A 72,089-nucleotide genomic window follows, 5' to 3' on the forward strand; every position below is an offset into this window, starting at 1 on the left:
GTCTGGGCTACATGTGACTCCAGAGCCATAGCAATGTGGTTGATCCTCAACTGCCCTCGGGCAACTAGGGATGGGCAATAAATGCTGGCCAGCCAATGATGCCCATGTCCTATGAATGAATTTTTAAAAACACAGAGTATGATGGAAGCTTTCCCAAATGGAATCTTGTAGGAATAAAATGGATAGATTTTGTTGGGTAAAAGTATTTAGGGATAAAGAACAAAAGTTGAGTAAATAGAGTTGAAGTACATAGGGATAAGAGGAAATGTGAAGTAGAGGTAGCGGATCAGCCGTGACCAACTCCAGCTCCTGTCCTTAGATAAGCCATAATCCAATTGAATGGTGGAGGGGCCATTGAGAGGCTGAATGGCCTACCCCTGTTCTAATGGTGATAAATCATTTACATCAATTCAAATTGAAAGCATGGCTTTAGAAAATGAACTCCAATTATTCTTTCTCGAATATAGACTATAATAAATCTCTTAGGCATCCTTACTGTAGCAGGAGTCATTAGCTCAGTAAAGCAGAAAGTTGGAAGGAAAAACAAAAGCTAAAAAAAATCTGAATAATACCTTGTGGTCAAATTACATACACTGGATCCAAACATCTTGGAAGAATTTCCCCATGCCACAAAAGTTTGGCAAAAATAATGATCTCTATATTTTTAACATTTATTGAAATAGCATTAATTGTAACCTCCGATGTAGAGACTATGAACTCCAAATTTTCTACCTGTACATTTGATAGAAAAATCTTTATATTGTCTTGCATTAAGCCCTCGGAGGCAGAAGCCCCTTCACCAAAATTCCTTTATGTACAAGTCTGACAACAGCATACAGAGAGCTTTCAGTTGGCAGTCTACACTAGGAGTCCCAGAGGAACTGACACTCCTGGTTAAGTAAAAGGCTCCCTGATTGGCCCATCAATTTGGCCCTTAATCAGGGAATTCATATTCTAACAGGCCCACCCCAATTGCCTGACTAAAGTCGTTACATGTCTCATGGCTATCTTTATGGGTACACCGTTGTAACAGGGATGAAGTCAGCTCCACTCGCTGTTCTAAAACCCTTTAAGTGTCTATAGGAGACCAATGTCTATGCAAGAAAATTGACTCAATCAAAATAGGAATGTTTGAAGGGAAGCCATTTTGGTTCATTTTAAAGTATGTCTTATCTGTTTAGAAAACATTTGCCAACCACATTTAACTGAAACCACATCAATGACACCGCGTTTATATTGTTAAAATTAGAACCAAGTGCTCAGAATGAGAGACAGAAGGCCACACAAAAAATATATACTCTACACGTGGTTAGTTTAAGTTCACTAGTTAGTTCATTGGAAAAGATTCTGCGCAGAAGGAAGATCTTTGTTACACAGTATGTTTAAATAAATGTGCACACGTTCCATCAGAGGCAATTAAATAATTAGCATTGGAAACGGAACGTGAAACCAGTTCAAAGCATTTTCCAAACCATGATATTATAATTTGAAAGGTAACTTCTTCCCGACCATAAAATGTATGTAAATAGTAAAAGCACAAAGAAATAAAAGTAAGGACTTTGTTCGCCAATTGTACCTCTCTTGCTGAACATTTTAATACAAAAGAGTTGGCTTTTTCCTCAAAGTAAAAACACTTGGAAGAGGGTAATATTCTTGTCTCGGGAGATTGCCTCTGATTTATGAGTATATGAATCTCTTCAAACACCACTGCAAAAATAAAACAAGGATATCTTACTAAACTAACTTTGTAAACCAACAGCAATTTAGCTAAGTAATCTTTATTTCTGTGCACCCAGGAAATATACCACCATCCCAGCAGGTTACACTCTCTGAAGCAGAGTTTTTAATTTTAGAGGACAGATCATGCCATCATTATAAACCTGTGATCTTTACATTCACACATGGACCTGCGATGGGTTATGGTGTTCGTGTTCATTCCCCAGCTGGCTCAATGGAACAGCAGATCAATGTCAAGTGCTCCAGATGTTAGTGTATGTTCTCCTGGAAAAGCCTCGATTCTCACCATAATAAGGCATTTATGTGCCAATTTTTTTTCTGTTGGAAGCTCACTTAATGTAAATCACCATGTTGATCCCAAACCATCATTGGACTCTTCTGCAATATATAAAGGCCATAATCTGTTTAACAAGTAATGTCATGTCATGGAATTATACAATATGTCGGAACTGTTCTGTCGGTTATTCATTCATCTACTTCTGTTGCCAAGGATCTGCACAACAATGCAATCAAACAGAATTTGATACCAAGCCACGCAAAGAGATATGACAGGTGACCAAAAGCTTGGTCAAAGAGACCAAGAAACAACCTCATTGAAGCAAATTAAAGGAGGAAAGAAAGGTAAAAAGGTAAAGAGTTTTAGGGAGGGAGGTCCAGAGCTTAGGACTTAGGCAACTGAAGACATGGGCTCCAATGGTGGAGCAATGAAAATCAACGATGTGCAAGATGCCAGAAATAAATAAATGCAGAGAGCTTGAAGAGTTGAAGAAATCAGAGATAATGGGAGTGGTGAGATTATGGAGGGCTTTGAACACATGGATGGGAATTTTAAAACGGAAGCTTTGCCAGACCAAGAACCAGTGTAGGTCAAATGGCACCGGGATATTGCGTGAACAGGACTTGATGGAATTTAGGATACAGGCAACAGATTTTTGGATACATTTAAGTTTACAGAAGGCAGGCAAAAGGTGGGAAGTTGATCAGAAATACATTGGAATCTGCAAGCAGCAAAGGCATGGCTGAAGGTTCCATCAGCAGATGAGCTGAGGCAGGGGAAGACACTGGTGATATTGTAGAAGGGTAATCAGGAAGTTATGACTCTTGAATAAATTATTGCAGCTTTATTGTTTCAGAATTGTTTGCAGCAACTGATCCTTGAGAATCACCATTGTCTTCCTCATTTGGGCAACATATTCATATTTGACACAATCAATAGCTTGATACATTTTTCCTCTGATTTGAATGAATAATCTTAATAACCTACATTTATGGAACACTTAAATTGAAAGATGTCTCAAGCTTCTTCACAGAAGTGTAATCATAAATAAATGGATTGCGATAGCAAATGGCACCCACTGTGGCTATAATCGTGGTGAATTATCTCTACATGTCCTTTTAATCTTTCTGTAATATTTAATACAGTAGATCACACCATTTTTCTAAATCACTTCTCCTTCACTATCTAGTTGCAATGGACTGAACTTATACCATAGACTGTACATCTCGAAAAATGGCTTTCATTCCCACTCCCACGCCATTATCTCTCATGAGTGGTGCCCCAAGATTAAAACATGAGCTCTTATTCTTCACCTACATCCTGTTCACCTTAATGACATTGTCTACAGCCACTGGGTCTGTATGTCAACAACATCCAGTTAGTAAACTTCATTTTCAATACATCTAATCCTGACAGGTTCTCAATTCAAAAGGTAAACCAGTGTGCTGAATTATTTGACCAAAACTGCAAAGTAAAAGTTCACATTAGATCAAGAGAAACAAGTGCTGGTTCATGTTCCAACTGGGTAATACTGTGGTCAGATCATACCTTGAGTACTGCATCGGCCTCTGATCACTGAGAAACTAGGAGGACGCCAAGCTCTGGAGACGCTTCAGAGAAGAACAACAAGACTGATTCCAAACCTCAACATGCCAGAGCCCTGAGTGAGAAACTGCAAAGTCAGGATTTTTGCATTAATCTGCATATGCCCAATATCCTGAAGTTGTGGTCAGTTTCACAGTGGTAATGACAGCAAATGCAACTTAACACTAAGAAATATTTTGGTGGGAAGGATGAGGAGAGGCCATATGAACTAAATTGTACAATTTTAATGGCATGCAGTTACAGAGACCTTTAAAGACGGTAGGGTAAGTTGATAAGGCTTTTGAAAAGACATCCAGAACCCTCTATTTTATTAATAGAGACAGAGAGAGTTTAGGGGAAGGCGGTGACGTAGTGGTATCGTCCCTGGACTAGTAATCCAGAGAACCAGGGAAATGTTCTCGGAACCTGGTTTGAATCCCACCATGGCAATAAAACATCTGGAATTAAAAATCCAGTGATGACCATGAAACCATTGTCGATTGTTGTAAAAACCCATCTGGTTCACTAATATCATTTAGGGAAGGAAACCTGCCATTTGGCCTACATGTAATTTCAAAATGCCCTGTGAAATGGCCTGGCAAGTCACTCTCAAGGGCAACTAAGAATGGGCAATAAATGCTGGCCTAGCCAGTGATGCGCACATCCCTTAAATTCATTTTAAAATGGTACATTAGCAAGGCAGCTCTGCTAAACCATGAGAGTTAAACAGTTAGTGAGTTATTGTGTCCACTTCTGGGTATCAAACTTTAAAAAGGATGTCAAGGCCCAAGAGAAGGTGCAGAGATTCACCAGAATTGTACTAGGGATGCAAGGCTTTAGTTACATGAAAGGACTTGAGAAATTGGGACTATTCTCCTTAGATTAGGGAAGGGGAAAGGAGCTCAAAGTGAATGGTTTTGGTTGAGTGAACACAGAGTAAAACTGTTTCCTGTGACAAAAGGGTCGATAACCAAAGGTCACAAATTTAAAGTAATGGCAAAAGAACCAAAGGTGAGATGAGAAGAATTATTTTACACAGTGTGCTGTTATGATCTGGAATCCACTCTCTGAAGGGGCATTGGAAGCAAATTCAAAACTAACTTTCAAAAGGGAGATAGATAAATACTTGCAGAGAGAAAATTTCCAGAGCTACGGGGAAAGAGTAGGAGAATAGGATTAATCAGATACCTCGTCCAAAGGGCCAGAAAATACATGATGGGATGAATGGTCTCCTTTTTGTACTATTTCATTCCATGATTCTATAATAATTTCTGGTACTATTCTTAAAAAAAAGTGAGTATATCTATCAAGAATCTAACTCAAACTTCAGCCCTACAAGATTGAAAAGATTCATAGGGAGGTGAATGCTTATCTTTTGGACTGGAAGAAAATAGAAAGTGAGGTCGCTCAGGGATCGGTACTAAGACCAGTGCTTTTCGTGATCTGTATCAATGACCTAGACTTGAATTTGTAAGAAACGATTTAAAAACTTGCGGATGAAACTTGGAAGTATGGCGAACTATGAGGAGAATAATGATTGACTTCAGGGGGACATAAGTAGGCTGGTGGAATGGGAGGACATGCAGCAGATGAAATTTAATGCAGAGAGTGTGAAGTGATACATTTGGGGAGGAAGAAGAAGAGGAAATCTAAAATATAGGATACAATTCTAAAGGAGGTGCAGGAGCAGAGGGAGCTTGGGTTCCATGTGTACAAATCAATGAAGGTGGCAGGACAGGTTGAGTAAACAGTTAGAATACAATCATAGAATCCTACAGTGCAGAAGGAGGCCATTCAGCTCATCGAGTCTACACTGACCACAATCACACCCAGGCCCTATCCCCATAACCCCATGCATTTACCCAAGCTAGTCCCCCTGACACTAAGGAGAAATTTAGCACGGCCAATCCAGCTAACCTGCACATGTTTGGAGTTAATGTGGCCTTTGATATCCTGAGCTTTATAAATAGAACTATAGAGTACAAAATCAGAGAGGTTACATTGAATTAAAAACAGAAAATGTTGAAATACTCAGCAAGTCTGGCGACATCTATGGAGAGAGTAATAGATTTCAGATTGCGAACTTTCATCAGCAGAACTTCTTCAAGCTGGACATTCCTGGAAGAGAGGTACAATTGCAGTGAACAAAACATGAATGCAAATACAAAATACTCTTGAGTATTTCCAGCATTCTCTGTTTTTATTTCGGATTTCCATCATCTGCAGTATTTTGCTTATAATTATGGTGAACCTTTATCCAACGCTGGTTCAGCCTCAACTGAATTGTGTCTGATGCTGGGCACCACATTTTAGGTAGGATGTGAAGGCATTTGAGAGGGTACACGAGAATTTTAAGAGAATGGCTCCAAGAATGAGAGACTTCAGTTATAAGGATGGATTGGCGAAGCTGGGAGATTTGATAGAGATTTTCAAAATGATGAGGGGGATGTAGCAGATCAGGAAAAACAGGTGAAACTGAGAAATAGGGAAAAGGAATCAGGAACCAGAGGCCAACGATTTAAAGTGAATAGGAAAAGAATTAAAGGCGACATAAAGAAATATCTTTTTACGCAGTGAGTGGTTAGGATCCGGAATGTATCTCCTGAGAGTGTCATGGAAGCATATTCATAGAAGCATATAATGGAGACGAAGAAGAAAGGTTCGAGAGCTTCAAGTTTTAGGTGTCCAGATCACCAACAACCTGTCCTGGTCCCCCCATGCTGACGCTATAATTAAGAAAGCCCACCAATGCCTCTACTTCCTCAGAAGACTAAGGAGATTTGGCATATCAGCTACGACTCTCACCAACTTTTACAGATGCACCATAGAAAGCATTCTTTCTGGTTGTACCACAGCTTGGTATAGCTCCTGCTCTGCCCAAGACTACAAGGAACTACAAAAGGTCGTGAATGTAGACCAATCCATCACGCAAACTAGCCGCCCATCCATTGGCTCTGTCCACTCTTCCTGTTGCCTCGGCAAAGCAGCCAGCATAATTAAGGACCCCACGCACCCCGGACATTCTCTCTTCCACCTTCTTCCGGCGGGAAAAAGATATAAAAGTCTGAGGTCACGTACCAACCAATTCAAGAACAGCTTCTTCCCTGCTGTCATCAGACTTTTGATTGGACTTACCTTTCATTAAGTTGATCTTTCTCTACACCCTAGCTATGACTGTAACACTACATTACGCAGTCTCTCGTTTCCTTCTCTATGAATGTTATGCTTTGTCTGTATAGCGCGCAATAAACAATACTTTTCACTGTATGTTAATACATGTGACAATAATAAATCAAATCAAATCAATCATGGCTTTCAAAAGTGTATTTTGTAATTATCTAAAGAGGAAAGATTTGCAGGGTTTCAGGGAAAAGGCATGGTTGTTGGACTTGCTGAGTCGTTCTTGCAGAAAGCCAGCATGTATATGACAGGCCAAATGGCCTTTGGCTGCACTGCAACCATTCTATGATTCTAGGTTTCCTATTTTTCTGCTTTAAAATGTAATTAAAACAGTATCCTAAAAGTATTATTGGACAAGAAAATATGACCATTAAGTGCCTTTCTGTTCAGACTTGGTGGAAAAAATCGTAAGCTGTCAAAGCCTCTATGCAACAACATTGATAGCTGGAATAATAAGACAGCCCCTCAACCTTATCCCAGACACTCTTTGACTACACAGGTCCAGCCGTTAGTTTGCTTGCTACACTATTTCAGTTAACAATGTGTCACTCATATCTTTGGGACCTCGCCTCTGGAAATCTCCTCAAGGCTCCTGGCTGAGCTCACGTGTATTGCTGCCAGAATTTAATCAATCCAATATTTTGAAACAGGCCGACTGTAAAACAGAAATATTTAGCCTAAGCGTGCAACCAGATGTGGATCTTTGCATAAATGAAGTCTGGCTATGCTTTCAAGCTGATTTCTTATGTACAGTCATTTCATGCTGCACCCTGTAAATCTTTTACTTCAACTTCAGCACTTACTCAGAAACATTCTTTGAAAGGTCTACCATGTTACATGACAATTCAACATGGACAGCATTTCGCACTGTTCAATCTGAAATGCCAGCTAAGGTTTCTACTGTACTTAACGTCAAAGTTCGACCAAGGACAATGGCTATTACTTGTGTCTTATGCCATCTGGTGGATAGCCTTTAAATAGAATAATCGGAACGGACATCATGCACCACAAGAACCACACAAAATGCATATGGTGTATCATGTTTATTTCATAAGCCAGCAACAATAGCAAGGCATTTCTCACGCCTGATGAGCTTAACCAATTTGAGACCAGCATTTTGCGATAACTTGGGCATCAGTGGCACTTATAATGAAGTTGATGGTCCAATTGAAATTTCCAGCCTTAAAATAATATAGTATGAAGGATGTTGAGGAGCACCAATGCAGGTTCCATGTCAGAGAATAGTGCCTCTTAACAGGGCTTTCATTACTTGACACTGGTATTTTTGTAACCAAAACCATTAGTTTAAAGTTTATTTATTAGTGTCACAAGTAGGTTTACATTAACACTGCAATGAAGTTACTATGAAAATCCCCACACTCCGGCGCCTGTTCGGGTACACTGAGGGGGAATTTTAGCATGGCCAATGCACCTAACCAGCATGTCTTTCAGACTGTGGGAGCAAACTGGAGCACCCATAGGAAACCCACGCAGACACAGGGAGAACATGCAGACTCCACATAGACAGTGACCCAAGCCAGGAATCGAACCGAGTCCCTGGCGCTGTGAGGCAGCAGTGCTAACCGCTATGCCACCATGTCACTGAAGGAAATATTGGTACTATAGGATTGTGCGCACTCACATGTTATTTGCCAACAAAGTGTGTTAGCTCCTAATTGCAGCTGATGTTATGTAAAGTCTTATTAACTTCACCTATAGGGATGGTAATTTTCAACATGAATGCAGTGGGCACTAACCTTTGCCAAACTTGTGAAATTGTTACAAATTGGAATAAAATATAAAAACATAATTAAAGATATTAATCTTTCATTAGTTGTGATTGCTTCTTAGAAGATAATTTAATAGTGTCTTCCTAAATTCCTGAGGATTACTTTGAATGGATATGTATCATTGACGTCTGTCCTGAACTGTTGTTACAACAGTAGGAGGAATGGGCAATGGAGTAACCAAAGTAATTATACAGCGTTACGACCAGTGAGGACACATGTCAGGATTTGACCTGTGTTTCCCACTTGGTTATTCATAACAGGGTTTTTTGTAATTGTAATAAGTCTTTGGAATAAAGTCCCTTCACCAAAATCCCTTTATTTACAATTCCAACAGCAGCACACAGAGTGCTATCAGTCAGCAGTCTACCTTCAGGAGTGCCAGAGGAACTGACAGTCCCGGTTAAATACAAGGAAAAAACTTCCTGATTGGCTCATCGATTGACTCCTTAATCAAGGAGTTCATATTCCAATATGCCAACCTCAATGGCCTGATTGAAGACATTACAGTAATTTATAAGGATGAAGGTATTAATTCACTGTCTGTACCTAACAATCAAAGTGCTGATTGCAAAGAACTCAATCCGACAGACTTTCTTTTTGAATTTAAACACACAGGGGTTTGTTTTTATTGTGCTAAAAGCCCACCCAGTTAAAGATATAAAGATATTTTAAAAAGGTTAATGCAACCTCCCAATCTTCACAACACGCACACACACACACACTCACAAGCATGCAAAATTACAAATATGCAGTAGAGGAGATTGCCTTTTGGCCAAATTTAGATTGAATGATAAAAGGTAAAAAAAAAGTTCACAATATGTGTCTTTCACTGTGGTTCTTGGCTGAGGCAGATTTGCTTTCACAGTAATCTTGAAATTTCCTCAGTGTTAAGGTTGATGGAAACTTCAATTTCTGGAGACAGTCTCTTTTAAACCACAATCTGTCTTTTCTGAAAGTCACTGCCATTGTACCTGAGGTTGCTTTCAACTGAAACTTTCTATCTTGTTGGTAGATTCCAAAATGTAACAGAGATAGGCTCTAGACTAGAGAACAGTGGGAAGATTCCTTATTTTAGGCTGCTCAACAGCAACCACAGCTTTATAATAAAATATAGTTTAAAAATGGTTATTTTAATCACATGGTCTCTTTTCGTATAATGAGTTGGGTATTCCACAGAAAGTAATTAGCTCATTTCTGGGCAGAGCTTGGCAGTTGTTTTATGGCCTACATGATTAATTTATTCATAATAAAAACAGAAAATGCTGGAAAATCTCAGCAGGTCTGACAGCATCTGTGAATAGAGAATAGAGCCAATGTTTCAAGTCAGGGTGACCCTTTATCAGAGCTGTATTTAATCACTTCTGAATAGACCATTCTGTCTCTGCTCAATATAGCCATTTTTCCAGAAGACTCCCTGTTCCTGCCTGAAAAGATAGCTTTCTAGAAATTCAAAGAGAGCCAATAACAAGTTTCACTTCATCTTTGAAGAAATTCTTGCTATCTGAAGGTGAGAAATTCCAAAAGGAGTTTGCCTTGGCATTTGTTGTTTGTAATTCACATTGGAAACTTCCAGAAACTGACCAACGTATAATAACAGACATGTCTGTTGACCGGTGGCAGCCATTTTAAGTCAGTGCTTTGCTTTTAAAAAGTGCTTTTAAAGAAGTTAAATATGTATTTATTTAACCAGCCGACTAAATTAAAGGTTAACATTACACATGCACACATCACATCATCATGACAACAGAATAGCAAGGGTAGTCCAGGAAACTCAGGCCAAACTCAAGAAGTAACCATAGTATAACTCAGCCAATATACAAACTTTAAGATAAAAGTTGACATTTTTATGTTAGAAAATAATTAATCACTCCTTAATGTTGCAGGAGGTAACCTAAAATCAGTTGAGTAAAAGGAAAAGTTAACTGGTGTTCCCTTTTTTGAATGCTACCTAGCTTATTCCATAAGGGAATTGCACCCTGTCAACTTTAGTGGTTTGTCTACTTCTTTTGCATAACCATTGGCAGACGTGCTTTCAGTTGTACAGGTCCAAAGCTTTGGCAGTCTCTCCCCAAATTTCTGTGCCTTTCTCTCCCTCTGTGAGACATTATTTAAGCCTCTTTAACCAAGTTTTTTAGGAAGTCCTTTTAATATTTCCTTCTTTGGTTCAATTTCTGTCTGATTCTGCTACTGTGCAGTGCCTTTTGATGCTATGTCATTGTTTGAGACCTTTCTCTAGCAGTCCCTCAAGATGAGGAGCTTGCTTGCCATGGACCCCACGGCAAGTGCTTGCACATGGAGTTTTTTTTTAAATAGGTAGCATGTTACCGCACAGTATAGGTACCACACAATTCTGGCTGACCAGGAAACTCTCCTGCTTCTAGAACCTGCCATAGGCATATTGGAAGAATTCACAGTTTGCTAATCAACCTGCTTGGCCACGCCATGAACACACCTCCCGTGGCCATCAAGTCCTCAGGTGGGACTAGAACTTAGAACTTTTGGCTTAGAGGTAGGAAAACTACCCACAGTGCAACAAGACCTCACTTCTATGTTAGCTAAAGAACATTCCTATTTTGACTGAGTTGCTTTACATCATGGAACATTTTCCTTCTCTCCTGCTACATTCTATAGATTATGGAATTAACATTAGATGGTAATGGTATCCCAGAAATATTTTCTTTTATGTGAATTTGGTGAGTGTGTGACCTTCAGCCACTTGTTACTATCCTCCTTTACCTCTTCAATAATAATTAACACTTCTTATCATTAACCACCCTTTCCATTATGACTCTGCTGCATTTTGGAATTTTCTGCCAACCCCTGGCTACTGGAAACAGTAGCATTTTGGTTATGTTACTTCACTAGTAATTCAGATGCCAGTGATATGGGACATAGATTCAAATCCCAAAACAATAGCTGTGCACTTTCAATCTAGTTAATGAAATAAACCTGAAATTAAAATGCTATTATAAGTAACGGTGACTGTCTAATTACCAAGTTGCCATAAAATCCCATCTGGTTCACTAATACCCTTTAGGGAACACAATCTGCTATCCTTACCCAAGCTGGTGTCCATTTGACCCCAGACAATGTGGTTGATTCCTGACTGACCTCTGCAACAGCCTAGCAAGCCACTCACTTATCACAACTCATCACCACTTACTCATGGTCAATTATTGTCAATAAATGCTGGCTGGCCAAGAAATGCCTACCCCCTGTGAATGCATATTTTTTAAATTCTCCATAATGTAACTTGTTTCCAGTATTTAACTGTGGTTCTACTATTAAGCATCACCAAGCACTCCAATGTGCTTTTGACCAAACAATTCCTCCTTTAAAAGTAGAAATTTCATCCAAGCCTTGAGTGTCATTTGACTGTTGAACAAGGCTGTTTTATTTATACAATTCATCATCTATAGTATTCTCTAAAACTTTGAGGCTTATCATCCACATACAAGCATGTATGTATGACTGTAATAAGGACAAGTATATGTGTAGTGGCGGGCTAATTTTGAAGAAAACCTGAGTACCCTATTTGAATAATCTGTATCATACAACAATGCACACATTTCATTCTATTTATCAGTACCAATCTAATACCTTTTTTCATTCATCCATGGGACATGGGTGTCGTTGACTGTCCATCATTTATTGCCCATCCCTACCTGCCCGAGGGCTGTTGAGAATCAACCACATTGCTGAGGCTCTGGAGTCACATGTAGGCCAGACCAGGTAAGGACAGCAGATTTCCTTCCCCAAAGGACATTAGTGAACCAGATGGGTTTTTACAACAATCGACACCAGTAGATTCGCAATTCCAGATATTTTTTATGGAATTCAAATTCCACCATCTGCCATGGCAGGATTCGAACTCGGGTCCCCAGAATATTAGCTGAGTTTCTGGATTAATAGTCTGTATTGGGGGAGGTAGGATTTCTGCAAGTAAAATGGGCCCATGTTAAAATGCATCATGATACCGCGTGTGTATTGTATTTAATACTGTTATTGCCTCCAGCTGTCATACTGGAACTGCAGCATTCCCCAGAACACAAATTAGCATGTACTAGAATTTTCACTTACTTGATGCAACAATAAAACCACAATATGACAAGGATATCCATCTCTATAGTCTTGTTGAAGATAATTCCCAGCCAGAAATACTGGTCAATTTACAATTCTGCTGAGTAATACGTTTCTAATTGCCCCTGTTCAAATTCAACACACACAATTGTGAGTGGGGTATGGCACACATCACAAGAACTCTTCGACATTTGGTATGAATTGTCAAACGTGCTCCATGATGGCACAATAATGGCCATAAATATGGAAGAAAGTAGGTACAACCTGAAACCAAAACACTGGTGCAATAGAGGTGGTTTTGGGATTTCTCCAGTTTCCTCCCACAGTCCAAAGATGTGCGGGTTATGTTGATTGGCTGTGCTAAATTGCCCCTTAGTGTCAGGGAGATTAGCAGGGTAAATACAAGAGGTTATAGGGACAGGGCCTGGGTGGAATTGTTGTTGGTGCAGGCTCTATAGGCCGAATGGCCTTCTTCTGCACTGTAGGGATTCTATGATTATGTTGGATAAAAGCAAATTACTGCAGATGCTGGAATCTGAAACCAAAATGCTGGAAAATCTCAGCAGGTCTGGCAGCATTTGCAGAGAGAGAAAAGAGCTAACATTTTAAGTCCAGATGAACCTTTGTCAAAGCTTAGATTTTTCTGCACCTGTTCTGAATGCGCTTGTTCTTGCTATTAGGTGCCTAATTAGATCCAGCAATACTATTGTGCAGGAAAGAGGCACAGTGACCAGATTAGGAAAACACATACAAACAAAGTTCAGGCAAAGTAATTTAGTTATGTTCAAAAATGTTACACTTAATTATGCACTAGACTCCTATATGGCTTGGCTTCCCCGCAGGCAGTGCAGACATTAATTTGACTACTGTGTGTGAATTAAGTTAGAATGTGTATAAATGTAATAGATCCTTTGATCTAACCTTCAAAGAAAAAGAGATTGATTAATATGAATGTAATGCAGTCCATGAAATCTGAAAATGCCACCAATAGATGGAGTCTAAAAGTTAGAAAATTATGAATATTGCAGTGGAAACCACTTCCAACCTGTATATGTATATATATATATATGTGTGTGTGTGTGTTCCAAGTCATTTGGCACATCACAACATTTGACAACAAGCTCCATGAATTTATACGCTAACCGCGTGTAGGATGATTTGCAACTAATTTTATAGAAAAGTCCTGGAGACAATTAAAATAATGGGTCATTTCCAGATCTGAGTGGTGGGGCGAAAACACGCAATAAATCATTTGCCCTACTTTTTACACACAACCCATATTAGAGTGTATTTATACATCAAATTTAGAATTGCTGTGAAGCGGTTTTTTCCCCAATGTAAGCAAGGTGCCAGCAGGTGGAAAGGGAATCTCCCAATGTTTGAGGTCCCACGCACCCAGGTCCCGACCTTTGCTTACAGGTAGATGGTCATCAGCAGTGGACGTTCCAACAACCTCTTTCCTAAACTCAGAAGACAGAGCATCACATGCCTTGAAAGGCAGCTTTAAGGCATGACATGAAACTGCAACCAGTCCATGTTAACGTTTGCATTCCACGTGAACAACAGTCTTCATCTCATGTGCCCAACTCGGTGGTGATTTCCAACAGCAAGAACAAGCTTATCTTGCTCAGCAGCGGATGTTTGCAGGATTCAGACTGTAACTGACACGCCAGGAAGAGTGCTTACTGCTTTACTAACTACCAGAAACTGGAGATAACTTTGTTTTAAGAAACTGATTGGCAGTAAGCAATATGTCAACACAACATTCGGTGCCATGGTTTGGATATAGTTTCTTTCACCCAACGAGCTCATATTGAAATCATTTTATTCGTTCTTGGACCGAAAGTGTCAACTTGTAGATCGAAATGACAAGCACTTGTCTTAATGAGCTGCAGCGAACTGATCTCTTAACCACGAAAACAAATCGCTTCCTTGGTAAAGAATTGATTTTCACAAGGACTCGCTGAGGCAGACACATGTATGTATTTTTGGGGGGAGAATACAAGAAGCACGCTCCTGGATCCCACATCCTTTCGCTCAGTCCAAGATTCCCCAGCATATTAAATCTATATGTGTTATTGTGTGGAACAAATGTTGTAATGAGGTTCCCAGTGCTATTAAAGCCTGAATAGGCTGGCGTGCGGCACACTGCAGCACTAGAATGAACTGCACAGTCTTCAGAGGACGACTGCAGCCTGTAAAATATTAAACTTGTCTGTTTCAGCTGCTCGGGATGTACTTGCATCACATATCTGGGAACGTCTTTCATCCCTGTTCTTCTCCTGACGTTGGCGGAAAGTTAGTGAGATCACGGGGAGCCTGTTGAGATGTCACTCGGTTTCAGATATGCAGAATTAATTTAATAACCGGAAGTTTAACAACTTAACTGTGAGTTGATAAGATAAAAATCGTCTTTCCTGATTTTCAACGCGAAAGTAAAACAAAAAATCCTGCGAAATTTGGGGCTCTTCCTATCTCTCACACTATATAAATGGAAAACAGATTTAGACATGTGGGATCAAGGCATGTAAAAGAAGAGGATTGTAGAACCCGCTGGTTATGGATTTAAGGAGTAAGTACCTGGAGGACGTTTTAACAATTAATAATTAAGCATTTCGTTGCTTATTCTCGTTAAGTTTAAAGTTTATTTATTAGTGTCACATTAAGTTACTGCGAAAATTAGTTACTAGATGAATAAAATTAAAATTTTCTCACTGGTAATTTGGATAATGCACTTCCTCAGCATTAAGCAGGGGAAGCACTTTGATTTAATTCAGATCGTTAATGTTGTCCTTGCAGAGAGGTTGTAAAGTATGAGTGGATTATAAACAAAAAAACTAAGCTGAAAGTGCACACTGCGTGGCATCAGGGGCTACCAGCTACCCCTTGTAACTTAATGTACTGATTTGCAGGACTTTTGCTCCTCTTCGTATGCCTTGTACAGACCAGGCTCGCAAAGATGATACCGTTGCGCCCTCTGTGTGACAGTCGCGTAATGGACAGATACATCAGAGAGGCGAGGGATCTGCTGAATGCACCGGTAAGATACTGAGGGCTGGGCTGGATGGTGTACACTTTCAATCATCGCCGCCACCTTTCGACTCTCCCAAGTCATATTCTCTGCAAGAAATTGAGCCAACCCTGCTCACAATGATAACTGGAGTCAAAAAATAAATAAAAGATGCAAAGTAACGCTTATGTGCCACGTGCTGTAGAAGAAAGTGTTGGTGTGGCCAGCTTTCATCATTATAATTAATCCGCCAACCGGTTTAACTGTGGGCTGAGTAAGATCCATGGGGGGAAGGGGGGGGGGGGGACAAAGTGACTTGCTAAAAACTCTCGGTACACTAGGATCTGTTAGCGAAAGCCCAGATAAATAAACCCGAAGCGGTGTGATTGTTGGAAGTGCCCGGGGGAGGGGGGAATCGACATTCCTTTGCTCAAACGTAATTGCCAAAATAAATATGATTTTTAGTGTCTGTAAAATATATGAAATGTTAGAAACGGCCAGCTGGTGAAATGCAAACCAGGTGAGGGAAGCATGAAATACGTGGTGGGATCGGACACGTCCTCAGATTTAAGTGAATTCAAGATGTGCTTTGGGGGGAACGAAAGGGAATCACTTCTCGTGTGGTCGCTCAGAGTGAGTGACACATGCAACCCGTCCTTTCAATGTCCACATCTTCCCAATGTGATGTGTCCTTTGTCTTGTGGAATCGAAATGTATATTGTCGACAGATAAATATATCTCGAAAGCATTAGTCAGAGCTGAATCTGACAGATCTGCTGGTTCAGCAGTATTTGTTCCATTAACTCAATAATTCCCGGTTCGGGCGGTTTTTCCTATTCCCACTTCCCAATGCCTGCAATTCCCACTTACAATCCACGGTCTGAACCTATAGAAATATTTCCAGATTTGGGCACCTATTCAAGTATTCGTTCTCCTGGCGCTGGTTCTTGCTGGGGTCTGAGCCTTCCCAGTATTTAGTGGAAGTGGACACAGACTGTGTGTCTCCAGATTCACCCCCTCCCCTTCCTGTCATCACTCCCAATTACCCTTCAAGCAACATCAGTCTCGTTATTTATTTCATTGCTGTTACTGGGGGGCTTTCTATGCTGCCTTTTCTCAGTGGGTAGCATTCTGGCCGCCCAGGCAGAAGAATATGTGTTGGAGTCCAATTTCAGAGAGTTCAACACAATAATCTCTACTAACATTCCAGTGCGGTACAGAGGGAGCGTCGCTCTGCCAGAGCCGCCTTCCTTTGGAAGAAACATGAAGCCAAGGCTCTGCCTGCATTTTCGAGTGAGTGTGAAAGATCCTCTGGTAGTTATTGGCCATTAAATACCCCCTTCAATCAATATTACAAAAAAAAGCTAAACATGATCACTTTGCTGTTTTGGGGGCTTGCTGGTTGCCAATTTTCCTACATTGCAACCGTGACCACAATTCAGAAGCACTTAATTCGCCTTAAAGCACTTTGGGACAATCTGAGATCGTGCTATGTAAACGCAAGTGGAAAATGCTCAAAATACTCAAGAGATCGAGCAGCATCTTTGGAGCGAGCAACAGAGTTTTAACTCTTCAGATAATTTTTTAAACTTATTTATCCAATTCAATCAAATCAAGTCCAATTCAGAGTCTCAACAAGTGAGACATTCCCGATCCAAGCTGACAAGACAGGGCTCTCACCTTCTGTCTTGGGCTTGATCTACATGATCCAAGCTGATTGGAGTAGGCATAGCTCCTCCTCCAAGGCTTGATCTCATTTGTATCTTAGCCAAAAGGCCGAGATGCCGCTTTTAAAAATTGCTTCAAATGAAGCTAAAATGTAACCTAATGACTTCAACCAAGTACAGCATGTCGATACTGCACTTGATCTTAGCCAAAAGACCGAGAAGCCCTGAACAAAGGCTCCCCAACCTGAGAAATTAGAACAATTTCTCCAGCTGCCAGACCAGTTGAGTGTTTTTCTGTTCTAATTTCAGATTTCCACTAGCAGTCCTAGTAATGTGTGCTTGCGTATAAATACAAAAAATCTTCTTTTCACAATAGTGGCAACATTTCAAAAATACTTCGATAAAATGAACTACAGTAAAATAATGCAGTGCTGCTAATGTGGAGAGAGAAACAGTTAAAGTTTCAGGCCAATGACCATTCATCAGGATTGGAAAATGTCGTGGCTGAACATTTTTAAATCAAGTATATGGCCAGGTAAATGGGAAGAGAATAAGGAACAAATGTCTGATGGGGTGGAGGGCAAGAATGTTTAAATGAAACAATGGATGATAGCGCAAGGTACATTGGAGGTGATAATGGGATAATTACAGAAACAAAACATAGGTTCAGAGTGGGTGTAAATGGTTACTGCAAAACTACTGCCAGCACTTGAGCAGGCCGGGGAACAAAGGGACATCCAAATTCGTCACATTAGCTCTATTCTCTCTCCGCAGATGCTGTCAGATCTGCTGAGATTTTCCAGCATTTTCTGTTTTTGTTACTGCCAGCACTTTGCCATCAGTGCAAAGTGTTTGCAGTGTTTATGATCTAAAATGAGGCTCTGATGCACTAAGTGACGGCACTGTGGCAAAGTGGTTAGCACTGCTGCCTCACAGCACCAGGGATCCAGGTTCAATTCCAGCCTTGAGTCACGATCCGTGCGGAGTCTGCACGTTCTCCCTGTGTCTGCATGGGTTTCCTCCGGGTGCTCCGGTTTCCTCCCACAGTCTGAAAGTTGTGCTGGTTAGGTGCATTGGCCATGCTAAATTCTCCCTCAGTGTACCCGAACAGGTGCCGGAGCGTGGCGACTAGGGGATTTTCACAGCAACTTCATTGCAGTGTTAATGTAAGCCTACTTGTGACACTAATAAATAAATTTAAACTTGAAAAAAGTCACAGTCAGGGCAGTGGTGTAGACACTATCCAGTGTCTGCTCCAGTATCTCCATGATGTGGAGATGCCGGCGTTGGACTGGGGTAAACACAGTAAGAAGTTTAACAACACCAGGTTAAAGTCCAACAGGTTTATTTGGTAGCAAAAGCCACACAAGCTTTTGGAGCTACATAAACCTGTTGGACTTTAACCTGGTGTTGTTAAACTTCTTACCCAGTATCTCCAAACCAGGGAGGAGAAATTAACCTAGCGTCGCACTGCAGGTTGCCATCCAGTCAAACCTGTTGCAAATTGTAGACGTGTCGGCATCAGGTGAAAACAAATTGAAATTAGATGTGGGTTCCACTGCCAGAACCCCTGCCGCCCCCAACCACCTCCACCAGACCCTGTTCATTCCATTGGGTAGTTTACCACAACTTCCACTGCTTGGGTTTATATATGAAAAGTGATGACAAGCGAATTAGTAAACAGACATAGCAGAGTCTTACCCCAAGTCTTCAGGCGAGGAGAATACTGAAGGGAAATATCCACGCCAAGTTAAATTGCTTACTGAAAACTCGAGAAAGTGAATCATAAATTCAGAGGATATTGACATTACTGCATGTGGAGGCTGATATTGGCATACTCCGAGGTCAGGAAAGATACTATGCTAATACAACTTTCTTTTATTTCCACCCCCACTCCGCCCTCCCCCCCCCCCCCCCCCCCCCGCCCCGCTTCTGATTGACTCTCAATATGCAGCCAAGAAGCAAACAAATGACCTGTTCACAGACCCACACACACAAATACTTCAAGAATGGGGGTAGCTGAGCTAAGGTTACTTATTGTTTTCCTTTTTTGCTCATTGTGTGAAATTGTTACTGCTCCAGAATGATGGTACATCTGAAATTAATTACTCAGCACACTAGGAATCATGGACATAAACCGAAGCTCAATTATTCTATAACACAGCTCCAACAAACTACTTCACCATTTCTTAACCATTATTTTAGTGGACTATGGATGCATTCATACCACAGCTGCAGCATCAGGGAGGCAATTTCACTCTGCATCAGTAACACTGAAGTTTCAGTGTAAATGTGACCAGAATTCAAATTGGGGCCTGACCTAATACTGGAGCAAAGTGGAGTGAGTCTTCCTGTAGGAGGTACTCTTGCTGCACTTCACTTCAGATGTGGAGATGCCGGCGTTGGACTGGGGTAAGCACAGTATGAAGTCTCACAACACCAGGTTAAAGTCCAACAGGTTTATTTGGCAGCACTAGCTTTCGGAGTCTTGGGCTCCTTCATCAGGTGAGTGAGGACTTGTATTCACAAACAGGGCATATGCCCTGTTTGTGAACACAAGTCCTCACTCACCTGATGAAGAAGCCTGAGACTCCGAAAGCTAGTGCTGCTAAATAAACTTGTTTGGACTTTAACCTGGTGTTGTGAGACTTCTTACTGTGCTTCACTTCAAAGTCAGTGAACATAATTACAACTTTAATGTGGTTCTGCAAGATTAGCAGACTGAGTACCATTCCTCGCTGTTCGAAAATTTAAACCTTTGAATGGAGAACAGATGTTTTATCAGCTGATTTTCATCCCGTGTTGCCAGTAAAATGAGTCATATGCAGTATTTAAATGGCGGTATGGTGCCAAATAATTCTCTATATTGACTGGAAATCCAACAAAACTTAATTAAAGCAAATTACTGCGGATGCTGGAATCTGAAACCAAAACTTAATTAAAGGCAGTTCCTGTAGGATTGATATCGTCAACTTTCAGAAATCCTCAGTAGGTTTATGATCAGGGTATATGAATCAATATGTTAAAAGTATTTTGGTCAAAAATTCCATCAGCTACATCTTTAAGATCATATAAATAATAATATATATGTTTTTAAAGTTTATCTATTAGTGTCACAAGTAGGTTTACATTAACACTGCAATGAAGTTACTGTGAAAATCCACTAGTCGCCACACTCCGGCGCCTGTTTGGGTATGCTGAGGGAGAATTTAGCATGGCCCAATCTACCTAACCTGCACATCTTTGGACTGTGGGAGGAAACCGGAACACCCGGAGGAAGCCCACACAGACACAGGGAGAATGTGCGGACTCCATGCAGACAGTGACCCAATCGGGAATCAAACCCGGGTCCCTGGCGCTGTGAGGCAGCAGTGCTAGCCGCTGTGCCACCAACATGATTTAAATGTCATGTTAGTCATATTGTGTGCGCCCTGGCCAAAGGCAAGTCCTTGGGTCATTGTCTGTTGATGCTTCATCTTGAGTCATTTACTTGGCAAGATTTGTCAGTGGTGATTTGTCATTGCCTCACACACTCGGGGACAGGGTGAGGGGGCAGGTCCCAAATCTTCCTCAGCTGGTAAGGAAATCAAACTCATTCCATTGGCATTATTTTAAATCATACCCTAGCCATTAGTCAATTGAGCTAACCAACCTCTGTTTATATAGTATACGTAACAAGTTTATGAATAACAACGGTATAGACCTTTCACATAATTGCTGCCAATTTTGCTTACTTGCTTTATAGTATAGCTGTAATTGTGCTGCCAATTTTCGAGCAAATTTGTGAGATTGTAAAGTTTCAGTTGATCATGCATATATGAGAATTACTTACTCCAAACAGATCTCAGAATCCATATGTTCCCCTTGGAGCAATTTGAAACTGGAATTCAAGAAATTCACACCAAGCTAGTGGAACCTTCGAAAATAAATCACGTTCAGATATTAGCTGGAAATCTGAACTCAGGCTATCATATGTTCGGCAGCTGAATTAATACCTTCTGTTTATGAGTTGGATTGGGATTGTCCCTGAGTGAAAACCAGAGAGATTGCATGTGCTGTCTGCAGAATTGAAAGTATAATCAAAGCTTTGAGTTAGCTAATAGTAAACTGTAGACAGGCTTGGTAATTATCCTAGGGATAAATATTTGACTGAGATCAGTTGAGCAATAACAAAAGTACTTCTGTTACTTTCTTGAAGGAGGACTATTAAAAAGAAACAGGCATTGCTAAATTTCTTTTGTTGGAGTCAGGAGGAAAGGATTGTGATTCCTTGTAATTCCAGCCCATTAGTAACTCATCCTAGGTGCATTTTTGAGCCCCAGCTCCAGGATCACCTGCCCCTCCCCTCTCCTAGGCTCTGACTGCCGGCTGATTCAGGACAGGATCTGGATGGTTTCTTATCCTCCCACAGCCAGAGAGTTGAGTGTGGCCCTCAATTTGCTACCTGTAGCTCATTGCTGCTGTATAAATGAGAGTAAGAAGTCTCACAACACCAGGTTAAAGTCCAACAGGTTTATTTGGCCGCACAAGCTTTTTATTGTGCTTGCCCCAGTCCAACGCTGGCATCTCCACATCATGTAAAAAAAAGACCCAGGCCCCTCAAAATAGCAACAACAAACATGGGGTGGAAGTGTTCTGTCTGATGCCCTCTGCCTGCCTGTTAGCATCTGAAGCGAAAATCTGTCCTGCAATGTCTAAGTGTGATGATCTTACCATGAGTGAGTTGTTTGGAGTTAAGCTGACCCTCTGAGAATAGGACAATTTCTTTAAGTTTAATCTTTCATCTTGCTTTTCAGTGTGAAAAGGGTCATACTTTGCAATTTGTACTCTGAACCATTTAATTAGCGTGCAATACCTGTGTGTTTGAATATGAATCAACCTGTGTTGAAACATATGACTGTTACACCGCAGATCCCATTTTGAGATTGGTTTCTGTATCACATGATGCATAACAATCTAGCAGTGCAGGTACTACAGTTGGCCTTAGTGCTTTAGTGGCTTAGTGGCCTTAGTATTGTCTCCAGCCAGGACAGTTAGTGAGATTTTGCAAGCCCAAGCAAGTTGTGGGGGTTACAGATAGTGTGACATGAACCCAAGATCCCGGTTTAGGCCGTCCTCTTGTGTGCGGAACTTGGCTATCAGTTTCTGCTCAGTGATTCTGCGTTGTGTCGTGAAGGCTGCCTTGGAGAACGCTTACCCGAAGATCAGAAGCTGAATGCCCGTGACTGCTGAAGTGTTCCCCGACTGGAAGGGAACACTCCTGCCTGGTGATTGTTGAGCGGTGTTCGTTCATTCGTTGTCGTAGCGTTTACATGGTCTCCCCAATGTACCATGCCTTGGGACATCCTTTCCTGCAGCGTATCAGGTAGACGAGGCTGGCCGAGTCAAGAGTATGTACTCTTGGTGGATGGTCTTCTCACGTGAGATGATGGCATCCATGCCGATGATCCGGCACGTCTTGCAGAGGTTGCTGTGGCAGGGTTGTGTGATATCGTGGTCACTGTTCTCCTGAAGGCTGGGTAATTTGCTGCGGACAATGGTCTGTTTGAGGTTGTGCGGTTGTTTGAAGGCAAGAGGGGGGGGTGTGGGGATGGCCTTGGCGAGATGTTTGTCTTCATCAATGACATCTTGAAGGCTCCGGAGAAGATGTCGTAGCTTCTCCGCTCCGGGGAAGTACAGGACGACGAAGGGTACTCTGTCCACTGTGTCCCATGTTTGTCTTCTGAGGAGGTCGGTGCGATATTTCGCTGTGGCACGTCGGAACTGTCAATCAATGAGTCGAAGGCCATATCCTGTCCTTATGAGGGCATCTTTCAGCATCTGTAGGTGTCTGTTGCGATCCTCCTCCTCTGAGCAGATCCTGTGTATACGGAGGGCTTGTCCATAGGGGATGGCTTCTTTAACGTGTTTAGGGTGGAAGCTGGAGAAGTGGAGCATCGTGAGGTTATCCGTGGGCTTGCGGTACAATGAGGTGCTGAGGTGACCGTCCTTGATGGAAATGCGTGTGTCCAATAATGCAACCGATTCCAGAGAGTAGTCCATGGTGACTCTGATGGTGGCATGGAACTTGTTGATGTATTCATATAGTTGTTTCAATGATTGTTCGCCATGAATCCAAAGGAAGAAAATGTCATTGATGTATCTAGTGTATAGCATTGGTTGAAGGTCCTGTGCAGTGAAGAGGTCTTGTTTGAACCTGTGCATAAAGATGTTGGCATATTGAGGTGCGAATTTGGTCCCCATGGCTGTTCCGTGTGTCTGGATGAAGAACTGGTTGTTGAAGGTGAAGACGTTGTGGTCCAGGATGAAGCGGATGAGTTGTAGAATTGCATCTGGAGATTGGCAGTTGTCGGCATTGAGTACTGAGGCAGTTGCAGCAATGCCGTCATCATGGGGGATGCTGGTGTAGAGTGCCGAGATATCCATTGTGACGAGGAGTGCTCCTGATTCAACTGCTCCATGTGTGCTGAGTTTCTGTAGGAAGTCCGTAGTGTCACAACAGAAGCTGGGGGTTCTTTGTACAATGGGTTTCAGGATGCCCTCGACGTAGCCGGAGAGGTTCTCACACAGGGTCCCATTGCCTGATACGATGGGACGGCCGAGTGTGTTGGCCTTGTGTATCCTCGGGAGGCAGTAGAGATCTCCAACGTGAGGAGTACATGGGATGAGAGCAAGGAGGGTGCTCTGAAGGCCCGGATCAAAGATCTTGATCAATCTGAGTTGACGTGTGTGTTCTTTGGTCGGATCTGCGGGTAACCGTCTGTAGCCTTCCTGGTTGTTCAGTTGTCAGAACACTTCTTTGCAGTAATCCGTTCTGTTCAGTATGACGATGGCCCTTCCTTTGTCTGCTGGTTTGATGACAATGTTGCGGTTGGTCTTGGAGCGCGGATGGCGTTGTGTTGTGCTTGGGTGACATTCGGGGCTGTCTTGTGAGTGCGACTAATGAACCTGGCATTGATGCACTCCTGATGGCTTGGGCATACATGTCGAGTCGAGGGCAGCGGCCTTCCGGAGGAGTCCAAACCGACTCTTTCCTCTTCAGTCGCTGCACCACGGATCTCTCTGTTGGCTGTTCCGGTTCATTGGCTGTCTCATTGTGTTCGCTGTTGGCCTCTTGGGGTTTGTGGAAGAACTCCCGCAGCCTCATTCGCCTGATGAATTCCTCTGTGTCGGCTGTGAGACCAATGGGGTCCATTTTAGTGGTGCAGAAATTGAGCCCTCGGCTGAGAACTTCGATTTCATCTGGTTGAAGTGTGTAGTCTGACAAGTTGACAAGGACTTCCCTGCAGTGGTACTGTTTTCTACTGTGGTACCGGGGGAGGCTTAGTTGCTGCTGGTGATGATGCCGAGTTTCTCAAGTTTCCTGTTCTTGGTGTGCATGTAGGTGGTGTAGTTCCCTTGTCTCGTCTGCTTGGCAATATTTCGCAGCGGGCCTGCGTCCTGAACGCAAGTTGAGAATGTGGACTCTATCTTGGTTTCCAGGTTGCGGCGTTTCCTGCAGAGCTGGTGTATGAGGTGGTTAAGGAGTGTGAGAGAGGTGCGACGGCAAAGTCTCTCAACGTAGTCTGTGTTATAGGTTGACCTGAGTGGGTTCGTGATCCGTAGTCCTTTCAGTATCTTGTCTGCTTTCTTGCATCTTTGTAGAAATTTGATGTCTCTGTCAATATGCGCGATCTTCTTGGAGATCCTCTCCACTTGACAGTCGCCAACTTGAGGACAGTCACCTCAGCACTTCACTTTACTGCAAGCCCACAGATAACCTCACGATGCTCCATTTCTCCAGCTTCCACCCAAAACACTTAAAGAAGCCATCCCCTACAGACAAGCCCTCCGTATACACAAGATCTGCTCAGATGAGGAGGATCGCAACAGGCGCTGAAAGATGCCCTCATAAGAAGAGGATATGGCCTTCGACTCATCAATCAACAGTTCCGACGTGCCGCAGCGAAAAACCGCACTGACCGCCTCAGACAGACACGGCGGAGAGAGTACCCTTCGTCGTCCAGTACTTCCCCTTGGTGGAAGTTACGACATCTTCTCCAGAGCCTTCAACATGTCATTGATGAAGACGAACATCTCGCCAAGGCCATCCCCACACCCCCACTTCTTGCCTTCAAACAACCGCACAACCTCAAACAGACCATTGTCCGCAGCAAATTACCCAGCCTTCAGGAGAACAGTGACCATGACATCACACAACCCTGCCACAGCAACCTCTGCAAGACGTGCCGGATCATCGACACAGATGCCATCATTTCTCGTGAGAACACCATCCAACAGGTACACGGTATATACTCTTGCGACTCGGCCAGCATTGTCTACCTGATACGCTGCAGCAAAGAATGTCCCGAGACATGGTACATTGGGGAGACCATGCAGGCGCTACGACAATGAATGAATGAACACCGCTCAACAATCACCAGGCAGGAGTGTTCCCTTCCAGTTGGGGAACACTTCAGCGGTCATGGGCATTCAGCTTCTGATCTTCGGGTAAGCATTCTCCAAGGCGACCTTCACGACGCATGACAACGCAGAATCGCTGAGCAGAAACTGATAGCCAAGTTCTCCACACATGAGGATGGCCGCAACCGGGATCTTGGGTTCATGTCACACTATCTGTAACCCCCACGATTTGCCTGGGCTTGCAAAATCTCACTAACTGTCCTGGCTGGAGACAATACATATCCCTTTAACCTGTGCTTAACCCTCTCTCCACTCACATTGTCTGTACCTTTAAAACTTGATTACCTGTAAAGACTCGCATTTTAACCATTATCTTGTAAATTGAGTTTGTGTTTATATGCCCTGTTTGTGAACACACGTCCTCACTCACCTGAAGAAGGAGCTTGAAGCTCCGGAAGCTAGTGCTGCCAAATAAACCCGTTGAACTTTAACCTGGTGTTGTGAGACTTCTTACTGTGTTTACCCCAGTCCAACGCCGGCATCTCCACATCAAGGGAAACTGTCATAGATCTAGTCTTGACTGCTTGCTGAAAGTGAAAATGTGTAAGGCAGAGGAGAATAAGATTTTGGATTGGCTGTGTTATGCTCCATAAATGAACAGCTTGGTGACCATTACTATCAAGACTCATACATGAATAACTGCCCCTTGAGTGAAATGCCCAAAAGTATCCAGCATTGAAACTACGCCCGTAACCGATAAATCCCCTTCGAAGAGGATGGGAACAGAGATGGAGGTGTGGAAATGGCGATAGAGAGAGAGAGAGAAATTGATTACAAAAAAGTTGTTGAACACATATTTAACAAATAAAATGTAGAGCCTGAATTTCATTGCCCAACAATTCTGAATGGAAGGGCTGTCAAAAATCATTCCTAGACTTTGGGAACAACATAATGAAAATACTTCACATTATTAAAGTTCCACATAGAATATCTGAAAAATTAATAGCCCAATAAAATATTACAATTTAATTGAACAATAATCTTATCTTCATGTCATAAATAAGTTCAAATCCTTTCGGAATTGGGCTGATATTTTACTGCATGCAAGTTTTTGTGTTTCATCATTACAACTGCATGAGAAATTAGTACTGTTGATGATATTAGTGAATTAATCCATATGATATTAGAAGGATGTTTCACTAGCTGCTATTTTAATGGTGTTATAAAGCTATTTATTGTAAGTGGATAAAATGATTAATGCCTCTGTTAAAGTAGTTCACTCAACCTGACTTGAATTAGCCTACATTCCCAAGGTTGAATCATTTCAATCAGCTCATCATTCTCCGTGTGCAGTCAAACCCTTTGGCAGGGACTGGCAGCTGCCAACGGCCCAAATTCAACCACTGCTGCAGGCCTAAGAGGCCTATAGCAGCAATGACAGCTTATTGCTGCTGTGCATGAACACACCCAGAAAGCCTGCAGCCTCGCGTCTTCCTGCTGAAATAAAAGGTACAGTAAGAAGTCTCACAACACGAGGTTAATGTCCAACAGGTTTATTAGGAATCATGAGCTTTCGGAGCGCTGCTCCTTCATCAGGGGAGCAGTGCTCCTAAAAATCATGATTCCAAATAAACCTGTTGGACTTTAACCTGGTGTTGTGAGAGTTCTTACTGTGCCCGCCCTAGTCCAACGCCGACATCTCCACGTCAGGAATAAAAGGTGCCACTTCCTTTTTGAAACATTCTTGTCACTGCTTTCTGCCGCAGTAACTCTAATCTGATCCATTGATTGCAGTTGGGACTCTGACAAGCGAAGATCTGTGGAAAACTGATTGAGGTACCATGGAGATGTCATGCCTATCTTATGTTCATGGCCTCCAAATGCTTGAAACTGTACCATTTGGCCGGCCTTTGGATAAACCCTAAAAGTAAGAAGGCAATACTGAAAGGTGGCAGCTATTTTTAAGGTTTGGGTATGAATAAAGGTCATATGAGTGGACAACCAAAGGAGAGACTATTTGAACCACACTCTAGTAAGGGAGCCAATGTCTTTAGGGAAGAAGAGAAAGGGAGAAAATTTAAGAGAAAACATTTTCAAACTAAAGGCCAACTTGAGTTATGTAAAATTCCCTACTGAGCTATCCTATCAGTGCCTTCAAAATGATTACAAAAGCTTTTCTTGTTTTGTCTTTTCATGCAGTGTAACCGGATATTTCAATTTCCTAATGCAATTCCTCTTCCAAATACCGGTCTTAATCTACGAACATGGAGGTCCAAAAGTGTAAGTACCCAAATGATAAAAGTGTTTATTAAAATTTGTTCATGGGATGTGAGCATCGCTGGGTTGGCCATCTCTAATTGCTGTAGAGAAGGTGGTTGTGAGCCGCCTTCTTGAACCTCTGCAGTCCATGTGTCGATACAGCCACAATGCTGTCAGAGAGGGTTTTCAGGTTTTTGACCTATCAATGGTGAAAGAATATGTTATAGTTAAGGGGGGAAAAAACCACAACATGCTTATTTACAGGTGAAGGATATGCAGAGGCTTTCAGCCTTGTGGCTACAGCCAGCTCCCAAGAACGTTCTGGAACAGAAACACGAGTTCACCAGCGTGCCCCGTATTCTGCAGATTGATCCTTAAAGGGCCCTTCCCCACAGAATGGCAATATAATTCCCAGTCAGGATGGTGAGTGAGTTAGAGGGGAACTTGCAGGAGGTGGCCTTTCCATGCATCTATTGCCCTTCTTCTAGGTAGTAGAGTTTGGAAGTTGGAACTGTCAAAGCAGTGTTGGCAAGTTGCTACAGTCCATCTTGTAGATGGTACTCACTGCTGCCACTGTGCACTGGTGCTGAAGGGAGTGAATGCTTTATGCAGTGGATGGGGTGTCATTCAAGGGAGCTGCTTTGTCTGAGATGGTTTCTTGAATTTTGCTGCACTAATCCAGGCAAGAAAAACCTCACATTCCTGATTTGTGTATTCTATATGGTGGACATGCTTTGAGAAATCAAGAGGTGATTTACTCATCACAGAATTCCCAACCTCTGACCTGCTCTTGTAGCCACAGTAGTTATATGGTTGGTCCAGTTAAGTTTCTGCTCAATGCTAACCTCCAGGATGTTGATGGTAGGGGATTCCGTGATAGTAAAGTGATGTCAAGGGAGGGAAATGGTTGGATTTACTCTTGCAAATAATTTTATTGCCTGGCACTTGTGTGATGCAAATGTCACTTGCCACTGATATGCTGCCGTGCAAGCTTGAATGTCCCGGTCTTGTTGCATGCGGGCGTGGCCGACTTCGATATGTGAGGAGATGTGAATGGTATTGCACATCCCCTCTTATTTAATTTTGAAGGGAAGGTCATTGATGACATATCTGAAGATGGTTGCCCCGAGGACACTACCATATCATAATTATCTTCCTTTGTGCTAGTAGGATTTCAACCAGTGGAGTATTTTCCCCCAATTCCCATTAATGTCTATTTTTGCTCATTCTTCTAGATTCTACACTTAATCAAATACATCCTTCTGTCAATCATAGAATCCCTACAGTCCAGAAGAGGCCATTCAGCTCATCAAGTCTGCACTGACAACAATCACACCCAGGCCCTATCCCCGTAACCCCACATATTTACCCTGCTAGCCCCCCAATTCCCCCCCCCGGGGCAATTTAGCATGACCAATCCACCTAACCTGCACCTCCTTGGACTGTGGGAGGAAACTGGAGCACCCGGAGGAAACCCACGCAGAAATGGGGAGAATGTGCAAACTCCACACACACACTGCCCCGAGGCTGGAATTGAACCCAGGTCCCTGGTGCTGTGAGGCACAGAGCTAAACACTGTGCCACATGACTCTTGGCTCACTTCTGGAATTCAGCTCTATTGTCCATATTTAGAGCAAAGTTGTAATGAGATCTGGAGCTGAGTGATCCTGGTAGACCCCAAAATGAACATCGCTGAACAGGTTGTTGCTGAGTAAGTGCTGTGATTGCACTGTTGATGACACTCTCCACCCCTTTGCTGCTGATTGAGCATAGACTGCTGAAGTGCTAATTGACTGGATTCAATTTATCCTCTTTTTTTCTGGCTCATTTTGGAGCACAGGTCTTCATTACTAAAACTTAGATGTTGTCAGGGCATAAAGCCTTTACTGTATCTGGTACGGGCGGCACGGTAGCACAGTGGTTAGCACTGCTGCTTCACAGCTCCAGGGACCTGGGTTCGATTCCCAGTTTGGGTCACTGTCTGTGTGGAGTTTGTACATTCTCCTTGTGTCTGCGTGGGTTTCCTCCGGGTGCTCCGGTTTCCTCCCACAGTCCAAAGATGTGCGGGTTAGGTTGATTGGCCATGCTAAAATTGCCCCTTAGTGTCCTGAGATGCGTAGGTTAGAGGGATTAGTGGGTAAATATGTAGGGATATGGGGGTGGGGCCTGGGTGGGATTGTGGTCGGTGCAGACTCGATGGGCCGAATGGCCTCTTTCTGTACTGTAGGGTTTCTATGATTTTCTGATTCTGGTGCCTTTAGCCATTTCTTGATATCACATGGAGTGAAACTAATTGTCTGAAATTGGCTAAGATATTGAGGACCTCAGGAGGAAGTCAAGATGGATAATTCCTCAGCACTTCTGGCTAAAGATGGTTGCAAATGCATCAGTCTTGTCTTTTGCATTGATATACTGGACTCCCCCTATTGAAGATGGAGATGTTTTTGAAAGCTTCCTCCTCCAGTCAGTTGCTAAATTATCCATTACCATTTTCCAGTAGATAGGGCAGGACTGCAGATCCGTTCTTTAGCTTTACTAGGATAGTACCTCATTTGTAAGTATGTCTAGTGCTGCTCCCAGCTTGCTTTCCTCTTCTTTAAATCAGGGCTGGTCTCCCATCTTGAGGGTAATGGTAGATTGAGGGATATGCTGGGTCATGAGGTTACAGATTGTGGTTCAATACAATTCTGTTGCAGCTGATGGCCCACAGTGCCTCATAGGTGTCTAGCTTTGAGCTGCTAGATCTGCTCTGTGTCTATCCCATTCAGTGCAATGGTCATGCTACATACATAATAGACAGTATCCTTGATATTAAGATGGGGCCATCTTCACTAGGGCTATGAGGTGTCATTCCTACCAATACCATCATAGACAAATGCATCTGCGACAGGTAGATTTATGAAGGTGAAGTCAAATAAGTTTATTCCCTCTTATTGATTCTCTTCCTAGCTGCCACAGGCCCAACATGGCAGCTATGTCCTTTAGGACTTGGCCAACTCAGTCAGTAGTGGTGCGACCAAATCACTCTGGGTGATAAACAGTGAAATCTCCTACCCAGAGTACATTCTGTGTTCTCCCCCAATGCTTCTTCCAAGTGGTGTTGAACATGGAGCAGCACTAATTCATCAGATATGGGAAGGGGCAGGAGGTGGTAATCAGCAGAGGGTTACCTTGCTTGTGTTTCACTGGTGCCATGAGACTTCACGGGGTCCTGGGTCAATGGTGAGAACTCGTAGAACCACTTGCACTTCTGGTGGATCTGCCCTGGTGGTGGGACAGAACATACCCAGGACAGTGATGGTGGAGTCTGGGACATTGCCTGTCAGATATGATTCATTGAGTATAGCTATGTCAGGCAGTTGCTTGACTAGTTTGTGGGACAGCTTTTAACACAGGTCCCCAGATGTTGGTGAGGAGGAATTTGCAGAGACAAATGGGGAAAGTGTGCTTCGGTTGTTTCTGGTGACTAGGTCGATACTTGGTGTTCCATCCAGTTTTTTTCATTTGCCTTTCTGCAATGGTTTGATAAGCTTAATGGACCATTTCAAAGGGGCAGTTAAGACTCAACCACATAGCTTTGTCTAGAGTCACAAGTAGTCCTGGGTAAGGATGGCAGATTTCCTCCCCTGAAAGGCAATAGCGAACCAGATGGGCTATCTACTACGACCCAGTAGTTTCTTAATTATTATTAATGAGAGTAACATTTTATTCCAGCTTTATTAATTAATTCAATTTAAATTTTCCCAGCTGCCATGGTGGGATTTGAGCATGTCTCTGGAGCATTAGTCTGGGCCTCTAGGCGAGAGACAACTACACGGGAACCTCAGAGGGTGATGCCATCCTCAACACAAAGCTTGTCTTTCTTCGTCAAGTAGTGATTCATTTTCTCTGAGGGCCGTCCTCTGAATCCCCCATATAGTATTATATGTTTTAATTTAGATAGGCTTGGTCCTTTTGCGTCCAGGCCTTGGTTTGCCTTGCAGATACTGGCAAGGTGTCCACAAAATTGAGAGTCATCACGACTTCTTCCACAGCTGGTAAAGAAACCGGGCTTGTGGGCAACAACAGATGAATTAAAGCATCAGTATTAGCTATCCAGATCACAGGGCGGTGCTCTAGGAGGTATTCATAAGCCGTCAATAACAAGGCTCAGTGCTGCATTAAGGCAGAGGCAATGAGGGTATTGCCCTGTCTTCTTTAAAAAGTCCCAATAAGGGTTTATGATCAGTTACTGTGACATAGCATCTACTGCAGATGTATTGATGGAATTTTTTAACGCAAAAGACAACTGCCAAGCTTTCTTTCTCAATCTGGGAATATCTCCGCTCAGCATCCAAGAGGGTTCTAGATATATACGCAATAGGCTTCTCTGTTCCACTTCTCCAGCAATGCGCCAGTACTGCCCCAAACCCATAAGGGGAGACCTCGCATGTCAAGATAAGGTCCTTTTTGGGATCAAAATGGGCCAATAAATTAGAGGACAAATGTTTTTGTTTAACGATGTTGAAAGCCTCCAGCTGTGATGCCCACCAAGACCACCTTTGGTGTTTCTGTAGCAGGGTATCAAAGGGGCCAACTTTCCCAGGCTTCCCAATTCCAACTCTACTTTTTCCAATAGGGAGCATGGAACTGGTCTCGCTCTAAAATACTTAGGTGCAGCATCAGGCTCAACGTAGATCTTAACTTTGGCTCACCTTATTTTTCCAAGCCTTTCGTGGAAGAGTTTGGGGTACTTATTCATTACTTTCTCCAGCCCTCCATGCCCAACCTGAAGATCTCCAGCTGATTTAGTCTGATGTGTTTGAGCCAATCTCTCCCAATAAGCCTAGGTCCATGTCCCTGTACAATGATGAGTGGGAGTCGAGCAGATTGCTGCCTATAATTCACTACGGTGATGATCCTCTTTGTCTGCAATAGTTCCCTTGTGTAGGTGGCCAACCTGGCCTTTCTGCTTTCTAAGTTCAGGAGCTGAATACAAGCCCTGAGGTGATCATACGAATGCTCCCCGATAACGGAGACTACGGCCCCTGTATCCACTTCCATTCTAAGGATGACCATTTACTGGCAACTCCATCATTATGGGGGCAACCTTTGTTTTGGAGATGTGATTTAATTGCATTGTCCCTGTTCCCGGTAGTGGGCCTACCAAGACTGGCCTTGGCCTTTTTTCAAAATAGCATGCATTTTGACTGTTGCGCTCTTCTACAGCACTTGCAGTAGTCTGCCAGCTGCCATCTAAAACCTTCTGGAATATGCACCCTAAGAGACCGAAGGCTGTCACTGCCCTTCCTTGACTGCCTGATGATGTGAATTTGGGTTCTAAAAGGAATCTATGATATTTTACCAATGTTCTCAGTTGAGGGGTGGACATTGCAAGAGGCCCCTCCCTCCACTAGAGGACACTGCTGTCTGATATCCCATGTAGTTCCTGAGCTCCATATCCGCATTCTCCAATGATAGAGCTATCTCGTTGGCCTTCTTCCAATCGAAATTAGGTTCTACCAATATTTTTGGACTTTCATGTTGTTAATTCCACAGACTAGTCTATCTCTCAACATGTTGTTCAGGGGTGGCCTGAATTCAGTGCTCTGCCAAATTTCTTAACCTGGTTGGAAATTAGATGCCAGATTCCCCAGGGATTCGCCCTGCCATGTTAAAGCAGCATCGCTGGAGTATTATGGAGGGTTTGGGGTCATAATAGCCTTTAACCAAGTCCACCAATTCATTAAAAGTTTTGGAGTCAGGGCATCTTGGTAGGTCAGGCTTTTGGTTACACTGGAGATTGAGATCCCACATGCCTTCAACAGATTACTTTCTGCTTCTCGTCCCCCTCAATATTGTTAGCCTCAAAAAATAATGCATGCACTCTGCATATTGGACCCAGTCTCCAATGCTTGCGTCGTAGGCTTCCCGTTTACCAAAGAGGTATTTTTCTTGCTGGAGGATTTCTTGTCTCAACAGTAAAAATGGTCTGGAGGGAAGAAAAAAACTTGTTTTACTCCTTACAGAGGCCAGTCTTCTGTCACCAATCACCCTTTACTTACAGTGTTCGTAATGCCGTTCAGCAGCTACAGAATACAACACAAGCCCCGAAGTCTTTCGACTGCTGGGTTGACTGCTGGGCGAACCTCCATTCACCTAACAGGGGAGTTCATATTCTATGAGAGCGACAGGCAGATCTATTGACGATTCCCTGTGGCCATCACGACATGGGGCATAAACAATTTCTCTCAACCTTAATGCAGTTTCTTAAAACACAAAATTGAATTTTTATCCAGTTCCCCCAAAACGATATACGTTGTCAGTTCTCCAATTACTTTCACTGCATCAACAGATACACTGCAAAATGTTATGGGAAGAAAAGGAACCAATTCTTTCATAATGTTATGCTGCATCCAAAATGCGCATTTGGCCCATGTCTAGGCAATAATAGGATCCTGACTATCCTATTGGCAAATACATGTTTTCTCTCAAGAGGGAATTAATTGCAGATGAATTAAATTCCCTCATCACGAGGAAGTAATTAGATGCCAGCATGCTGGATTCTGACCAAAAACAGAAAATGCTGGAAAATCTCAGCAGGTCTGACAGCATCTGTGGAGAGAGAACAGAGCTAATGAGGGCAATTCTCCCAAAAGTGCTGAATTGGTGGGAAAACTGTTCCACGTCACGACTGGTTTTTCAGTGCAACTTCAGACCTGCATCTCCCCACTCTGTGCAATGCAGAGGTCACAATCGTGAATATTATTAAAAGCCAAGGAGGGGCGGAGTCTGACAGTTCTGGAACACTGCGCATGCGCAATGACTCCGATCTGTCAGTCTACCCGTTTGCTGGCCAGCTCGATCGCTGACCAGCCCAGGAACCTCAGAGTGCAGTCCCTACAGCCCCCCCGACGGCCCGATCGCGGCCCCCACAACAATTCCCGGGCCAGTTCTGACCCCCCCATCCCGGAACGCCCCGATGTCCAGCCCAACCCTCTCCCCAGCAGTGGCGATTTGCCCCCCCCCCCCGATCGCTGGCCTCCCTCCAGCCCAGACTGATTGTAATGCAGAGTGGCAGTGGGACCCCCCAACCCTATCAATCGCCCCTAGGCACCGCTCACAATATGTCCCACCCCCTTGGCACTGTCCGATGGGCAGTGCCAAGATGCCCCCTGGACATGGGCACTTTGCCCCTTGGGCAGTGCCAGGGGCACAGGCACCACCTCCCCACCGCCCAACCCCCTGGGGGGCCCAATTGCACCCCCTTCTCTCCGCCGGGGTCTCCCGCTAGTTCCCCGAATGTGGGGAGCTACTCTAAACCCCACCAGAACGAACTACTCCTGGTGGGGAGATGCTATCGGGCCCGGCAAGTTCCATGCCGGGCCCAATAATCACATTTGAAATACCATTTAAGACTATTCAAATGACTTACCTCACTTCCCGCTGGCTTTCTGCGCGTTCCTAGCGGCACCATTTTCTTCCGGTTGGGAGATGCGCGCAGGTCGTAAACATTCACGGGGAACCCGCAAAATGGCCGACACGTGCATCTCCCGACCCGACCTGCCTGAAAAGTTGCGGGTCTCAATGGAAGAATCGGGCCCAGACTCCCACCAGCTATGGCAAGGTCTGGAAGACTTAACAGGCTATAAGATGAATGCGTGAAAAATCGCGGGCACCATTGCACCCCTCCCCGATCAGCTCAACGCATTCTATGCCTGTTTTGAGCAAGAGGTCAGCAAAGCATGCCCTCCACCCCAGAAGCCTCGAACCTGTATCCGAGGTCACCATCGCAGACGTCAAAGCAGCCTTCTCGAAAGTCAACCCACGGAAAGTGAGTGGCCTGGACAGGGTACTCAGACGAGCACTTGGATCCTGCACGGATCAGCTGGTAGGGATATTCGCAGATATCTTTAACCTCCCTTCACACTAATCCAAGATGCCTATCTGCTTCAAGAAGACGACCATCATCCCGGTACCCAAGAAAAGCCAGACAGCATATCGTCCGGTGGCTCTGACATCCACCATTATGAAGAGCTTCAAAAGGCTTGTCATGGCATGAATCAGTTCTGGCCTCCCAGACTGCCTGGAGCCAATACAGTTCGCCTATCGCTGCAATAGGTCCACAGCAGATACCATCTCCCTGGCCCTGCATGCAATCCTGGAACACTAATAACAAAGACACCTATGTCAGACTCCTATTTATTAACTACAGCTCAGCCTTATTTATACAAAAAGCATTTCCAAATTCCATGGCCTGGGCCTCGGCTCCTCCCTCTGTGACTGGATCCTGAACTTCCTAACTCACAGACCACGATCAGTAAGGATAGGCAACAACACCGCCTCCACGATCATCCTCAACACCAGTGCTCCACAAGGCTGTGTTCTCAGCCCCCTACTATACTCCTTATACACCCATGACTGTGTGGCCAAATTCCCCTCCAATTTGCTTTTCAAGCTTGCTGACGACACCACCGTAGTGGGTTGGATCTCAAACAATGATGAGACAGAGTACAGGAATGAGATAGAGAATCTGGTGAACTGGTGTGACGATAATAATCTCTCCCTCAATGTCAATAAAAAATGAAGGAGATAGTCATCAACATCAGGAAGCACAGTGGAGGACATGCCCCTGTCTACATCAATGGGGATGAAGTGGAAATGGTCGATAGCTTCAACTTTCTAGGTGTCTAGATCACCAAGAACCTGTCCTGGTCCCTCGATGCCGACACTATAATTAAGAAAGCCCATCAATGCCTCTACTTTCTCAGGAGGCTAAGGAAATTTGGCATGTCCACTATGACTCTCACCAACTTTTACATATGCACCATAGAAAGCATTTTTTCTGGCTGCATCACAGGTTGGTATGGCTCCTGCTCTGTCCAAGACCGCAAGAAACTACAAAGGATCGTGAACGAAGCCCAGTCCATCACGCAAACCAGCCTCCCATCCATTGACTCTGTCTACACTTCCCGCTGTCTCGGTAAAGTAGCCAGCATAATCAAGGACCCCACCCAGCCGAACATACTCTCTTCCACCTTCTTCCATTGGGAAGAAAGATACAAATGCCTGAGGCACATACCAACCAACTCAAGAACAGCTTCTTCCCTGCTGCCATCAGACTTTTGAATGGACCTACCTCGTATTAAGTTGATCTTTCTCTACACCCTAGTGATGACTGTAACATCCTACACTCTTCTCTTTCCTTCTCTATGTATGGTATGCTTTGTCTGTATAGTGTGCAAGAAACAATACTTTTCACTATTATAATACATGTGACAATAATAAGTCAAATTAAATGAAGGAAGGAGACATATCAGCAGCGCCATTTTGGAAAGTGGCATCATCGGAATAGATGCGACGGAAGCGAAGGAACTGAGAGAATGGGATGGAGCCTTACAGGATATGGGGTGTGAAGAGGGCCTCCTTCTGCATTGCAGGGATTCTAAGAGCTGCAGTCGAGGTAACTGTGGGAGTTGGTGGGCTTGTAATGGATACTAGTGGAGAGTCTATCACCAGAAATGGAGATAGAGAGGTGAAGGAAGGGAAGTGTCAAAATTGGACTATGTGAAGGTGAAAGAGGGGTGAAAGCAAAATTGGTCAATTTTTCCACATCCAAAGCCATAATCACCACCATGTACACCCCCTTTGTTTTTTTTGTCCATGGCAGCTTTGTCAAACTCTCAATCTCTCCCTTGTCTCCACCTATGGCTGGCCCTTTATCCAGCCCATACAGCCTAACCCCTTCCCCCTCACCACAACAGTACAAATCTCATCCTCTTTCCAATTGTCTTCAGCTCTGACAAAGAGTCATCCAGAGTTGAAACATTAGCTCTGCTCTCTCTCCACAGATGCTATCAGACCTGCTGAGAATGTCCAGCACTTCCTATAGGGGCTAGCACTGCAGAGCTCACATTTTAATAAGGTGTTATATTTAAGTTTTAGGATATCATTGTATAATTTAATATCATAACACATATTCTTTGATAGAAACACCAATCTGGAATCAACAATGCAATGAGCCCATAATTATACATTTCCTGAGCCTGACCACTGCCAAACCAGCTCAACTATCACAAATAGCATGTATTTATGGGCTAAACTAATTACACTACATCGTGTACCTATAAACTGTAAGGTGAACTGGAGACCTGAGGCTGGATTTCTTGTTCGGGGTTGGGACCAAATGCAGATTCTGTCTCCTCACTCTGATTAAATAGTGACCAGACAAGGGGAGGCAGTGATGTTGTGGTCTGGTCACTGGACTAGCAATCCAAAGACACAGAGCAAAATCTGGGGACGTGGTTTCAAATCCTGCCATGGCAGATGGTGAAATCTGAATTTGATAAAACTGGAAGTTTGATGATGACCATGAAACCATTGTTGATAGTTGTAAAAACCCTTCTGGGAAATCTTCCCACCTTATCTGGTCTGGCCTACTCTCAAATGTCCTCTGAAATGGGGGGCAGTTAGGGCAGGCAATAAATGCTGGCCCAGCCAGCGATGCTCCCATAAAATGAATTTTGGGTGGTACAGTGGTTAGTTCTGCTGCCTCACAGCTCCAGGGACCCGGGTTCAATTCCAGCCTCGGGTCACTGTCTGTGTGGAGTTTGCACGTTCTCCCCGTGACTGCATGGGTTTACTCTGGGTGCACCGGTTTCCTCCCACAGTCCAAAGATGTGCACGTTAGGTTGATTGGCCATGCTAAATTGCCCCTTAGTGTTAGGGGGATTAGCAGGGTAAAGTTGTGGGGATAGGGCCTAGGTGGGATTGTTGTCAGTGCAGGCTTGATGGGCCAAATGGCGTCCTTCTTTTCTGTAGTGATTCATTCAACACTTTTTGAAGGTCAATTAATGGTTAAACGGTGGACTTGCTGTCCAAATTAACGATAACGGGCAGGCTTCCAAGATTGGAGGGCCAATGGAAGCCATCCAGCAATGACATATGAGCAGTGGACCGGCTTAGGTGAGAGTTGCTAATAACTACATATAGTAGGGGGAGAGAGAGAGAAATGCGCCTCAAGATGGAGGTGGTCTGTGAAGACCAGGTAATAAAATGTAAATTCAAGAAAAAGGCATAGCTGTGATTGTGGAAGGACAATCCATCTAATCGAAGGCCAGATGCTGCAGCTGTGGCCTAGTGACCAGAATTCTCTGTGAAATGAAGGGTGATTCCCCCGCCCCCATTCAATCCCCATACTGGGGGATGCCCTCATTTAACTGGCCGGGTTTTGGTTACAGAATGGAGTTCACCTGCCGAATGGAAAATTCCAGCCGGCACAAGAAAGGGGACTTACTAGCTCCTTTACTAGACTAATTAGCAGCTGGATGGCCACCTTTCCCCATCTTGCCTTTTTCAAAATGCCTCTGGGTCAGAACCATGCCAGCAAATGGGCACACCATCCGGCACAAGGAAGTTTCAGGTCCTGCCCCCATCTGACCTCAAATATCTAGCCCAAAAATCTGGCCACTTAAACACTGATTTGTTTCTAATGTTATTTTGTTTTGCAGAAACGAATGAAAAATGAAGAAATTAAGGCAGGCCTTATTATGCTTTCTAATGCAACGCAGGCAGCAAAACATTTTATCACTAGTAATTCCACAGTACCACTCTTAGATAAAATTTACAGGAATACTAGGACCTTTATTCACATCCTACAACTGATGAATGTGCCGGTAAGTACTCAAGTAAGAAATTATTCTTTTCCTTTGTAATGTGGAACTTATTGACAACTTATAAACTATTGTCTTTGGTCTTTCATTATTTACTTTAATTTAAAATGAATCGGACAGTGAAAGCTTCCTTAATACCTCTGTTGGAAAAAGACTATCGGTAGCTAAGGCAACAAAAACAAAATGCTGGAAAATCTCAGCAGGTTTGACAGCATCTATGGAGAGAGAATAGAGCTAGCATTTTGAGTCTGGATGACTCTTTGTTTGAGATCATACAGATCTGATCAGAAGATCCCTTGCACTTAATTAGCTGACCTTAGTCAGGGTGGCATTAGAGGCTCTATAACTTGGGTTAGGTAGAAGAAAAATGAACCAGCATTCCTATTATTGATCACTATGGTTCTTGCTAGAAAGTGCACATAAGGACATTGTGTAATCACCAAATCATGTTCAGCTGCCTGCGAACTTCACACGAGGACATGGTCAAATATCTTCTCCGTACTCACGGTTTAAACAGACACATAAAGAACAGCTATCTGGGCAAGGTATTGGAGAGCAATTAGTCTCATAGAACTGTACCCCGCTTTGACTCTGGGAAGAAGGATAGAAAATTGGAGAGTTAAAAAAAAATTCCAATTTTATTCCTGCAATATATGTGTGCATCATTAATGATGAGAAATTGAAGATAAGTATTTTGCCCTGTTTTGCAGTATTTCTTTGGTGTAATTTTGACAAAATGTTTCAAAATCTGAAGTTTGAATGCCTTTCTGTAGAACCACGGGGTGCTAAAATTTAACTTGGTGAGGCTCAAATTGAATGTTAGCAGACTGGTAGCCTGTTACACATCCAACACATTTTCCATCACATTGACTTCCACTGAAGTTCAATTTTTCTCCCATTTATGTTTTGAGTTTTACCTTGTCTTGTTTACAATGTCATAATTTGTCCCTGTTTTCTGATTGAAATGTCATTTGCACTTTATCCATCTGTCTTCCACTATTTGCGTTTCTCAAATGAAAGTAACTGATTTATTGATCTGAGGGATATCACTGATTTTCAAATTTACATTTCAAATTTTGATTTACTTTTTTTTATGATTGGAAATTCAACAAGTTAAATTTTTGTGTTGCCTTAACATAGTAAAATGTCCAAAGATGCTTCAGAGCAGTGTTATCAGACAAAATTTGACATTGAGGCACTTAAGGAGATATCATAGAATGGAATGGTTACAGCAAAGAAGGCCTATTGAGTCAGTGCCAGCTTGCTGCAAGAGCAGCTTAGCTGGTCCCACTCCCTTGCTCTCTCCCCATAGCCTTGCAATTTTATTTTCTCTTCAGGTAATAATCCAATTCGCTTTCGCAAGCCATGATTGACTCTTCCTCGACCACCATTCAGGCAGTCCACTCCAGGTTCTAACCATTTGCTGTGTAAAAATGTTGCTCCTCCTGTTCCCTTTAAGCTTTCATCAGTCACTTTAAATCTCTGTTCTCTAGTTCTCAGCCCTTCTGTCAACAAGAACAACTTTTCAGTCCAGATTACTCATGGTTTTGAAAACCTCTATCAAATCTCCTTTTTCTTTAAGGAGAACGATCTCAGCTTCTCAAGTTTATACATGTAACTGAAGTTCCTCATCCCTGGAACCATTCTCGTGAATCTTTTCTGCACCCACTCTCAAGCCGTCACATCCTTACTAAAGTGTTGTGACTTAAATTAGGCACAATAGCCCAGTTGAAGCCGAAGTCCCTTTTGTGCTCGATGAATGGAATGGCCTCAATCTTAGTGACAAAAAGTCCATGGGCTCCTCAAATCTGTTGGAGGTGAGGGTGGAGGAGATGAGGGGCAGTTTTTAAGAAGACAGATTGCAATTAAGAAAAATAATCCAGGGGGTTGTCTTTGCATTTCAAGGTGATCCTGGAATAGAGTCATAGTCATAGGGCACAATCTTACCAGCTGTTGACGCCGCCCTCACGCTGCAGTGAAGTCGGAGAATCTGGCGCCCAGCCAAATCTCCGTTCACTGCAGTGGGATGGGAAAATCTCACTGGCGTGAACGGCCATAACATTCCAGCCTTAAAGTCATACAGTGCAGGAAAGGCCCTTCGACCCATGCAATTTTGGCACACGAGCAAGACTTGTTACTGTTTTTATGTTGTCCAACTAAATTTGGCGGTGAACGGCTGAATCAGTTAGTTGTTCATCGTATAAAAATGTGCAACAACACCATCACAAGGTTGGCCACTCATAAGAAACAGAACTGGAGAAGAGTTTCAAATTTAATAATACCCTTTCTCATTAAAACTTCCATGAGTTATTTTTGTTTTTGTTCTCCTCAGAAATCTGAGCGAATTTTAAACTGAAAATTGCTTAAGTGTTACCATGAATCTTTTTAAGTGTGTGTTTATTTTACTCCCAAAAGCCTGTATTTAATTTAGAGATGAAGAGAAGTTGAACAATCCGCCTGTCTCCTTTTAATATCCCAGACTTTTTGTTATCCACCATAGTTTTTAAAATATTTATGTAAAGTATTTCTTAACTCCTGAGTTCTCATACATTCTCCAATGATAAACATGTCAAAATGTTCAAAGTTGATGAAAGACAGTGGAATCATCACCTCCCGCCATCGGTGGGATTGGTGGCAGGCGGGAACAAAAGGTATGACGGAATATGGATGGAAGACAAGATGTGGGGGGTAGTCAGTGGAAAACACAAAGTGAGGTTAGAGTCATAGAGGTCTACAGTACGGAAAAGGCCCTTTTTCCCATCGCGTCAGCACCAGTCAAAAAGAAAGCACCTAGCTGTTTAATCACATTTTCCAGCACTTGGCCCATAGCCTTGTATGCTGAGCACATCTAAATACTTATTAAATGTTGGCTGGAGTGAGGGGAGAAGGAAGGCAGGAAGTGCTGGGGAGGGAGGAAAGCATGTTGGTTAGATGGGGAATGAGCAACAAGGCCTCCAGCGCCTCATACCTTCCTGTCTTATACCCACCCCACCCCCTTCATCTCCTACTGATCCCTGCCACCCCCTTCATCTCCTCCGGTTCCCCACCCCAGCCCCTCCTTAATGTCTTCCACGTGTACCATTCCGGCAGCCATCTCCAGTAGTGTAGGCAGCTTTGACTGTACGGTAAATGCTCAAAAACTCTCCCACGTCATGTTGGGTAACAGAATGGCATAAATTCATGCTGACAGGATGGAAGATTTGATTAGGGGGTGGGGGTGTCAACAATTGTGATCTGTTGGAGGTTCTATGAGCATACATGAGACGCAAAATGTGTTCTTATCGAGCTTCAGCCGGAAAGTCAACCTACAATGCAAGTCGGGAGAGGAAGATGCTGACCTCATTTGTCAACTTCAGGAAACCAACTCTTCCATATCTTCCACCCCCATCCTTAAAATCTTTATGCGTTGATTCAATCCATAATAACATTTCAAAATGACAAATATTTTGATCCTGAAAGTACACTATTGTCTAGTAGGATATGGATCCCCATCATTCCATTGAGGACATGGTGGCATAGTGGTATTGTCACTGAACTAGTCATCCAGAGATCCAGGGTAATGCCCTGGGAACGCATGTTTGAATCCCTGAGGGTGGCAAGGGCACGGATTATACTCTGGCTGGGAGAACTTTATTATCTATCACCAAGAGTGACTTTGTGGCACCACCCCAGACCCAGCTGGCTGGGTCCTAAAGGACAAGCTGCTAGACTGAATCTGCGGCAAGTGGTGAGGGAACCAACAAGAGCTAAAAACATACTTGACCTCATCCTCCCGTGCCTGCCACAGATACATCTATCCATGACAGTATCGGTAGGAGTGGCCACCACACAGTCCTTGTGGAGACAAGTCCCATCTTAACTTTGAGGATACCCCTCCCATCATGTTCTGTGGCACTACCACATTGCTAAATGAGATAGACTTTGAACAGATCTGGCAACTCAAGACTGGGCACCCATGAGGCACTGTGGGCTGTCAGCAGTAGCAGAATTGTACTCAGCCACGATCTGTAACCTCATGGCCTGGCATATCCCCCATGCCAGGGGATCAACACTGGTTCAATGTAGAGTGTAGGAATACCTAAAAATGAGATGTCAACCTGGGGAAGCTACAACACTGGGCTACTTGTGTGCCAAACAACATAAAGAGCAAGTAATAGACAGAGCTAAGCAATTCCACAACCATTGGATCAGCTCTAAGTTCTGTAGTCCTGCCACACCTAGTCATGGATGGTGGCGAACAATTAAACAAGTCACTGGAGGAGGAAGTGCCACAAATATCCCCATCCTCAATGATGGAGGAGCCCAGTACATGAGTGCAAAAGGTAAGGCTCAAGCATTTGCAATAATTCACTGGTTGGAGTCATACCTGGCACAAAACATGGTTATGGTGGTTGGAGGTCACTCGTCTCAGCTCTAGGACATCACCGTCGGAGTTCTGCAGGGTAGTGTCCCAGGCCCAACCATCTTCAGCTGATTCATCAATGACCTCCCTTCCATTATAAGGTCAGAAGTGGAGATATTCACTGATGACTACACAATGTCCAGCACCATTTGCAATTCCTCAAATACTGAAGCAGCCTGTGTCCAAATGCAGGAAGACTTGGACAATTTCCAGGCTTGGGCTGACAAGTGGCAAGTAACATTTGCACCACCAAAGGACCAGGCAATGACCATCTCCAACAAGATAGAATCTATCACCCGTTGACATTCAATAGCATTACCATCGCTGAATCCCCAACCATCAACATCCTGGGGATTACCATTAACAAGAAACTGAACTGGACTAGCCATATACATACTGTGGTTACAAGAGCAGGTCAGAGGCTAAGAATCCTGAAGCGAGTAACTCCTCTCCTGACTCACAAGTCTGTCCATCATCTACAAGGCACAAGTCGGGAGTGTGATCGAATACTCTCATCTTGCCTGGATCTAATAACACTCAAAAAGTTTGACACCATCCAGGACAAAGTAGCCCACTTGATTGACACCACTTCCACAAACATTCACTCCCTCCACCACCGATGAACAGTGGCAGTGGTGTGTACCATCTCCAAGATGTACTGCAGGAACACACAAATGCTCCCTAGACACACCTTCCAAACCCAAGACCACTACCATCTAGAAGGACAAGATGAGCAGACACAAGGGAATACTATATCCTGGAAGTTCCCGTCCAAGTCACACACCATCCTGACTTGGAAATATATCGCCGTTCCTTCACTGTCACTGAGTCAAAATCTTGGTACTCCCTCCCTAACAGCACTGTGGATGTACCTACACCACAAGCACTGCAGCTCACCACCAAGATGAGAGCAATTATGGATGGGCAATAAATGCTGGCCTAGCCAGTAATGCCCATAATCCCATAAATGAATAAACAGAAAAAAGTCTTCTGAAATTCCCATTTTAAGATGCCAGCTTTTTGTTCTGGGTAATTTTAAACAAAGGCTCTAAAATAATGCTTCAGGATACCAAAGAACAAAGACTTCACATATTCATCTGAATTCTTTGATTCTACTATTTTAATGCAGGCACCAATCTTTTTAAAAGCAATGGGTTAACATCTTGGCTATAACAGCAAGGAAGAATTGCGGGGAAATGTATTAAGCATTTTAATCCTAATATTCCACTTAGTGATTTCAGGGCTAAAGTATTTCACAAGTCATTTTGAAGTGTTATTGGAGGGAATAACATTATATACAGAAGAAAAGCATTGGCTATTTGCTGTCCAAACTATCAGCTGTGAAATTATTTTCTTCCTTTAAAGTTGGAACTATCATGCCAAACATTGTTTTTGCTGAGACATTAAACCTTAATAAAACATATATTAAGTAAGTGTCAAAAAACTAGCTTATAGAGCTTAACATTCTGTTGGTGGTTTTAACACTGCCAATATTGACAGCACGCAGAGTAATGAAGAGGATTTGTAGTTGTATACACCAGCAAGTGGGAGGACAATAATCGCCCGACACTTTGGCTGGAATGTGTAACTCGATGCAGTCAACAATCCCATGTGGGACTTTTCAAGGGGCCCAACTCTGGGGCTGTTCCATCACAATATTGTGGGATGTTAACCATAACCCTCACATTCAGGCGAGATGGTGAGAAAGCCTCTGAATGCAAACGGTTGTGTCATTAAACCACCCTTCCAATTAATGGAGAAGTGTGATGTGTAATGTGATTCACATGCTGCAGATCGACAATACTATATTGAAGTTCTTGAAGTGAACTGAAGTGTCACATGGGACACAGGTAATTTGAAAAGATGGATTCAAAATTGGCTCAGTTGTAGGAGACAGAGGGTGATGACAGAAGGCTGCTTTAGTGACTGGAAGCCAGTGTCCAGTGGCATACAACAGGGATCTCTGCTGGGTTCCCTATTATTCGTCATTTATGCAAACAACATAGATCACAATGTGGGGGGTAGGATTAGTAAGTTTGCGGATGACACAAAGATTGGCCGGGTGGTTAACAGTGAGGTTGAGTACTTTGGGCTTCAGGAAGATATAGTTGGGATGGTCAGATGGGCACATACGTGGCAGATGGAATTTAGCTCTGAAAAGTGTGAGGCAATACACTTTGGATGGAGTAATTTGACAAGGAAGTACTTAATGAACAGCATGACACTAGAAATTTCTGAACAACAAAAGGACTTTGGCATGTTTGTCCATAGATCTCTGAAGATGGAGGGCATGTTAGTGGGGTGGTGAAAAAAACATATGAGGCACTTGCCTTTATCAAAAGCAGGGAGGTCATGTTGGAGTTGTATAGAACTTTGGTGAGGCCACAGCTGGAGTACTGTGTGCAGTTCAGGTCACCACATTATAGGAAGGAAATGATTGCATTGGAGGGGGTGCAGAGGAAATTCACCAGGATGCTGCCTGGGATAGAACATTTAAATTATGAATAGAGGTTGGATAGTCTTGGGTTGTTTTCGTTGGAGCAAAGAAGACTGAGGGGCGACCTTATCGAGGTGTACAAGGTGCATGGACAGAGTGGATAGGGAGCAGCTGTTCATTCCCCTTAGTTGAAGGGGACACAAGTTCAAGTGAGGGGCAGGAGATTTGGGGGGAATGTGAGGAAAAACGTTTTTACCCAGAGGGTGGTGACGGTCTGGAATGCGCTGCCTTAGAGTGTGGTGGAGGCGGGTTGCCTCACATCCTTTAACAAGTGCTGGATGAGCACTTGGAACGGCATAACATTCAAGGCTATGGGCCAAGTGCTGGTAAATGGGATTAGGTAGGTTAGGTGTTCCTCACGTGTCAGTGCAGACTCGATGGGCCGAAGGGCCACTTCTGCACTGTGTGATTCTTTGCTGAAGTTCTCGACATGGCTAAGTGCAGAACTCAAGAATGTTCGACACAGCAGAACACTAATAATGCTCGGGCCAAGTCTGAGCAATGTAATTGACCTGGCCAATTTTCACTCCATGCTGGCAACAGCAACACTGGCATGATGCTCTATTTTACAGCTCCTTCCTCAGCCTGCCAACCCAACCCCAGAGGACCATAAAATCCATTTAGATCTGTTACCTTTCATCGGCACTGAGAAAAGTTTAAAATGTAATACATTTTGAGCAAGGGTGGGTAAAAGAACAAAAGGCAAGATCTGTGACAGTCTGGAAGGCAGGTAAGGTTAAAAGACAAAAGGTTTCATGGTGCAAAACCAAATGGAGTGGCTACGGGATAGTAAACAAACAACATTTGCATCTAGAAGAGGTGTGAATGACTGGATTGCAGCCATCCAAATCCAAAGCAATTCAGAAGGAAACAAGACACAAAAAAGAACAAATCAGCAAAAACAAACAAGAAACAAAGTGGAGACAGAGGTTATATCTAAAATTGTTGAATTTAGTATTGAATTTAGAAGGCTATAAAGCAATTAATTGAAAGATGAGGTGCTGTTCCTTGAGTTTGCAGTGAGCTTCATTGTAATACGATACAGCATCAAGGACAGAGTGGGAGCAAGGTTAAGAATTAAAATGACAGGTGACCGATAACTCGGGAACATGCTTGCAGCCTGAACAGGGGTGTTCTGCGTAGTTCTCACCTTGTCTGTGTTTGATCTCCCCAGAACAGAAGAGATTGCATTGTGAGTAGCAAATCCAGTATACGATTCTGAAAGAAGGAAATTGCTCTTTTACCTGAAAGGAGTTTGGGGCCTGGGACAGTGGGAAAAGAGGAGATAACAGAGAATTGGAGCAAAGAAGGCTGAGGGGTGACCTGAGTAAGTGGAGCTGAGTCCACAAAAAGATCAGCCATGATCTTATTGAATGGCGGAGCAGGCTTGAGGGGCCAGAAGGCCTACTCCTGCTCCTAGTTCTCATGTTCTTATGATAGAGGTGCCCTTTTATGAGCGGGCGAGGTAGCATGGACAGGATAAAATGTTTTACCTTGGTGGAGAATTCCAGAACTAGGGAACACAGATTCAAGAGGCAGTAGGTGTAGAGGGGACATTAGGAAGAACTTTTTACGTAGAGGGTGGTGGGTATCTGGAATTCTCTTGGTGGAGGCAGAGACCCTAAATTCTTAAAAAGTACCTTAAGTGCTATAAGTTATAGATGCAGGAAGATGGGATTAGAAAGGGCACTGGGTGTCTTTGGGCTGGCAAGGACAAGATGGGCTGAATGGATTCCTGTGCCGTAACTTTTCTATGGTTCTGAAAGGGCAGGTGTTGCATATCCTGCGCTTCCATAGAAAGGTGTCTAGATAAGGGAGGCATGCGGGGGGTTACTAAGGACTGGGCCAGGATATCAGAGTGAATGTTCCCTTTGGAATGTTTAAAGGGGAGGGGGGAGATAGATATAAAAGCAAAATACTGCGGCTGTTGGAATCGGAAACAAAAAAAGAAAATGCTGGAAAATCTCCGCAGGTCTGACAACATCTGTGGAGAGAGAATAGAGTAAGAAGTCTAACAACACCAGGTTAAGGTCCAACAGGTTTATTTGGTAGCAAACACCAATGTGGCGTTTGCTACCAAATAAACCTGTTGGACTTTAACCTGGTGTTGTTAGACTTCTTACTGTGTTTACCCCAGTCCAACGCTGGCATCTCCACATCGAGAGAGAATAGAGCCAGCATTTCAAATCTGGATGACCCTTCTTCAGAGCTGGCATGATGCCAGGATGAAAGGCGGCTTTGTTTGGTGGTGTCAGGAAGTTTTGCCATGAAACCGGAGTCAATATTGAGGCCTCCCAGGGAAACTCCCTCTTGCTTGTATGCTGTGTCTCCACCTCTGCTGCGTCTGTCCTGCTGGTGAAACAGTACATACTCAGCGATGGTGATGGTGGTGCCTGGGACAATATTTGTAAGGTATGATTCCATGAGTATGACTATGTCAAGACAGCTCTCCCAATTTTGGCACAAGTCCAGATGCTAGTAAGGAAGACTTTGTAGGGTCAACGGGGCAGAGTTTGCCATTGTTGTTGTTTCCAGTGTTTAAGTTGGTGCTGGGGGTCTATCCAGTTCCATCCCTTATGGCTTGCCAATTGTGGAGGGCATTTCAGAGTCAACCACATTGCTTTGGGCCCAGAAGTCACATGTAGGCCAGACCAGATAAAAATGGCAGATTTTTTCCCTAAAGGACATTAGTGAACCAGATGGGTTTTCACAGTAACTTCATTGCAGTGTTGATATAAGCCTACTTGTGACTAATAAGTAAACTTTAACATTAACATGGTCATCTGGACTTTTAATTCTCGTTTTTTTAAATTGAATTCAAATTCCGCCATCTGCTGTGGTGGGATTCACACGTCTCCAGATTGAATTCAGATTGTCACCTTCCTGCCCAGTTGACCAATCCATTGATATCTTCCCACAGCTTTCTTCCTCACTATCAACCACACAGCTCAGATTTTACATTCTTGCTGTTAAATTTGCAGAATTGTGACAAACAACCCAAGGCTGTGTTTTCCACGTTGTTTTTAGAAGTCATGAATCTAACATAAGAGAAAGCTTAAGCTTTAAAAACCGAGAGCGCGATAAACAGACATTTGGTGCTTATCTTGACCTCTCCCACCCCCCCCCCCCCCCCCCCCCCCCATAGGGTGCTTTTTCAGAAGGTCAGTGTAGACTTAATGGGCCAAATGGCCTCTTTTGCTCTATAGGGATTCTACGGGCTTGATTTTACCGTCAAGTTGCACCCATTTTCGGAAAACTTGGTAAAGTCGGGTTTAGGCGAGTAGCCCGAAAATGGTCGTGGGTGCAACAGCCATTTAAATGCATTTGCATGCATTTAAATTGACTTATTGGGCTGCACACCAAACCTTACCGGCACTTCCCCCTTTACCACTGCGTTCGCCCATCCAGATTCCGCGTGAAATAGACATGCTCTACAAAAGTCCGATTCGGAACTCCAGTTAGTGAGGAGGTAAGCGCCGAGTGTCCGACAGTTCTCTGCTTGAGCTCGGTGGGGTGGGGGGGAAGGTGGGTCCGACGACTCTCTGCTTGAGATCAGTGAGGGGAAGGGGGGGGGGTCTGCTGCCACTCTGCCTGTGATCAGTGAGGGGGAAGGGGGGTCCGCTGCCACTCTGCCTGAGATCAGTGGGGGAAAGGTGGGGAGGGGCCTGCGATCGGTCTGGGTGTCGGAGGAGGTGGGGGGGATGAGGGGGTCAGTAATGTTGTGGGGGTGGCGCAATGTCTGTAGGGGCCAGGGGGAGGCATTATCCGGCTCGGGAGCAATGTGTCAGGGGAGCCGCATTCTGTCATTTATTTTCTGCGCATGCGCAGTTGGAAGCGCCGATTGGAGCTGCAGGATTTTGGGCACATTAAGCCCCGCCCACAGGCTTCTAATGCGCGATTCAGAATTGTTGATATTTTTTCAGGTAGGGTATGTATGTGGGTGCCTGAGAATGGGTCTAAAAGTCGGATCTGAAACACTCCCAGTTTCAAGTCCGCCCAGCACTTTAGAATCAAAATGTTAAAATAGGGCCCTATAATCCTAATGAGGAGAGACAAGGTAGAAGAGATAAATGGAAATCCCATCAGAGAGGAGAGCAGGGTCTCTTCAAATTGGGCATTCCTGGAAGAAATGCGGCTGTGAATTCAACACTAATACAAAAACAAACCCATTACCACTCCCTTTGGTCTTGCACAATAAAACCTTTTGTCATTCAATCTCTCCTGCCCTCCTTTTTGTTCTTCCCATTCTTCCCCCTTTTACTAATTCAGAACGTGTTACATTTCTAACCTTTCCGGTTCTAATGAAAGGTCATGGGCCTGAAATGGCAAAGCTGTTTCTCTCTCCACAGTTGCAGCCAGACCTGCTGAATATTTCCAGCACTGTTTGTTTTGATTTTCAGCATCCGCAGTATTTCCCTCAGCAATGAAATGGACTGTTAGTTGTGTACTGAACCGTACAGATCACGGATTTGATTCATAGCTGACCTCAGCCAGGGATTCCATTATTTATCCACTCTCGGTGACTCCCCCTGGTTTTTATTCTGTGTGAACATTGAGGAAAGGGTTAGACACTTGGCTCAGGGTATTCCTGTTTAAATTCACAAAAGAATGTCTATTCAGTTGACGAAAGATAAGGCTGCTGACATTCCAAGAATTGCGCTTCACTGTGAACCATCACTTTCTGGAAAGGAAGAGGAGTGAAAAAGGGAAATGTTACAATCATTTTAACTGAAAGAATAGATTTTGCTTATTCTTGAAAGTCAAAATGTTCTTTCAGTGATCAAAGGTCCAAAGATGTGCAGGTTAGATTGATTGGCCATGCTAAATTGCCCCTTAGGTGTCCCAAGATGTGTAGGTTAGGGGAATTGGCAGGGTAAATACATGGGGTTACGGGGATAGGGCCTGGGTGAGGTTCTCTGCCGGAGAGTTGGCGCAGACTCGACAGGCCAAATGACCCCCTTCTGCACTGTAGAGATTCTATTTTGGGAAATATGTTCTTGGTTTTTAATGTATGAACTCTTGGACTAGTAAAAAAAGGACGGCACAGTGAAACAGCGGTTAGCACTGCTGCCTCAAAGCGCCAGGGACCTGGGTTCAATTCCTGGCTTGGGTCACTGTCTGTCACGTTCTCCCTCTGGGTGCTTTGGTTTCCTCCCAAAGTCCGAAGGACGTGCTGGTTTGGTGCATTGGCCATGCTAAATTCTCCCTCAGTGTACCCAAAACAGGCGCTGGAGTGTGGCAACGAGGGGATGTTTGCAGTAATTTAATTGCAGTGTTAATGTAAGCCTACTTGTGACACTAATAAATAAACTTCAAACTTTAAAAGGAAAGCATTACCTGAATAACAAGTACTTTTGATTCGATTCAATGACTTGCTTGACTATTAATGTGATTCAATACAGTTTGCTTATGTTTACTCTGTTTGTAATTGATCTAGTTGTAATATAACAAAATAAAGCACTTTTGACAATCCAATATCAATTATGCTTTATGGGACTGCTTCATGAAATGAGGTCAAAATATTTCCTATACATCTTGGTTTTGGATATAGGGAGGAAAATAAATGGGAACAGATGTTACATGTTAAAATCATATTAAGTTATGAGTGGCCTTGCCCTGACTGACTACTTTGTTTATCCTAAGAAAGTGGCTAAAATGTTGATATTTTTATTATTTTAGTTGGAATTGTTCTTTTCTGTTTTAAGTGGAAACAGTTCAATTTCAGTCCGGAGATCTAATTCTGGAAAGGCAGAACAGTATTCAGCACATTCCACATGAACCATTGTCAAGTTCTATAGCACGTCACTAAGTTCCAACAGGCCTGATGGGGTATGCTGGTGAAATTTCATCAAACAACCTACATGTCATAAACTTCTGTGGTATCTTACAGGACACATCGAACCAGCTGTACGGACGCACTAAGCCATTTATGGGAAGGACTGTCCAGAACGTATTATACACATACACTCGCTTGATGTACGGAAAAATTAATATCTTTTACCGAGAAATGGCAGAAGAGTATTGTAAACGAAGGAAAAGGTGACAATGACCAGATTCATGCATGTGGGTGCACCTTGTGGAGTTCAGCACTGAAATTTTGAACTATCATGCGCAATGCAAGAAAAAGAAAATGCAAGTTCTAGGTTCGGGACAAGTTACCAAGCCCAGTTCCTGTTTGTTGCCGTGCCAACAAATTTCAAGATATCATTCAGATGCAAGAGGATATGGCTACAGTTCAAGTTATGGAGAATATGTTACCCATGACTGGCTACGGATCAACTTACATTGGCAGTTTTCCATTCATTTTGACAGTTTTTAGCCCCAGTAATTTTGTTATGGTTTAATGCTTTGTATAACCTGTAGAATGTAAGTGAACTTTCTTCAACCTTGACCAAAATGAGACTATTGCAATTTAGCATTCAGAATAATTTTTTTTTGTTGAGTCAGTTCTATCAATATATTATGTATAACATGTTATTAATGATTGGTAAGAACTATGGGTTATTAATAATGAGCATGCAATTTGTTAGCATTACGATGTTTGCCAAGTATTGCAGTAAAATCATGTGCACATCCTACAAACTGAAAAGCCAAATCAACTTGCAAAGTGGCTGCGTTCACTTAATAGGCATAAAGTGGGCAGAACTGATTAAGGATTTGAATAGCAATCCACTACATCTGATTTCTGTGTATTTAACCCCCATCCAATTCTTCAGTCAGGTTTTGGACTGACACCAGATGTGTCTGCCAGTTTACAGTTAATTATTTTAAATTAAGCCCCAATAATGTCATTTAGATGTCTGCACTATTTCCAGTTGTAGTGCTCAATCATTTACTGATGTGGACCATGACTTCTAGGGTGTGCTGTTTATGGAGCTACATTTAAAGCGTCCTGGAGTAAGATTTATAACAATATTTTGATGATATTTCTGATTTCTTTTCTCTTGTTTCTTTTCTTTTTCTAACAAGGGTGGCAAAGAGGCTTTATGCTATCTCTTCTGGCATTATGATTGTTCTGGTACATCCACAATAGTGGGTTTGTCTTGATTTATATTCTTGAAGAAAGAAAAAAGAGCAGTGGGGGGGATCTCGGCAGGTCAGGCACCTGTGCAGACTGAATTCATCATTGGCTTCCATCTAAACTACATTTCAGAGGTAGAGGCTCCTCCCAGCTGACAACGGCCATTTAAAACTGGCTATAGAAATTTCAGATCTTTCAGAATTTCAGGAGATACCAGATGCAGAGGTGTATAGTCTGTCACAAGCACACCTGCAACTGACATGGACCATAGAAATTAGATATAGTTCTTGGTGCTAAAGGAATCAAGGGATATGGGGGGGGGGGAAGGCAGGATCAGGATATTGATTTTAATAAATTTAATAAATGGTGCAGCAGGCTCAAAGGGCTGAATGGCCTATTCCTGCTTCTATTTTCTATGTTGATTGGCAATGCCAGCCAGCTGCAAGGTCCATTTCACTGCCTTTCACTGCAATCCCAGGGGGTGGGTAGCCTGGAGTGGCAAGTAAGGGCTCCTTTCTTGCTGCCAACTCATTCTGAGCCAACTCCAATTAATCAGTCACTAAATAGGGGGCTGGAGGGTTGCACCAATCCACCAGTTGGCATTAAACCATTTAGTTTGGTTCTAAGCCTCTACATTTATTGTCTGCCATCACATTTGCCAGGTGTATTTGTTACCTAAACAGTCTGTGTTCTCAAAAATATTAGCAGTCTTTGTTAAAGATACTAATATTCTGTAGACACAACTTTAAGGAGACACATCCCTTAAAATTTATCCACCATTATTAAGGAGCCTCTTAATGTCATTTTGTGACCTTCTCAGTATTCATCCAGTCCCCAGAAGTTAAAATCATCTGAAATTGCCACGGTCAGGATGGTTTCCTGCTTACCTTGACCCCCGTCCTAAGTTAAAATCGAGGCTAGAGTGACTATCTCAATTTCCTGTGAGAGGAGATAAAGTGACCCCAGGCAGAAACAAAAGTCTCTAAAAGTGAATACATTTTATGTTCAACTCTTTAATATTTCTTTTTATAATCTTTTTTTAAAGGTTCAATTTAAGGAATGATATTAATGTTTTAAATATAGGGCCCAGTATTTCTGAAGAAACCAAATTTGTTCCAGAATGCAATGGTGGCACAGTGGTTAGCACCGCTGCCTCATAGCGCCAGGGACCTGGGTTCAATTCCCGGCTTGAGTCACTGTCTGTGCAGAGTCTACACGTTCTCCCCATGTCTGCGTGGGTTTCCTCCCACAGTCTGAAAGATGTGCTGGTTAGGTGCATTGGCCATGCTAAAATTCTCCCTCAGTGTACGAGAGTGGCGACTAGGGGATTTTCACAGTAACTTCATTGCAGTGTTAATGTAAGTCTACTTGTGACACTAATAAAAAAACTTTAATGGGCACCATTGCTTTGGAAGAAATAATAAGCTGAGCCCAGCTGTTCAACCAGAATTCTGGTATTAATAACACTGATTAAGTGTTGTAGTACTTGCCTTATTCAGGTATGGTTATCCTTATGGGATCAAAAATGGTGAGATCTAACATTTCTGTGAACTTACAGTTTGCTTGCTGTGCTCTGACTAGAAAATAATCTTCCATTGAAGTGAGCAGCCTTTTGTCGAGGAACACCGCCAAAGAAAAGGAAATTACTATTGAACCTCAGTTTCTGCCTGCCCTTATGGAAAGTGCAATTAACTCACAGCAAAATTAGGTTTTGATTCGTATATTTTCATAAAAGCCTTGTGGGAATTTTTGTTTGATTTTCATGCCTTGGAGGTACAAATGTTCCTTTTGCACTATAAGTACTTTAAGGGTGAAAACTGAGTCGCAAACAATAAAAATTACTTCAAACTCACAGCAGTGAAAAGTAAGCTATTAGTTAAATGAAATAATTTTTCTTGTGGTGTGCAGTCCTTTGTTAAACATAGAACATAGAACATAGAACATTACAGCGCAGAACAGGCCCTTCGGCCCACGATGTTGCACCGACCAGTTAAAAAAAAACTGTGACCCTCCAACCTAAACCAATTTCTTTTCGTCCATGAACCTATCTACGGATCTCTTAAACGCCCCCAAACTAGGCGCATTTACTACTGATGCTGGCAGGGCATTCCAATCCCTCACCACCCTCTGGGTAAAGAACCTACCCCTGACATCGGTTCTATAACTACCCCCCCTCAATTTAAAGCCATGCCCCCTCGTGCTGGATTTCTCCATCAGAGGAAAAAGGCTATCACTATCCACCCTATCTAAACCTCTAATCATCTTATATGTTTCAATAAGATCCCCTCTTAGCCGCCGCCTTTCCAGCGAAAACAATCCCAAATCCCTCAGCCTCTCCTCATAGGATCTCCCCTCCATACCAGGCAACATCCTGGTAAACCTCCTCTGCACCCTCTCCAAAGCCTCCACATCCTTCCTGTAATGTGGGGACCAGAACTGCACACAGTACTCCAAGTGCGGCCGCACCAGAGTTGTGTACAGTTGCAACATAACGCTACGACTCCTAAATTCAATCCCCCTACCAATAAACGCCAAGACACCATATGCCTTCTTAACAACCTTATCTACTTGATTCCCAACTTTCAGGGATCTATGCACACATACACCTAGATCCCTCTGCTCCTCCACACTATTCAAAGTCCTCCCGTTAGCCCTATACTCAACACATCTGTTATTCCTACCAAAGTGAATTACCTCACACTTCTCCGCATTAAACTCCATCCGCCACCTCTCGGCCCAACTTTGCAACCTGTCTAAGTCTTCCTGCAAACTACGACACCCTTCCTCACTGTCTACCACACCACCGACTTTGGTGTCATCAGCAAATTTGCTAATCCACCCAACTATACCCTCATCCAGATCATTAATAAATATTACAAACAGCAGTGGCCCCAAAACAGATCCCTGAGGTACACCACTTGTAACCGCACTCCATGATGAATATTTACTATCAACCACCACCCTCTGTTTCCTATCCGCTAGCCAATTCCTGATCCAATTTCCTAGATCACCCCCAATCCCATACATCTGCATTTTCTGCAGAAGCCTACCATGGTGAACCTTATCAAACGCCTTACTAAAATCCATATATACCACGTCCACTGCCTTGCCCCCATCCACCTCCTTGGTCACTTTCTCAAAAAACTCAATAAGGTTAGTAAGGCACGACCTACCTGCCACAAAACCATGCTGACTATCACCTATCAATTCATTACTCTCCAAATAACTATAAATCCTATCCCTTATAATTTTTTCCAACATCTTGCCGACAACAGAAGTGAGACTCACCGGTCTATAATTCCCGGGGAAGTCTCTGTTCCCCTTCTTAAACAATGGGACAACATTCGCTAACCTCCAATCTTCTGGTACTATACCAGAGGCCAACGACGACCTGAAGATCAGAGCCAGAGGCTCTGCAATCACTTCTCTTGCCTCCCAGAGAATCCTTGGATAAATCCCATCCGGACCAGGGGATTTATCTATTTTCAGACCCTCCAGAATATCCTGCACATCCTCCTTATCAACTGTAATACTGTCTATTCTACTCCCTTGCAACCCAGTGTCCTCCTCAGCTATATTCATGTCCCCTTGCGTGAACACCGAAGAGAAATATTGGTTCAATGCTTCACCAATCTCCTCCGGTTCCACACATAACTTCCCTCTGCCATCTATAACTGGCCCTAAACTTGCCCTAACCAACCTTCTGTTCTTGACATACCTATAGAACGCCTTAGGATTCTCTTTAACCCTATCCGCCAAAGTCTTCTCATGTCCCCTTTTAGCCCTTCTAAGCTCGCTCTTCAACTCCCTCTTAGCCAATCTAAAGCTTTCTAGTGCACTACCCGAGTGCTCACGTCTCATCCGAACATAAGCCTCCTTTTTCTTTTTAACCAACAAAGAAACTTTTTTGGTGCACCACGGTTCCCTAGCCCTACCAATTCCTCCTTGCCTGACAGGGACATACCTATCACAGACTCGCAGTAGCTGCTCCTTGAAAAAACTCCACATGTCGGACGTTCCCAGTCCCTGTAATCTCCTAGTCCAACCTATGTTTCCTAATTCTCTCCTAATAGCCTCATAAAAGCAATAAGCTTTGTGTTGCTTGCAAGAAACTAAGGTTGAGGAATTCCCTGCTAAGTATTCTCTGTTTTTACCTGAAGTTTTTCCCATTAGCTCCAGCTACTGCAGCTATGACACACAGCAACGCTGCAGAAGGAAATGTCTTGTGGTCAGCATGAAATTCCAGTCATGCTATACTTTCTGGTACAATACATTTAAAGCTCTTTCACCCTCTTTCTTTCCTACTGTATTTTACCTGAGCAATCTGCAAACTGAACCTAATCTGCTGCTGCTGTGCTGCATGAGATGCAGTAAATATTTTTCTCTTGCCTGAATACTAAATCAAAATGTTGTTCAGCAAAATAATTTTTATATCTAAGTTTCCATTATACTCCAATGAATCTCAAAACAAGCTCAAGGGATGGCAACAGGGTTGTCCGTAATATTTATTTATCTCAATTGTTCTTTGAGACACTTTGACATGCATTATTATATTCCTAATATATATACAATATAGCAGTATCACTACATTGTGGTATGTTACCAACATTAATTTAAAAGTTACCGCAGAAAAATGTCAATGACCATAGAATCATAGAATCCCTACAGTGCAGACGGAGGCCATTCAGCCCATCAAGTCTGCACACACTTTCTGGCAGAGCACCTTACCCAGCCACACCCCCCAGCCCTATCCCCATAGTCCCACATATTTATCCCGCTAATCCCCCTAAGCTACACATCTTGGGACACTAAGGGTGAAATTATCATGGCCAATCCACCTAACCTACACATCTTTGGATTGTAGGAGGAAACCGGAGCACCTGAAGGAAACCCACACAGGCGTGGAGAACATGCGACCTCCACACAGACAGTGACCCAAGCCAGGAATCGAACCCGGCTACCTGGCACTGTGAGGCAGCAGTGTTAACCACTGTGCCACCATGCCACCCTCACATTTGCTGCATCTAATCATTAAATATTCCATATTTTTATCTGTTATAAAAACAATTTGTCAAGTTTTCACTTTCTCTCCTATGAACATTGACTTTGTTCCTCAACCATTAGCTCAAAATAGCTTATCCTTTCTTTTCTTTTTCCTTCATGGGAGGTCCCAGATAATCAATGCCCAGATGTTATTTGACATGAAGACCATCAAATCTTCTACATGTGCACAATATCCCTCACTGAGAATCAAACAAGAGAGTATTTGTTACATAAAGTGAGGTGTTTACTGACCAAGAAAAAAAAAAGTGCTGCGGGGAAAAGCCTGGGAACTACAGGTGGGTGAGCCTCACATCTGTGGTGGATAAGTTGTTGAATGGTATTTTGAGAGACAGGATCTACAGGCATTTAGAGATGCAAGGACTGATTAGGGACAGTCAGCATGACTTTGTGAGTGGAAAATCATGTCTCACAAATTTGATTGAATTTTTTGAAGTGGTAACCAAGAAGGCAGATGAGGGCATGTTGTCTACATGGACTTTAGCATAGCCTTTGACAAGGTACCGCATGGTAGGTTGTTACATAAGGTTAAATCTCACGGGATCCAGGGTGAGGTAGCTAAATGGATACAAAATTGGCTTGATGACAGAAGCCAGAGGGTGGTTGTAGAGAGTTGTTTTTCAAACTGGAGGCCTGTGACCAGCGGTGTGCCTCAAGGATCGGTGCTGGGTCCACTGTTATTTATCATTTATATTAATGATTTGGATGAGAATATGGGAGGCATGGTTAGTAAGTTTGCAGATGACACCAAGATTGGTGGCATAGTGGACAATGAAGAAGGTTATCTCGGATTGCAATGGGATCTTGATCAATTGGCCAGGGGCTGACGAATGGCAGATGGAGTTTAACTTAGATAAATGCGAAGTGATGCATTTTGGTAGATCAAACCAGGGCAGGACTTACTCAGTTAATGGTAGGGCGGTGGGGAGAGTTACAGAACAAAGAGATCTAGGGGTACAGGTTCATAGCTTCTTGAAAGTGGAGTCACAGGTGGACAGAGTGGTGAAGAAGGCATTCAGCATGCTTGGTTTCATTGGTCAGAACATTGAATACAGGAGTTGGGATGTCTTGTTGAAGTTGTACAAGACATTAGTAAGACCACACTTGGAATACTGTGTACAGTTTTGGTCACCCTATTATAATGGATATTATTAAACTAGAAAGAGTGCAGAAGAGATTTACTAGGATGCTACCGGGACTTGATAGTTTGAGTTATAAGGAGCGTAGGAGGCTGAGGGGTCATCTTATAGAGGTCTATAAAATAATGAGGGGCACAGATCAGCTAGATAGTCAATATCTTTTCCCAAAGGTAGGGGAGTCTAAAACTAGAGGGCATAGGTTAAAAGGTGAGAGACGAGAGATACAAAAGCGGCCAGAGGGGCAATTTTTCCACACAGAGGGTGGTGAGTGTCTGGAACAAGCTGTCAGAGGTAGTAGTAGAGGCGGGTACAATTTTGTCTTTTACAAAGCGTTTAGACAGTTACATGGGTAAGATGGGTATAGAGGAATATGGGCCAGATGTGGGCAATTGGGACTAGCTTAGGGGTTTAAAAAAAAAGGGCGGCATGGACAAGTTGGGGCCGAAGGACCTATTTCCATGCTGTAAACCTTTATGACTCTATAAGGCATCAGACAGCCACAGAAACATGCACTATATAAAAGGTGAAGTTTGCCTGATCAAATAACCAAACTAGCACTATCTATATACTTCAATAAAAATGGCATATATGACATGATCACTTCCAATTTCCATGATTTTTGGTGACACGTTTGTGTCAATATTCCATTGTCAATATTTAATAATGGATCCTCCTTCATCAGGTTCTACTGTTGTGATTGCACCCTTTGAACATTCAATGGTTCTGCAGCAAATCTCGCAATGGCTGGATTTTATGGCCCCCACAGGGCTTGTTTTCGGCAGAGGTACGTAAAACCTGAATGGGTGGCCCACTGCCTTCCTGCCCACCCTCACTGATTCCCCATAAAATGGTAGCCAGTAGAGCACTGATATCGGAGTCTGTCTGCATTTAAACAAAACAATTAATGGGCAATTGAGTTCATGAAGAAGCTCATGTCACAGAATTACAGAATCACACAGTGCAGAAGAGGCCCTTCGCCATCGAGTCTATATTGATGTGTAAAACATCAGACCTCCTACCTAATCCCATTTAACAGCACTTGGCCGATAACTTTGAATGTTATGACCTGCAAGTGTTCATAGAATAGAATCATAGAATCCCTACAGTGCAGGAGGAGGCCATTCAGCCCATCGAGTCTGCACTGACCACACTCCCACCCAGGCCCTATCCCCATAATCCCACGTATTTACCCTGCTAGTCCCCCTGACACTAAGGGGCAATTTAGCAAGGCCAATCCACCAAACCCGCACATCTTTGGACTGTGGGAGGAAACCGGAACACCCGGAGGAAATCAACAAAGACATGGGGAGAATGTGCAAACTCCACACAGACAATGACCCAAGCTGGGAATCGAACCCGGATCCCTGGTGCTGTGAGTCAGCAGTGCTAACCACTGTGCTCTCATCCAAGTACGTTTTAAAGGATGTGAAGTAACCCACCTCCACCACCGTCCCAGGCAGCACATTCCAGACCGTCACCACTCTTTGGGTAAAAACGTATTTCCCCACACCCCCCCCTCAACTTCTTGCCCCTCACCTTGAACCTATGTCCACTTGTGACTCACCCTCCAGCTAAGGGGTACAGCTGCTCCTAGCCACTCTTTTTATGCCTCTCATAATCTTGTATACCTCAATCAGTCACCCCTCAGTCTTCTCTGCTCCCACAATAATATCCTACACAACCCCTCTTCATAACTTAAATGTTCCACCCCAGGCAACATCCTGGTGAATCTCCTCTGCACCCCTTCCAGTGCAGTCACAAGCTTCCTATAATGTGGCAACAAGAAGTGTACACAGTACTCCAGCTATGGCCTCACCACAGTTCTATCCAACATCAACATGGCTTCCTTGCTTTTATAATCTATGCCTCGATTGATAAAGGCAAGTGTCCCATATGCCTTTTTCACCATCCCACTAACATGCCCTTCTGCCTTCAGACATCTGTGGACAAACATTCCACGGTCCCATTGATCCTCAGAACTTCCTAGTATCATGCCGTTCATTGAATACTTCCTTGTTCAAATTACTCCTTCCGAAGAGTATCACCCCACATTTTTCAGGGTTAAACTCTATCTGTCACTTATCTGCCCATTTGACCATATCTATATCTTCCTGTAGCCCAAGACACTCAACCTTACTATTAACTACCCAGCCAATCTTCGTCATCCGCAAACTTACTAATCCTACCCCTAACATAGTCATCTATGTTGTTTATATAAATGACAAATAATAGCGAACCCAGCGCAGATCCCTGTTATACACCACTGGACACTGGCTTCCAGTCACTAAAAAGTATTCTGACATCACCTTCTGTCTCCTACAACTAAGCCAATTTTGAATCCACCTTAATCAAATTACCCTGTAGCCCATGTGTATTTGCCTTCTTTATAAGTCTCCCATGTTTGATTTGATTTGGTCTATTATTGTCACATGTATTAACATACAATGAAAAGTATTGTTTCTTGCGCGCTATACAGACAAGGCATTCTGTTCATAGAGAAGGAAACGAGTGAGTGCAGAATGTAGTGTTACAGTCATAGCTAGGGTATAGAGAAAGATCTACTTAATGCAAGGTAGGTCCATTCAAAAGTCTGACGGCAGCAGGGAAGAAGCTGTTCTTGAGCCGGTTGGTACGTGACCTCAGACTTTTGTATCTTTTTCCTGGTGGAAGAGAGTATGTCCGGGGTGTGTGGAGACCTGAATTATGCTGGCTGCTTTGCCGAGGCAGCGGGAAGTGTAGACACAGTCAATGGATGAGAGGCTGGTTTGTGTGATGGATTGGGCTACATTCACGATTTTTGTAGTTCCTTGCGGTCTTGGGCAGAACAGGAGCCATACCAAGCTGTGATACAACCAGAAATAATGTTTTCTCTGGTGCATCTGTAAAAGTTGATGAGCGTCGTAGTTGACATGTCAAATTTCCTTAGTCTTCTGAAAAAATAAAGGTGATGGTGGGTTTTCTTAACTATAGTGTCGGCATGGGGGGACCAGGACAGGTTGTTGGTGATCTGGACACCTAAAAACTTGAAGCTCTTGACCCTTTCTCCTTCGTCCCCATTGATGTAGACAGGGGCACGTTCTCCTCTACGCTTCTTGAAGTCGATGACATTCTCCTTCGTTTTGTTGACATTGAGGGAGAGATTATTGTTGCCGCACCAATCTCAAGGAGTTGGTTTGCAGGTGCAGCAGGTAATTAAGAAGGCAAATGGAATTTTGTCCTTCATTGCCAGAGGGATGGAGTTTAAAAACAGCGAGATTATGTTGCAGCTGTATAAGGTGCTGGTCAGGCCACACCTGGAGTACTGTGTACAGTTTTGGTCTCCTTACTTGAGAAAGGATATACTGGCACTGGAGGGGGTGCAGAGAGGATTCACTAGGTTGATTCCGGAATTGAGAGGTTGGCTTATGAGGAGAGACTGAGTAGACTGGGACTATACTCATTGGAATTCATAAGGATGAGGGGAGATCTTATAGAAACATATAAGATTATGAAGGGAATAGATAAGAAAGAAGCAGGGAAACTAGAACTGGCGGGTGAAACTAGAACTAGGGGGCATAGCCTCAAAATAAGGGGAAGCAGATTTAGGACTGAGTTGAGGAGAAACTTCTTCACACAAAGGGTTGTGAATCTGTGGAATTCCCTGCCCAGTGAAGCAGTTGAGGCTACCTCATTGAATGTTTTAAAGGCAAGGATAAATTTTTGAAGAGTAAAGGAATTAAGAGTTATGGTGAGCGGGCGGATAAGTGGAGCTGAGTCCACAAAAAGATCAGCCATGATCTTATCGAATGGCGGAGCAGGCGCGAGGGGCAGATGGCCTACTCCTGCTCCGAGTTCTTATGTTCTCATGTTCTTAGTTCACCAGATTCTCTATCTCATTCCTGTACTCAATCCCATCATTGTTTGAGATCCAACCCACTATGGTGGTGTCGTCAGCAAACTTGAAAATTGAATTGGAGGGGAATTTGGCCACACAGTCAGGAGTATAGTAGGGGGCTGAGAACACAACCTTGTGGGGCACCGGTGTTGAGGATGATCGTGGAGGCGATGTTGTTGCCTATCCTTACTGATTGTTGTCTGTAGGTTAGGAAGTTCAGGACCCAGTCGCCAAGGGAGGAGCCGAGGCCCGGGCCACGGAGTTTGGAGATGAGTTTCTTAGGAATAATGGTGTTGAAGGCTGAGCTGTAGTCAATAAATAGGAGTCTGACATAGGTGTCTTTGTTATCTTGGTGTTCCAGGGTTGAGTGCAGGGCCAGGGAGATGGCGTCTGCTGTGGATCTGTTGCGGCGGTAGGCAAACTGAATTGGATCCAGGCAGTCCGAGAGGCTGGAATTGATTCGTGCCATGACTAGCCATGTGGGACCTTGTCAAAGGCTTTGCTGAAATCCATATAAACTACATCAACTATGTCATGCAATGGTTAGGGTATTGACAGGCAGGCAGAAGTGGGTAGCCTTTTTATAACCAAACTGGTTATAAGGCAGGAAGGAAGGGGAGGTAACATCCTTCATGAGGGTGCCCTATGCAAATCGGGGGCACCTCCTCTCCCAAGACATTACCCTTTCTCTTGGTCACTTCCCACCTGATCATCGAAGCATACCCTAAGGTCCCCAATCCCTCCCCAACCAAGAACCCCACTGAGTCTGGCATCCATGATCTTATCTTTAGGACTGTTTGCAGTTCCAGCAGTGTCCACTACTGAGTGCTGGTGCTGCGCACAGAAGTTCCTTATAAAATTGCCCGGAGTGCAGTATGGTTCTGAGGTGGCCTTGTTGAATGTCAGTCTATTCTGGACCGACATTCCTTCGCTCAGCTGCCTTGAATTCTGCACGGGTAATTTTAGAAATAAAATTATGTTTCCTTTAAAAAAATTTTGAAATGTAATTATTTACTTTCTAATCCTAATTGTTCAATGTGAGGATTTCCAATCAATCCCCCTACACCTGCATCCCTATCAAGATAGCCCAGGAGCTGGAGGCCCAACCAATCCTCATCAATCACCACACTCCGCTGCCTGACTGAACTTGTTCTCACATTAAACAGCTTCTCCTTCAACTCCACTCACTTCCTGCATATGAAAGGTGTTGCTATTGTTACTCGCATAGATCCGAGCTATGCCTTCCGTTTTTGTGGGCTATGTGGAACACTCTTGTTGTCCTTAGTGTTCTGGTTAATACTCAATCAATATTACTAAAAACAAAATATCTGATTACGATTGCCTTGCTGTTTGTGAAAGTTTTCAGTGTGCATTACAAGACTGAATACACTTCAAAATTACTTAATTGGCTGCAAAGTGCATTAGGATGCTCTGAAGTCCTGAGAGGTGCTATATAAATATAGATCTTTCCTTTTAGTGCTGGTAAGCCCAAGCTTATTCAGGACATGATGGAGCAAACATCAGTTCATCTTTATTCTACACAAATAAAGCATTAGCCGTGCTAATTCCACATGCATGTTACCCAGAACACTGAATGTGGAGAAATCCCCAACGGTAACCCTGCCAAGAACCCTAAAAATTAATTGGGTCCTTGCAAGTTTCTCCTTGCTGTTTCATCGAATGATTCATCCAACTTAATACAGTAGAGTTGTCTCAAGATTCAGTGATATATGTTTTAAGAATCTTACCTCACGGTAACTTCATTGCAGTGTTAATGTAAGCCTTACTTGTGATTAATAAATAATAAACTTCATATTTGAATAAAACTTTGTACAGTTTAGTAATAAGAGAGCACCACCTAGTGGCTTTTCTGGTGCATAGGTATATTTGGGCAGAATTTTCAAAAGGTTTTTGCATTGATCTGGATTTTGTGGAAATGTTGTGGTCTTGGGATGGAAACTGCCAATATTTGCGTCATTACTTCTCTGAAACTGAGAGCAATTTCTAGAATCTGTACATAGACATAAAATCCAGAGGTTGCTGTCAGTGATTCTCACAGCTTCTCCATGCAGTGTGTAGGTGGTGTCCCTGCAGATTTCAACGACTTAGAAATCACTGAGCTGATGAGAACTTGTCCTGCCTTGATAATGAGGTGTAACTGGGTCGTTACTGGCACACAAGTCATAGTTACTGCTAGAGAACCTCTCTGGCCCTAGAAAACTAATTTTGTATGTGTACAATGTCAGATAGTTTCTTGCTGATAAAACCTCAAAGGTTTTTTGAAATACAGAATTTTTAAAAAGTTTGTTCATTGTAAACATTTTTTAAAAAATGAACATTAATCAGGTCATTTTACTGCCTGGTTTGTTGTCTGTGAGAACATTTCAATGTGATTCGTTACTTACTTTGCTTGATTATATCAATATTATTGGAAGCTTTCAATTTTTGTGGGTAGCTTTCTTTGAGGTCAGCAGCAAGCACTATCGCTATGCCACTGATCTCAAAATCTAGGTCAATGTATACAAAATGTTTTAAATTAAATGAACACTTATTCATGGCCAGTTCTAGACATGCTTTCTATTCTCATTTGTGTTACGATGATTTTATTTTATTTATTGTTGTCACATGTATTAGTATACAGTGAAAAGTATTGTTTCTTGCATACTATACAGATAAAGTTCATAGAGAAGGAAAGGAGAGGGTGCAGAATGTAATGTTACAGTCATAGCTAGGTTGTAGAGAAAGATCAACTTAATACGGGGTAGGTCCATTCCCTGCTGACAGCAGCAGGGAAGAAGCTGTTCTTGAGTCAGTTGGTACCTGTCCTCAGACTTCTATACCTTTTTTCTGAAAGAAGAAGGTGGAAGAGAGAATGTCCCGGGTGCGTGGGGTCTTCGATTATGTTGGCTGCTTTTCCGAGGCAGCGGGAAGTATAGACAGAGTCAATGGATGGGAGGCTGGTTTGCGTGACAGACTGGGCTTTGTTCACGACCCTTTGTATTTTTTTGCGGTCTTGGGCAGAGCAGGAGCCATACCAAGCTGTGATTCACCCAGAAAGAATGCTTTCCATGGTGCATCTGTAAAAGTTGGTGAAAGTCATAGCGGACATGCCAAATTTCCTTAGCCTCCTGAGAAAGTAGAGGTATTGGTGGGCTTTCTTGACCGTAGCGTCGGCATGAAGGGACCTGGACACCTTGAACACCTAGAAACTTGAAGCTCTCGACCATTTCCACTTCGTCCCCATTGATGTAGACAGGGCATATCCTCCACTGCGCTTCCTGAAGTCGATGACTATCTCTTTCATTTTTTATTGACATTGAGGGAGAGATTATTGTCATCGCACCAGTTCACCAGATTCTCTTTCCTGTATTCCATCTCATCATTGTCTGGGACTCTTTTTCCGAAAGGAGAAAATGGTGTCATCAGCAAACTTAAAAATCGATTTGGAGGGGAATTTGGCCACACAATTATAAATGTATAAGGAGTATATTAAGGGGCTGAGGACACAGCCTTGTGGGGCACCGGTGCTGAGGGTGATCGTGGAGGAGGTGTTGTTGCCTATCCTTAATGATTGTGGTCTGTGGATTAGGAAGTCTAGGATTCAGTCGCAGAGGGAGGAGCCGAGCCCCAGTCCACGGAGTTTGGAGATGAGTTTTGTAGGGATAATGGTGTTGAAGGCTGAGCTATAGTCAATAAATAGGAATCTGACATAGGTGTCTTTGTTGTCCAGGTGTTCCAGGGTTGAGTGCAGAACCAGGGAGATAGCCAGCTGGTCCACGCAGGATCTGAGTGCTCATCCAGATACCCCATCTGGGCCAGTCGCTTTCCGTGGGTTGTCTTTCGAGAAGGCTGCTCTGACATCTGCAATGGTGACCTCGGATACAGGCTCGTCTGAGGCATCTGGGGGTGGACGGCATACTTTCACTGACTCTTGCTCAAAACGAGCATAGAATGCGTTGAGTTCATCAGGGAGGGGTGCATTGGTGCTGGCGATTTTACATGCCTTCATCTTGTAGCCTGTTATGTCTTGCAGACCTTGCCATAGTCGGTGAGAGTCCTTGTGGCCAGTCTAGGACCCTAGCTTGGTCTGGTACTGTCTTTTGGCATCTCTGACAGATCTCTGTAGATCATATCTAGATTTTCTGTGTAAGTCAGGGTCATCTGACTTGAGCGCCTCAAACTTGGACTTCAGCAAGTAGTGGATATCCCTGTTCACCCATGATTTCCGGTTGGGAAACACACAGATTTGCTTCTTTGACACACAGTCTTCTACATACTTACTAATAAAGTCAGTTACTGTAGTGGCGTACTCGTTTAGGTTGGTCACTGAGTTTTTAAATATTGATCAGTCTACTGACTCGAAGCAGTCCCGTAGGAGATCATCTGATTCCTCAGACCAATATTGCACAACTTTCTTTAATGGATTCTCCTGTTTCAGTTTTTGTTTGTAAGCCGGGAGCAGGAGTACTGCCTTGTGGTCTGATTTACCGAAGTATGGGCAGGCGATAGAACAGTAAGCACGTTTGATATTTGTGTACTAGTGATCTAGAACAGGGGTCTCCAAACTACAGCCCGCGGGCCACATCCGGCCCGCAGCGGGCTACATCTGGCCCACAGCCAGTGGGGCGGGACGGGATTCCCACTGCCGAAAACACTCCTGTGTCCGAACCCCGCCGCTGACTCAGGATCCGGACGCGGGGATGGAAGCCACAGGCCGGACATTTGCTGCCGCTCCACGTGGTGTCTGATGGACCCATGGGAATCCCCGCCCTCTTTACTGGCCTATTGTCCAATCAGAGCTGCCGTCCTGTGCCTGACAGTTCATTAAACGAATCAGCAATTGAGACATCTGTTATCCAATTGCTGCTCTGCATTGACTGAGTGACAGCTGCTTTATCCAATCCGTAAGCTCCATCTGTCTGAAATGAGCGAGAACAATGACAATGATGGCGGCAATTCTGACCAATTCAGTTATGGAAGGAAAAAAAAGAAAAGTGGACAGTGAGTGCTGCCTGTTTAATGAAGAATGGGGTGTAAAGTACTTCTTTGTACAAGCAGGTGATAAAGCCTTGTGTGTCACTGTTGCAGTTTTGAAGGAAGTTTTGGCCTATATCGCGAGGGGGATAGAATATAAAAGCAGGGATGTCTTGATGCACCTGTACAGGGCATTGGTGAGGCCGCAGCTGGAATACTGTGTGCAGTATTGGTCCCCTTATATGAGGAAGGATATATTGGCATTGGAGGGAGTGCAGAGAAGGTTCACCAGGTTGATACCGGAGATGAGGGGTTTGGATTATGAGGAGAGGCTGAGGAGATTGGGTTTGTACTCGTTGGAGTTTAGAAGGATGAGGGCGGATCTTATGGAGACTTATAAGATAATGCGGGGGCTGGATAGGGTGGAGGCGGAGAGATTCTTTCCACTTAGTAAGGAAGTTAAAACTAGAGGACACAGCCTCAAAATAAAGGGGGGTCGGTTTAAGACAGAGTTGAGGAGGAACTTCTTCTCCCAGAGGGTGGTGAATCTCTGGAATTCTCTGCCCACTGAGGTGGTGGAGGCTACCTCGCTGAATATGTTTAAAGCGCGGATGGATGGATTCCTGATCGGTAAGGGAATTAAGGGTTATGGGGATCAGGCGGGTAAGTGGTACTGATCCACGTCAGATCAGCCATGATCTTATTGAATGGCGGGGCAGGCTCGAGGGGCTAGATGGCCTACTCCTGCTCCTATTTCTTATGTTCTTATGTTCTTATGAGTACAATGTACGTCGGCACTATGAGACCAAACATGAACCAAGTTATTCCCAATTCACAGGAACACAGCGTTCGGAAAAATTTGAATCAATGCAACGCAGGTTGCTTTCCCAACAAGCTTTTTTTACGCAGAAGATAACTGAAAATGAAGCTTTAACCAGGGCCAGTTACAAACTAGCTTATGTGTTGGCTAAAAGAGGAAAGCCATTCACCGATGGAGTTCTCATCAAAGAGTGTATAATGGAAGTAGTGGAAGGGTTATGCCCAGAAAAAGCAAATCTGTTCAAAATCATCAGTCTTGCGCCAAATACTGTTGCTCGTAGAATTGAGGATATAGGAAGCAATATATTTCATCAAATTGCAGACAAAGCAAGAAATTTTCAGTTGTATTCTATCGCACTTGATGAATCGACTGATGTGTGTGACACATCACAACTCCTAGTATTCATCTGTGGCGTCGACAGTGAATTTAATGTGACACAAGAATTAGCATCAGTGCATAGCATGCACAGCACAGTAACTTGAGAAGACATCTTCAAAGAATTGCAAAAAACTGTGTTAGAATGTAACCTGGAGTGGAATAAACTGCAATGCGTGACAATTGATGAAGGAAAGAACATGTCTGGGGTGAAGAAAGGTTTGGTTGGACAAATCACAAAAGCTTGTGAGGTTGTTGGATTCTCAAAGACCATGTTTCTGCATTGCATTATCCATCAACAAGCATTGTGCGGAAAATATGTGGATACGTCTTGCGTTCTGAAACCTGTTGTTTCAACAGTGAATTTCATTTGATCTCACGGGCTTAATCATCGCCAGTTTCGTGATTTTCTGAAAGAAACTGATTCTGAGTTCAGTGACTTGCCTTATTATGCAGCAGTTCGATGGCTTAGTTGTGGAAAGGTTCTATCACGGTTCTTTCAGCTCAGAGAGGAAATTGATTCCTTTCTCACAGAGAAGAATCGACCCGAACCACTTTTATCAAACACTGACTGGCTTTGGAAGTTGGCATTTTTTTGCAGACGTGACAGGCCATATGAATCAATTGAATCTGGAGTTGCAAGGTGAAACAAATTTGATTTGTGATCTATTCGCGCATGTCAAGGCATTCAGGGCAAAACTGATGCTATTTCAAGGACAGCTGAAAGTTCATAACTTGGTTCATTTTCCATGTTGTGAAAAATTTCATGAAGAAAGTGAAGCAGAATTTCCTTCTTCATTTGCAACAGAAATCATTAAGGACTTGCAAAAACAATTTCAGGAACGATTTTCTGATCTTGATGGAAACACAGATGAAATAAAGCTGTTTCAAAATCCATTTGGCTGCAATGTTGAAACACTCCCAAGTCAGTTTTCAATGGAAATTATTGATCTCCAATCAGATGACATGCTGAAAGACAAGTATAAAGGAGGAAATCTGATCCAATTTTATAAATCTTTGCAGCCTGAGCAGTTTCCAAATTTGAAGCGATTTGCTTGTGGATTTGTATCAGTTTTTGGTACAACGTACCTGTGTGAACAAACATTTTCAAAAATGAAGTATGTCAAGTCCAAATATCGAGCAAATTTATCTGATGAGCATTTGAAGTCCATTCTAATAATTGGCTCCTCAAGCTTGAAACCTCAGTTCAGCAATATTTTGAAATTAAAAAAGCAGTTCCATCATTCCCATTAATCTTGTGCAAAACTTCATGATTTGTTGCTTACGATTGAAAACTCCAATTGCCAGAATTGTGTAGAAAGGTGCAGACTGAATTTATTTTTGTTCAACCTTTATTAAGTTCATTTTGAATTTCTTTCCTTTGTTTTACTGAAGTTCTTTCTTGGGACGTGTTTATTTTTCTTATTGTGTGCCACAAAATTGGGCAAATTCTCATTTCAAGTAAACATTTGTAAAATTTCAATAAATAAAATTAATTAAAAAATGAATAGCCTGCTTTTCTCATCTGCAGTTAAGTAATTGATTATTTTGTCAGAGCATTTGCTGTTTGACATTTTTACTCATTAGATACCATTTCTCAGTGTAAGCACGGCATTGTTTCTTTGTAATTGTCACATTTCTCTTTTGTTCTGAATCATATCATGCTGATTACAAAGATGATCCAAATAAAACTTATTCATTCATTTAAATTTTATTCATTCATTTATAAAACTAATTTTTTTTCTTTGGCCCCCGAAAATGTGTAAAATATACGATGTGGCCCTCGTACTGAAAGGTTTGGAGACCCCTGCTCTAGTGGAACAGGAGACGTGTTGGTAGGACCCTGTTGAGCTTGGCTTGATTGCAGTCCCCGGCCACAATGAACAAGGCCTCAGGATGTTTCATCTCAAGGCTACTTGTGGTGGTGTATATTTCCTCCAGCACGGCCTTCACGTCCGCATGGGGTGGGATGTAAACTGCAGTCAGGTTAACAGAGGTGAACTCTCGTGGAAGATAGTAGGGGCAGCATTTTAGCGTCAGGTATTCTAAGTCCGAGGAGCAGAAACCATCTTGTTACGTCTAGGCTCCCAAGAGGTGTTGATTAGAAGGCAGACCCCACCTCCCCTGGCCTTGCCTGAGGCTGCTGTACAGTCCATTTGGTGGATTGAGAAGCCCTCTGGTTGTAGGGCACAGTCCAGTGAAGCAGGAGTGAGCCATGTCGCCGTAAAACAGAGCACACAGCAGTCTCTCAGTTCCCTTTGAAAAGTGAGTCTGGTTTTAAGTTCATC

General features: G+C 43.3%; 1 protein-coding gene across 1 annotated transcript; it reads left to right on the forward strand.

Annotated features, from left to right (window-relative positions):
• The first annotated feature begins 15,566 nt into the window (after nt 1-15,566).
• LOC144483421 (erythropoietin-like) lies at nt 15,567-53,114 on the forward strand. Its single transcript, XM_078202120.1, has 4 exons — nt 15,567-15,688; nt 27,928-28,008; nt 39,477-39,641; nt 52,428-53,114. The coding sequence occupies exons 1-4, from the start codon at nt 15,608-15,610 to the stop codon at nt 52,578-52,580; spliced, it is 480 nt and encodes a 159-aa protein (XP_078058246.1). The 5' UTR covers nt 15,567-15,607; the 3' UTR covers nt 52,581-53,114.
• Nucleotides 53,115-72,089: the final 18,975 nt, after the last annotated feature.

The sequence above is a fragment of the Mustelus asterias genome, chromosome 3, assembly GCF_964213995.1.
Source record: "Mustelus asterias chromosome 3, sMusAst1.hap1.1, whole genome shotgun sequence".
Classification (NCBI taxonomy): Eukaryota; Metazoa; Chordata; class Chondrichthyes; order Carcharhiniformes; family Triakidae; genus Mustelus; species Mustelus asterias.

What these genes read in the sequence shown, in the direction of transcription:
- LOC144483421 (XM_078202120.1), top strand. Translation starts at nt 15,608, where the DNA reads ATGATACCGTTGCGCCCTCTGTGTGACAGTCGCGTAATGGACAGATAC. An exon ending in GGGATCTGCTGAATGCACCG is followed by an intron (nt 15,689 to 27,927) that starts GTAAGATACTGA and finishes CTTTTCATGCAG; the next exon opens with TGTAACCGGATATTTCAATT. An exon ending in TACAACTGATGAATGTGCCG is followed by an intron (nt 39,642 to 52,427) that starts GTAAGTACTCAA and finishes GGTATCTTACAG; the next exon opens with GACACATCGAACCAGCTGTA.